This window comes from Engystomops pustulosus, chromosome 6 (assembly GCF_040894005.1).
Source record: "Engystomops pustulosus chromosome 6, aEngPut4.maternal, whole genome shotgun sequence".
NCBI classification, from domain to species: domain Eukaryota; kingdom Metazoa; phylum Chordata; class Amphibia; order Anura; family Leptodactylidae; genus Engystomops; species Engystomops pustulosus.
This window is the reverse complement of record NC_092416.1, coordinates 120,914,975-120,987,063: the sequence shown is the minus strand read 5'-3', so window position 1 is coordinate 120,987,063 and position 72,089 is coordinate 120,914,975.

The following is a 72,089-nucleotide window of genomic DNA, read 5'->3' as shown; positions in this document are numbered from 1 at the left end:
CTCATACCACACTACTTGTGCGGTTGATACAGCCCCATTGCATCTTATCTCCAACCTCACCATTGTGCAAATTTCAGCTCTAACTCACTCCTTAACCTTTCACAATCCAATGGTATTGTTCCATCTCCCTTTAAACATGCAACAGTCACACCCATCCTAAAGAGCCCACCTTTGGACCCATCTTTTCTGCTCAACTATCTCACTACTTACATTTGCATCAAAACTCCATCCATCCATCTGGAACTACAAAGGAGAGTGCTGGAGGTTTGTTTTACTCATCTGGAACTATCCTCCCACTTTTCCTCCCACTTGCTTTTCAACAAACTACAATCTGGTTTCCGACCTGATCACTGCGGTGAAACTGCCCTGAACAAAGTCTCCAACTACTGTCTGCCAAGGCAAAACAACAAAGCACTGATCTGGCCCTTTCATGGATCTCCTAATAGCTCTCTAACCGGACTTTCATTATGTATCACTCTGATACCACCTGTTCACCTAGCCCCCTCTCTGTTTACATCCCACAAGGTTCTGTCCTAGGACCTCTACTCTTCTCCATCTACAGTAGACCTCTGAACCAGGACAGCTTATTGAGTCCCACAGATTTCAATACCACTTCTATACAGATGAAATACAGATCTATATTTCTGGCCTAGGTATCACCACTCTTCTATCCAAATCACAGAGTGTCACCCGTAAGCTCCTTTTTCTAAAATTGAAGGATTTTCTAAAACTGAACATGGTCAAAAGGAACTAATAATCTTTTCTTCACCTGCCTTGGAGACATCTTTGATTCTGCCTTATCCTTTAAAGAAAATCTACCATTTGCTTTTATATATTATCAACCAAACATACCTTACGAATGCTGTAGTGACACTGATGCAGAAACATATTTTGTTTAATCCCTAAACTGAGTGGTTTTGCTGAAAAAACTATTATAAAATTATGATAATGAGGGTCTGTCGTTCCTGTGGCTGCCCGGATGCCTTCCTCACCCTAATTATGCACTGTCCCAGCCTTGTCCTGTCCAGCATAAGCCGAGAATATGTAATCACTGTGTTGTCCCTGACAGGCAGAAGTAATCAATCGCTGCAGCATCCCCCAGCTGCTGTGCATGAGTCATCCAGCTCAGGTTGATTAGTCCTGTCTGGACAGTTCAGGCAGCTCCTGTGTATGTGGAAGTAATGTGTTTATGTACGGTAGCCAGGGCATCTAGTTTTCCTAAAGTCCTGGATTTTATAATAGTTTTTTGAGCAAATCCACTCAGTTCAGGGATTAAACAAGATATGTTTCTGCATCAGTGTCACTACAGCATTCTCAAGGTATGTTTGGTTCGCAATGCATAAAAACAAATGGTAGATTTCTTTTAAGCCTCACATTTAGTTCCTTACTAGAACCTGCCACCTACACCTTAGTCTATACATAAACATAGAAAGAGATGATGGCACTCACCGGTTCCAAAAGCATGAAAAGCGTCCTTTATTGGTGGGGAAGCATGCAGGGGGGTAAACAGACAGGTTCCGGCAACGGGGCCGTTTCACGCACTGTGGCGCTTTCTCAAGCCGATCACCTTGGTCTATATTCACACGAACGTATAGGGACGCATATATGGCTGGCATATGAGGGGTCACGTGCATGTAGCTGGGTCGGGCTATTGCAGAAGATAGAAAAGGAGCCATGGGAAGGGTCAGAAGATGAGTATTTTTTTTGTACTGGGCAACTGGCTACAGGCTACGGGCGCTTCTTGTTTCTTCCCCCCTGTTGTATCTGGGGCTGTGGAAGAAACAGGCCTGATAACACGCACAGCTATGCTATGCCTCCCTCCCCTCAGATAAAAACGTTATCTTATCTGCAGTTTGTAGAGTAAACTCTGCACAGTGCTTGCCAGCAGGAAGTTCCTATGTCTGTAGTGTATCAGAGCTGACAAAGGGGCATTAGGTAGCAAGCAATGCAGCATGCAGAGAAGAGAAGCTATTCATGGGAAAAATATGACCATTGTCAGAAGATTTGCGGTCATATCTAGGGACAACCAAAATTGCAAATGCTGATAGATACAGGCTGCAATTATATCTGTGAAATGCTGTACTTTTGTTACTAACAGTGAATTAAAAAATGTGTAATTTTGTTATCCTGTGTATATTTAAGAATCTTGACTTCATAGGAATACCCCTTTAAAGCAGTTATATTCTTTCACATAGAGGGTGATATTACAATGGTTAAATTCTTATACATGTTTCAAGGTAACATGGTGTATACATTCCTTTACAAAAGAGGTTGCATTATATTATTATTTTTTTAGTATTGTAGCAATTTCTTGAACAGCCAAATTATAGTAAATAAAATATTTTACATAGAGGCCAGTATTGCAGTAGTTACGGTATATTAATATACATAGTGGCATTATTACAATAGTTATAAGACTTTATTGTAGTTATATTTTTGTATATACCTTCCAATATTATCTTAGTTTTCTTTTTTTACACATGTGAAAGTATTACAGTAGTAGTAAAAGCACTAGAAGGAAAAATTTCTCTGTTGTGTGTGATATTTATTATGGTGTTATTTCTCCGGCTTCTTCCTTTTACATAAAAGACCTTTCACCTGCTCTGAGCAAAACATGGTGTTCTTGTTTCTTATCTTCTGAGGAACACACTGTCATATTCAGTTTTCTACCTTTATAGCACGACTCTACGCCTCAAAATCCAGTACAATAGCACACACTATCATGAAAATACTGGGAATGTGTAGAGAATAGGTGTAATATGTTCCAGAAAGAGAGGCACACATTGAATATGCTAAATAAGCTAAACAAATGTGCCCAGTACCATTTAATTCTGTGCAACATATACCAGTTCTAATTTTAGCTGGAAATAGTGCATGTCCAACAAAAGTCAATAAACTGTGCCAGATAAAGTACTGCCTGTATACTGGTCCATAATGGTCATGACAATCCAAATCTGGTTTTACAATTTAATGCCAATTCAAATCTGGTTTTCTAAGCTAAGTGTGTGAGAATTAAAAGTGTGTGGCAATCTGTGGTTATCTAATCCCATTTTAGTTTAACAACGCACCCTAAAGGAAATCTACCATCAAAATAAACCATGATAAACCAGGGGCGCTTACTCATAGATCCAGGCACCATGACTGTGGTATTCATCTCATACAGTATTTGTTAACCGTGGCCTCCTTTCTGCCATACCAGAGCCCCTCCATGCTGTAGCTTCACAGTCTATTACACTGTCTTACCCTCCCCCGCTCATTTGGCAACTACGCCTCCCTCTGCCTGCTGTAATCTCCTTGCACACTGTAACAGCCTGTCAATTTGCAGCACTGAAGGCTAATTAGCATAATTTGAAAAGTTGGAGGTTACAGATATCAAAAATAAGATTACCACATTCACAATTTATGGATCTATGAGTAAGTGCCCCTTGTTTATCATGCTTGATTTTGATGGAAATGATATTGTCTAGTGGACTGTTCATCAAAACCTATTCTGAACATAAGTAAATCTCTCTCTAATCTTCTCAGCATGCTTCTATTATGAGCATTAGTGTGGTGGTTATAGGAAACAAGTAATAGTAAAACAATATTATACAGTACTTAGCCTCAATCTATGCAGGTTTGTTACAACTCACCTATTGCATTTACAAATACAATTTACATCTATGCTTTTCTTAATTAACCCATTTGTTTACATCATTTTTATACAAAGCATGTTTCTTACATTTGATTAAAGGCGCAGTTTACACACCATGAAGAAAATACATAGTTAACACCATTGAAATATAAATTCTAAAGTTCTTAGATATGTTGACAATATATGACTTTATGGCTTTATTGAGAGTGTGAAGGTTCAAAAACAATGTGCTGTAAGTGAAATGTCACCTGGCTTTGGTTGTGGGTAGCTTGTGCTTACAGGTACAGGAGGTCTTGTGGGCTTATGGCAATACAATTGCTTGTCCTGCCTGTCTTATTTTTTTATATGAAATAATATAACTTATCACTGTCTTCACTGGAATCCAGGTAGACAGGAATGCTAGAGTTAGGTGATTATGCAAGCAATTGTATCTTTAGGGGTTCACCCCAGAAAAAAACACCAGACTATAACCACTGTTGCCATAAAAATAACAATCTTTATTAATAACAATGCAGTAGAATGTTTACATGATATAGTATAGAATGCAATACAACGGTAGCAATACGCAGGTATAAAAAAGGGAGTTAAACCCTGACAGTGATGAGAGTATGGGAATCATAAGTAGGGAAGGGACTAGTTTATTACCTTGGTGGGACTTTTTGTGTAAGCACATGCCCATATAACTTCATCATTACCAATCTTGGTTACATCATATAAGAACCTATGAGCCCACCAAAAGAGTAAGTGCATTACCAAAGTATAGTGGTAATAACTAACGTCCCACTGTCCCGAACTGTCCATTTGACAGTTGACATGCAGATTTTATTTTAAATTCTACAAAGCTATTTCAAGCATAATCTACTACTGACCATAGGTTTATGTGCCTTTCCCTTTAAAATGTGCACATAACTAATAGACCATCTATATCAATAAGGCTGCTATCCTTAGGGCAATAACCTGCACATTAGCTTCATATGACACAATACAGTTACAGTAAGTCCCTAGAAACACAAGTACGTGACAGCAAAAGACACAGGTGTCAACCGCAGAGGCAAAAAACACAGTTTATGTACAAAACAAGTAGTATAGTACCTAGATGGCCATGTAAATGTCTGCCAATTTTATCATAACTAAGAGGTCAAACAGGTGTCCTACTATATATCAATTTGGTATCCCATTCAGAGTAAAGCATATGTCAGTTACATGTAATAATACTTTGATGGTATGTTACTATGTATTCACACCCACATTGCTATATAAGGATGCTATTATGTGAGCTGCTACTCAAAATATGTATGTCACCCCAATAATGATTACATATTTATTTTTCCAAAAGTGTTTGGTTTTCTGTTTGTAGGGATATAATCCACAAACCCAGCAGCATGCATTGAGATGTAGAGTTCTTATGGAGAATGTGGAATGGGGGATCTTCACCAAATAATATCAGATCGTTAAAGAGGGATAAAAGCATAAAATATAACCACTGCTACTCCTCCTTAGGGAAAGCCATACATGACTGGATATTGTCATCCAGTTACAGCAAAAATTAGACCTCAAATCAGAAAAACTTGTAGACTTCTTTTAGTTTTTCATTGGTGGATTTCAACAATGAAGGATATTTGATCTCTTTCCAGAGAGTAGATCACTACTTGTGCATGCTCTTTACATGCGGTTTCTTAACATCAAAAACGTAGCCACTTACCGTATATACCGGCGTATAAGACGACTTTTGAAGACAGAAAAATCTTCTGTCTTCTCTGGGGTCGTCTTATATGCCGGTAATCGTCTTATACGGCGGCGGTCGGGTCCCGGTGCATGGAGAGGGCTCACGGGCTGAGCCCTCTCCATAGCCGGTAAGTCTTTGCTAGCACCGATCGCGGGTGTTTGCACAGCGATGGCTGCTGGCAGCTTCAAAAAGACATCGGGGCGCATACTCACCCTCCGTTGGCCCCGATGTCCGCGCGGCTCGTCTTCCACGCCGTCTTCTTTCTTCTGCTGGGCGCCGCCATGATTTTCCCCGGGGCGGCGCCTAGTATGACGTCAGCAGCGGCGCGTCATACTAGGCGCCTGCCGGGGAAGATCAATGGCGGCGCCCGGCAGAAGAAAGAAGGCGGTGCGGACATCGGGGGAGCAGCGCAGCACATCGGGGCCACAGGAGGGTGAGTATATAAGTTTTTTTTTTTTTTAAGGCTGGGCTGGGCTGTGCTGTATACTACTGGGGGCAGTGCTGTATACTACTGGGGGCTGGGCTGTATACTAATGGGGGCAGTGCTGTATACTACTGGGGGCTGTGCTGTACACTACTGGGGCAGTGCTGTATACTACTGGGGGCTGTGCTGTATACTACTGGGGGCTGTGCTGTATACTACTGGGGGCAGTGCTGTATACTACTGGGGGCTGTGCTGTACACTACTGGGGCCGTGCTGTAATGGTAATGTTGTTGTTGTATGCCTTATGTTTATGAGCGACAGTTTTCCTACTATATACCTGCATGTCATAAGAATTTACATTAAAAAAAGGACCATGTTAAATTCAAATCTGAATTTTTACCGGTGTTTTGTATGCGTTGGAGAAGGGGTAGTCTTATACGGGGAATATATCTTAAACTCTATATTTTAAACAGGTAAGTAGGGGCGTCGTCTTATACACCAGGTCGTCTTATATGCCGGAATATACGGTATGTAACACGTTCACCTCACTCGGTAGCAAAAACTTATAGTGCAGACCGTTTTTAAAAAAAAGTTCTTTATTTATGTATATATTTTTTAAATTACAAAAGTAAGGTTAAAACAGATCGTCAATTAAAATCACAAGCAGGTACACCAAACTTTTTACAGTAGACCAAGATGAGAAAGGAGAGGAAGAAACGTATGCATATCCAGTGCAGTGTCTGGCACAAAATGGAGGCATTCGTGTAGCATCTGGATTAAAATATGGACCAGGCTGCTGATGTGAAGGGAACCTGTCCCACGTGTTTACCTCACTAAACTAGCAGTCCCTTCAGCCTATGATATATCATTTCTAGAATTCCTTCATTTATATGAAATCTCCCATTTACCTATAAAAGAATCTACGTCAAAGTTAGGTATAAATGAGCAGAAAACGTTAATTTTTGCCAGAGACTTAGAGGTCGGAGGAGGAGTGTCACTTTAAATGCTTATCTAGCAAAAGTTAATAACAGTTTTCTGCTCATTTTGACTTTGGTAGAAAACTTGTTATAGTTAAATATGTGAGATTACATAAAAGAGGAATTTCTAGAAAGTATATATCATGCCCTACCTGAGGGGGCTGCCAGTTTAGTGGGTAAAAGTAGGTGACAAGCTCCCTATATGGATACATTGTAATGAACAGAGTTTAAAAAGAGGAAGACCAGTTATTACGGTGTTGCAGTAATCAAGGCAAGAGTGAATTAGATCGAGAATTAGGGTTTTACAGTTTTCTATGATAAACAGAGGGAAGATTCTAGAAATGTTTTTGAGATGTATTTGAATGAACACAAGGAGTAAAGGAGAATTCTGAGTTAAAAAGAACTCCAAGCCAGTGGGTCTGCTACTTCTGTGAGTTATTGTAAGACCACAGAGATATCAGTATTGGTTGAGTTTAGTGGTGGCAAAAAGACGTTCAGGTCTACAAAATTTAAGCTTAAAGGACACCAGGATCAATGATTGTAAGCCAAGCACACTGACATACTGGTGTGTGCCCCCTTTGACAGAATCTGCTCTTTACTTAGCTTTTTATGCTCTGGTTTTCACAAAAGAAAGGCTTTAAAAATTATGCAAATGAGTCTTAGGGCCTCCAGGTTCCATAGGTGTTTATGGAGCCTAGAGCCCACCAATTTGCATAACTTTAAAGCCTTTTTTACATTAAAACAAAGGCATAGGAAGCTTAAAGAAGAGTATTTCCTACCAGTATGTCAGTGCGTTTGGTTTACAATCCTTGATGCTGGTGGTAGATGTCCTTTAAGGAAGAGAGAAGACATGGTACTAGAGACAATCGCTGGTGGTCTTTAATTAGGCAGGGGTATTTTAAATTAAGAAGTACAAAGTTTGATATCATCCGCAAAAAAAAACTTAAAACCAAATCTGCTGATGGACAGACCAATAGAGGCTGTGAAAAGAAAAAGGGATTTGAGGAATCCTGACAATAAGAAGAGGACAAGAATAAGAGTGGCCATAGAAACTGTGCGGAAGAGAGCAATGTGCAACAACCCCTACCAGGGCCTAGCATTTTCTTGGGGCCTGAAGGCAGCCGGGGCCCAGAATACCAGAGGGACTGGGTATTGTGGCCTAGGTCGTGCTGAAGTCAGTGTGCTTGGTATGTGGACCGGAGGGCTGTCCTACAGCCTGGCAAGTCTCCAACAGGTGGTGTGTACAAGAAATATGGAGGGAGATTCTGAAGTAGTAGTTCTCCTTAGGGCAACCCCTGAGTGTCTGTAAGATAAGTCCCTGGGTAATGGATGGGGAAGCTTGTGGTAGTAGACAGACGTATCCAGGAATCAGACTGAGACAATGTTATGCAAATCAACTCACGGTTCTTTATTGAACAACAGGCAGCAGGAAACAGGCCTAAACGGTCAAACAACAGATCTGGATTCTGGTACTGGATTGGTTTGGTTGTGGAGAGTGGTTTGCAGGAATAAAGCAACAGCCTGGTAGTAGATTCAGCCTGGGATAATTGAGAAGGAGCTGTATCCAAACCAACACCTTACACCCACTTAACTATAGGCTACAGCTGCAGATTACCTGAGTTCTCACTGAATTACCCCCTTGGTGAGTTGCACAGGCTCACCAGATGGATCCTGACAGGGAAAGGGCCTTATTCGAAACTACTCCCTTGCCTATACGTTGGCAGGGGTGTTGCAAATGTCCATAAGGTCTGCAAGAGACTGGTCAGTAGTCAACAGACGAAGGGCGGAAAAGGGAAGGTTAAGTAATGAATATAATTTTAGAAGATGTTGAAAATAATCTTTTATAGCAGTAAACAGGTCAGTAAATGTAATGTTCCAGACCGAACTCTTTACAGCTTTAGATTTCTCACATATAACGTAACAGTGAAGGAACTTTCACATTCTACTCTGTGGCTAATTGATCTGTTTTTCAGCTTGGCCAGGAGATTTAGGAGTGTTATGTTCAAGATGAAGATGCAGGTAAAAGGTGAAGTCAATCCTGTTTTGAACACAAGTGTCACCTCCTTTTGTACATTTTGCTCAGGTATAAAAATATCTAGTGTCAAGTTCATCTCCAAAGGGGCCTTCAGTGGGACCACAAACACACAAAGCCTTGAAGACGTAAAGGGGTTCCCCAATAAAATTCACTGTGCCTCTAATTCTAAGGTCATATAACTTGACCATCCTTTTAAATAAATCAATTGCATAGATCAAACTATATACATAAAAATACTTCATACAAATAAAATTATTATAAATGTATAAAACATTGTAGCCAGGTGAAGGAAAGTCTTTATTCAGCAAGAAAACTCGCTCTATCTTGTAGTATATGTAGTAAATGGCAGACTAGGCGTGTCCTAGATCCTGGGCTGCTCACAGAGCTTGAGACCTCTCTCTCTCTCTTATAGCCCCTACAAGTCGTTAATTCACTTCCTATGTATGGTACTAGGATTAAGCTTCATGGGGAACGGGGGATGCATGCCTTCTGCCTGCTTTAAATTTGTGGTTTCAGGACCTTTGGAGGACCTCCCAAGGTCCTGAAATGATTCTTGTGTACATGTATATTAGTAGCAGAAACAGATGTACATGGATTTCATGGGTGAAGGTCCTTCTGAATATAACATTAGTAGATGGTTTGAGTGGCCATGGGCCCTCTAGAAGGCTTAGCCCAAACCGCCTGTTTTGTAATCTACTACCGCTGTAGAGTCTAACTCTGCAATGCTCTATTCACCAAGACTTTAAAAATATCCTACCTTCTACTATATGTCCACGACCTCTGCCCAGGCAACTGCCTAGATAGGACATATTATAATCTGTTATATTCAGGTTTTACTTAGTTATGTCAAATCTGGTACAATGCTCCGCTACCAACTCCACATTGCTGTGCTGTCCTGAAGCCTGTTCTGTTTCTGGCTCCAAAATTATTCTCCACAGTTATTAAAATTAGTACTGCTATATTTTTATAGAGAAGGCAGTATTATTGTAGTTACATTCATTTACATAGGGGGCCGTATTATAGTAGTTATATTATTGTACATGGGACAGTAGTATAGTAGTTATATTTTGTGCATAGGAGGCAATATTATACTAGTTATATTCTTGTACATAGGGGGCAGTATTATACTAGTTATATTCTTGTAAATAGGGGGCAGCATTATAGTCGTTATATTCTTGTACATAGGGGGCATTATTATAGTAGTTATATTCTTGTACATAGGGGGCAGTATTATAGTAGTTATATTCTTGTACATAGAGGGCGGTATTATAGTAGTTATATTCTTGTACATAGGGGGCAGTATTATAGTAGTTATATTCTTGTACATAGGGGGCAGCATTATAGTAGTTATATTCTTGTACATAGGGGGCAGTATTATAGTGGTTATATTCTTGTACAAAGGGAACAGTATTATAGTGGTTATATTCTTGTACATAGGGGCAGTATTATAGTAGTTATATTCTTGTATATAGGAGGCAGCATTATAGTAGTTATATTCTCGTACAAGGGACAGTAATATAGCAGTTATATTTTTGTGCATAGGGGCAGTATTATAGTAGTTATATTCCTTTACATAGGGGGCAGTATTATAGTAGTTATATTCTTGTACATAGATGGCAGTATTATAGTAGTTATATTCTTGTACATAGGGGACAGTATTATAGTAGTTATATTCTTGTACATAGGGGACAGTATTATAGTAGTTATATTCTTGTACATAGGGGGCAGCATTATAGTCGTTATATTCTTGTACATAGGGGGCAGTATTAAAGTGGTTATATTCTTGTACATAGGGGCAGTATTATAGTGGTTATATTCTTGTACATAGGGGCAGTATTATAGTGGTTATATTCTTGTAGAAGGGACAGTAATATAGCAGTTATATTTTGTGCATAGGAGGCAGTATTATAGAAGTTAAATGGATTACAGTATACAGTAGAATATAGAGTAAAAATAAGAATTGCATAACGCAGGTGAAGGATAAACTCCAGTGCAAAGGGCACTGTACAGAACTGTTTCATTGCCCTTTATTAAAGTCTTATTTATAATTGGTAAAAGTGTAATTCATTTCTATCATTAGTTTTATCTGGGCGTTAGTCATAGTTGCCTTCTGTTTCGATCAATATTATGTGAATGAATGAGTAACAAATAAGGTTTATGTAACAAATCAATAGAAATTTTATATGTGACAACTGTATAAGATGTGATTCTAAGCTGGACCCACAAATGGCATTTAGTCGTAACTTCATACTCATGTTCTCAATGCATGTTCACATACACTTGTCTCTGGGAGACAGAAGGATCAACTTAAAGGAAACCTATCATCATGAAGGTCATGTTTATACAAGACAGGTCTCAACAGCCTCTGGCATGTTGATTTCAAAAATGCCTTTGTCGTGCATCTGAATAATTCCAAGGCTTTTTAATTGTTTCTTTATTACCTGGCTCCCTGCCAGCAGTGTGATAAGTCCTGTAGTGGGGCAGTTCAGATTGCACAAGTCATCTTCTCCTCATTCATCTCCTTCCTTGTTACTTCCCTATTCTTACGTCAGCTCACCGCCGCAAGCAACTCTCATTTAAACTGCCAGGTAATGTAAAAGAAACAATAAAAAAAGCTGTTTAATTATTCAGATGCATGACAAAGGCATTTTTGGAACTTGTGATCAAGTAAAAATGGCCATCTTGATGACCATAAAAATGGCCATCTCTTTAAAAAGTATGATAATGTTTTTGGATTAATTTCTCTCCATTTTCTTTTGTTAGTCCCAACCCTGCCTAAGCATGTGGTGGACAACTGGTGTGCAGTGCAGATGCTGCTCTGACACAGCCAATGTACCCAACTGTTTGTGGTTGATATTGGTTTAGGTGGAATATTTTTTTGGTAGGGGGTTATTGATCCAAAAGGAGAAATATTAATGAGAGCTGCTAGACAGACATTATAGTATAGCAACAAAAATCAAGATAGCTATTGTTCATTGGTGGCTCAAAAGGGGGTAACTACTACTAACCCCTTACTGACATGTGACGTAATAGTCACATGTCAGCTGTGGTTGTATGTAGAAGGGCTTACGGGTTGAGCACCCTCCATACAAGGCGGGCTTTTGCTGCATATTGCAGCAAACACCCACCGGTAACACCTGCTGTAGCGTAGTATACTGTAGTACGGCAGTATATGGTAGGATCAGACAACCTAAGGATAAAGTATCCTAGGGGGTCTGAAAAATAGTAGAAAAAAATGTAAAAATAAGTTTACATTTCTTTTTTAAATCACAGCCCTTTTCCTAGAACTGATTTAAATATAAATAAACAATGATAAATCATAAATATGTTAGGTATTTCTACTTCCCAAAATGTCTGATCTATCAAAATATAATAATGGTTATTCCCAGCATTTAAACCCATAAAGGAAAATAATGGCCAAAGTAAAAATGCAACTTTTTTGCCATTATAACATATAAAAAAATATAACATAGTTTTGTAAAAATAGATTAAAATGCTATACAGTTCTTAAAATGGTAGCATTGAAAACGTCATCAAAAGTTGCAAAAAATTACACCACCCACAGCTCAGTACACCGAAGTATGAAAAAGTTATAAGAGCCAGAAGATGTCAAAAATGAAGATTTTTTTTTTTACTGGAGGTTTACATTTTTGTAGTGTAAATCATTATAAAACCTATATAAGTTTGGTATCCCCTTGATTGCATCGACCCATGGAATACAGTAGACATGTCATTTGAGGCATACAGTGAAAGCCGTAAAATCCAAGCCCACAATATAATGGTGCAAATGCCTTTTTTCACTATTTTCATTGCATTTGGAGGGCTTTTTTTTACCATTTCCCAATACACGGCATGAAATATTAAATAATATTACTGTCACTATGTTATGCAGAAAACAAGCCCTCACACAGCCCTCTATTTTTGAAGGTGGGGTGTGAAAAATGGAAATGCAAAAATTAAAAAGGGCCTAGGCGATAAGGGGCTAGTAGTAAGTAGAATTAATGAGGATCTCCTTTTTTCAGGATACTATAGACAGAGGTGATTCCCCTACATTCCTTTGATCCTCCAAAAACTGTAAGGTAAAACTTTTTATTTATTTGTCACGTGCACGTGCATCTTCATGTACTCTAAAAAAGTACTTCTTCCCCCACTTCCTCTATTTTATTTTCCCCCCTTTCATCTTCCCTTTTCTTCTCCCCGTATTCTCTCCCCCTTATCATATTATATTCTTTTCCTCCAGGTCACTTCTAAACTGTATGGGACACTACTTCCCCATATAAATATTTGCTAACACTAATTATTCGTTCACTATACCCTCTTTTTTTGTTTTCACTTGTCACAAAAAATTTTTTCCCTTTTTTCACCTCACTCCACTTGGGACAACCTGTCCCCTTGTAGTTTTGGGACCCTTCTGGTCCCCCTCTCGACACCTTATCACTTCTTCACTTCGGCCTTTTTTATGGTGCAAAATATAAACCTTCTTGGTGCATATTTTTTCTTTTCACATGCACTTATCCCCACTTTGGGGAACACTAGCACAATAATAATAAAAAGTTAGAAGATAATAAAAATAAGGAGAGAATGAGAAGGAATATATTCTAATTTGCATACTACCTATTATTGTGTTCTAGTTTTTCCTTATGGCTATGGAGTTTACCTCCGATCGTTGTTTGACACCTCCTTCCTTCCTTCTTGGACATCCCTTGGACAATCCAGCACTCCTGACTAATGGGGACACCCTGGAAGAACCTACTTAAAACCCACTGGTCGCTATTGGACTTGAAACTGTGTGGTCATATTCAATTGACCTTCCTCTGACATCTGGGTTGATTTACCCACTGGGACATTTTTCCTCTTTGCCTTTGTTCAAATTTCAGTGTATTTTTTTAATTTTTCTTTTTTTTGACATATTTTGCTTCTTGATAGCCACATCGTATTCCTCTTGGAGATCGTGGGCGTGAGACCGGCCCGCTATATGTATCTGTGTCAGTGTCCACTAACTTTGTCTTGGCCTCTTAGACCATGACTCATTGTAGAAATACTTACCTAAATATCGTCACTTGACGTTAACTTATGGGTCCTTATATGCATGTATCCTTGTTAATAATGACATCTACTTTACGAGTCTACCTTACCCGTGGAGCCAGCTTTACCTTCTTTTGTCTTGTAATAGGAGCCCCTGTTAACTCTTTCTAGATATCCTCATGATTGCTACTTTCCGACCAGTATGCCTTTTTTAGATGCTGTAACCCTGACTTTACACAGGATTAGTTCATACTTGTATTATACCTATATTGCATTATTTGAACCACCAATCTCGTTGTATGGTACCCGCTTGCGCATAATATCTCGCGTAAATATGTGTAACTTTTCTGCTCGTTTAGTATGCCTGCGCATAACATCCTTTTAATCATTACCATCTGTCTTGTACGCATGCGCATAAATGTAACTTTATGTTCGTCGAAGACGCCTGTGCATAACAATAATTATTCTGTACGCATGCGCATAAATTCGTTGCTTCATTGAGACTAGTAGCGCCACTAGCAGAATAAACAAACAGGGATCAACTTTATCATCATAGGCACTGGTGCGCATGCGCGGGATTTGATCGCTCTCGTGACAGTCTCGCCATGTATTGGATTTTCACACAGGTGTCCACACTTCAACGGACGCCAGCGATTGGTGTTTGGGGATCTCCTAGGGACTTATAAGGTAGGCTCCACAGGCTACAAGGCACTTACCCCTGAGGAAGTCGCAATCAGGCGACGGAACGCATGGGGTGCCTTCGGCCACAGTTCTGTGACCTGGCATTTCCTCCTCCCACTTGGGTCCTATATAGAACCATTTGACTACCTTGGGCTCTGTTCTGCTCTATACCTATGTGATCATCCCTTCTTCAACCTTATGGGACTACCACTGTTCCCTGTTTCCTTCTGCATTGGCAATTGACCTTTGGCTAGCGACATCATTAACAAGGGCTTTGGTCTTGTGAGTACTTGGACTGTATAGTATATTTCTTTTGGATAGATTATAGGTATAGTGGTCAGGGCTCCATTTTTATTTGTCGTGAGGAATTTGCATTCACATACCCTCTTGTGATCTGTGGCCGTAGGTGGGTCCTGGTTACCAGGCTCTGACCCACCTAGTTGTATATGGATGTGTATTTGTACACTTTTTAAATGTTTTTAATCTTGCATATAGGACACTTTAGCTATTGCTTGTGAATTTCAATAAAGTTTACTGTATTTTAGCCTTTACACACTTGTCTTTCTCTTTTTGTGGTATGGGCTAGTAGTAAGCAGTAAAAGCTGCATTATTTCTGCATGGGGAAACAAAATGGGGCACTAATACATTGTAAGGTCTCATGCACACAAACATGTTTTTTGTCTGTGTGCTAGTATTTTTTTCAGTGGCTAGTACACTGCCCCATTACTTTCTATAAACTCATGCACACAGCTGTGAATTTTCTTGGGTGCATGAGAACTAAGAAGAATATTAGTTTTTAACCCCTTGCTGCAAATTTTCAACATGTAACAGCCCTGCTCATAAGTGCCGCCATCTAGTCTGTGATCATTGCTCCCCGTGACATCATGGGGCAGCGGAGATCTATTACCATGACAGCCTTGGATCTTTATAAGACCCAAGGACTTAGCCTACCTAACCGAATGTAACAGATCATGTGCAAAATCCCCATATACTGCTATATACTACCATATACAACTATACTTTGGTATGGCAGTATATGGTAGGTTCAATCAGATAAAATAAGGTTAAAGTACTGTAGGGGGTCTCAAAAATAGTAAAAATAAAAATTTAAAACCCCTAAAAGTTCAAATACCCCCCTTTTCTCTAGAACTGATAAAAAACAGTAAAAATCATAAACATGTTACACATTGCTCTGTACTAAAATTCCTAATCTAATATATAAAACTGTTTATTCCCAACGGTGTACCCCATAATAGAAAATAGTGCCCAAATGTCCAAACTGAGACTTTTTTGTTATTTTGTAACTTGTAAAAATTGAAATAAAAAGTGATCAAAAGGTTATACAGTTCCACAAATGGATGTCATCACATCTTGCAAAGTTACAACCTACACAGCTCCATAGTATTTAAAAGTTATTAGCTTCAGATTATGGCAAATTTTCCTACAAAAGCTTAAATTTTTTTTTTTAAATAATAAAACTTATATATGTTTGGTATCCCCATAATCACACTGACCAAGAGAATATAGTGAAGATGTGATTTGGAGTGCACAGTTAAAGCCATGAAAACAAAGCAAGAAAATGCTGCAAAAATGTTCTTTCCTAAAGTCTTCTGCATTTGGATTTGTTTCCTGCTACCCAGTACATGGCATTGAAAATAAATACTGGGAATAAAATAAGCCCCCATAAAGCTCCATACACAAAAAAAAAAAAAAAAAAAAAAGGGCATAGTCAGGAAGGAGATTATATTGTGTGTCAAAATGTAAGGTAATTTGTTGTACGATTAGTAAGGATTGGTCCTTACAATTCATTATTTGTTCAGCAGACCCATTACAGAACACAAGGGTCGCTGCTTAGGGTTAAAGGAAGTGCAATTTAGTAACAAAACTTTGGGTGAGGGTTAAATATCTTTTATGTCAACTGCAAAATACAGTTTATTATTGTTTTATGTTGGTTGATTCAGGTATCTGTCTGATAAAATAGGAATTTTCAATTCATCATCAATAAAGTAACTTTTGCCTTTCTCTTGATCAACAGCGTAGGTTTTGGCTATTGAAGCCAAAACCAAGTGAGAAAGACAATATGAATTGCAGGTGCTACTCCTATTTTTTATAGGCACTAGGAATGTATATTTGTGTAAGAGAAGAGCACAATTACTATGTGAGGTGTAAAGAGGGCATGGTAATTGTATAGGACAGTGGTAACAAACCGATGGCAGGGGTGCCAGAGGCGGCACTTGGAGCCCTTTCTGTGGGCACCCGGGCCATCACCCAAGCACACCAGGCAGAACTCAAAGAATCTTCCTGCAGTTCTAAGCAACTTAAAAGATGCTGCTTTCAGTCATATATTTAAGTTCACTACTTGGGTATGTAGGAAGAGGGAGAATGAGTAGACAGGGACGAATTATCTTTGGAAGACCTTCTGCTGCCCCACAATTCTCTGTGTACAGAGGGACACTGGCAAGAAGCTAAAATGATGCAAATTATCCATCTTGTTCTCAGGAGGCCAATATGATCGAACATTGTTGAAGAACAGGGAGCAATAAGTTACTGCTTTCATTTTTGGTTGGCACCTCGCAATAAATAAGGGGGGTTTTGGGTTGCAGTTTGGGCACTCGGTCGCTAAAAAGGTTCGCCATCACTGGTATAGGATATAAAAGGGGTATTATGACCATCTGGGGCACTGTGGACGATTAATTTACCATGTTTCTCTGAAAATTGAACAGGATTATGTTATTGTTTGCTGGAAATAATGGATCAGGTGTATTTTCAAGAGATGCCTTATTTTTTTACCATATTTTTAAACCCACATTTATTATTGAACAAAAAAAATTTGTGACGCCCGTTCTTAATGAATCTGTTGCCCCTTGCACTGTCCCGGCAGAGTGCACCAACTTTTTTTTGGTGTACCTTTAACATAGAGCATGGGACACAATTCTGTTGGACACATCATGATAAATGTGTCGCCCCTTTCATGTCTGGCATAGTGCAGCTGTGACACAAATTTATATAGTATAAATGTGCAAGCAGTTTGCACTGAAAAGATTGTGCAAAGTTAAACAAAAAACTGGTGCATGCCGGGTGACCGAAAGGTTTAGTTCTTGTGTATTTACGAGCATAGTCCACATCACTACTTTATTAACTAGATATGACGAACGACATACAGGTTGCTTGTCCTTTGCAGCTGCTGTGCAACCAGTTACCTCTGCTCTCACTCAGCTTCTTGATTAAACTTCTACGAAGGGATCTGCCCGTGGCACACAAGCAGTTATGCAAACAGAGACAGGAGCATTCATTCTCTGTCAGTTACAGATTAAACGCTTGTCTGTCGCTGGTGGGGAAATCTACATCTTGTTTGCTAGAGTTTTGCACGTCTTCTGCTGAATATTTCCTTCTTCTCCCGTAAACAAGTTCAAAACGATGGACCAATTGTAACCTGACAGTCAGCATTCCTAAACTTTCATAACTTCATGTTCTATTATGAATGTGGTTTTATGGATAGAAAAACAAGAGGTGGTGGTGTGCACCTGTACCCCCCACCAAAAAAAAAACTACTAATCAGGACCGTACATAGTGTTGATGCTGCCCTAGGCACTCTAAGTGCTTACGCCCCCTATCGGAGCCATCAAGCTAATGCCTCCACCCATAACCCCAATTTAATAGAAAAGAGCAGTGTTGTGCCTGACCCCTGAGGAAGTCGCATGACTGCGACGTAACGCGTGGGGTGCCTCTGGCCTCAGGTCCCGGACCACCTTGTCCCATCAGATACCTTCTTCACCCAATGCCATCATAATTGCTCGACCTTGCCCTGTTCCTACCTTCACCTCTTAGGACGTCCTTCACCTTTGGGGACTTATACAGGATTACATGGGTATTGGTATAGGGTGTTTTGGCATGCACATTGTATCATGTATTGACTTTATGCATAGGGGACTGGTGTCTGTATACTGATTGACCTGTGGCCTGATGTGGTTCTCTTTTACCCATATTGATCCACATGTTTTTGTGTATTTGTACACTCTTTTAAATGTTTTTAGATTTGAGGTGTGATACCCTCTTTTTGGTGTGCTTAGAATTTGTTGCTTAATAAAATTTATACTCATTTCAGCCTATACACACCGGCTTTTTCTTTGTCATATTCTGACTCCAATAACTTTTTCATACTTAAGAGTGCGGAGTTGGTTAAAATGTCATTCTTTCTGGGACAACCTGACATATTCATTGCTACCATTTTGGGGACTGTGCAAACTTTTAATCACTTTTGATTACATATGTTATGTGTTGCAAAACAGCAAAAAAGTGTTGATTCAGACATTTGGGTGCATTTCTCCATTATGGGATTCACCACAATGAATAACTGTTTTAGATTTTTATAGAGTGGGAATTTTGGGACGCGGTAATACCTAATATGTTGTGTTCTTTTTCCACCTTTTTAAAATTATATATTGTTTTATATGTGATGGGACATTTTAATGTTAAAGGGGTTTTCCCACGAATGAAAGTTAGGCCCTATCCACGGTATAGGGCCTAACTGGCTGATCAGTGTGGGTCTTAGTGCTGAGAACCCCACAAATCGCGAAAACGTAGTCCCTCCGTCATAATTAATGGAGCAGATGGTAGCGCACGACCATTCTGCTCCATTAATCTCTATGGAGCTGACAGAGATCCACTCTATCCCCTGGATAGAGCCTAACTTTCCTGGTGGGAAAACTTTTTTTATTTTTTAAGCAATTGTGGGAGAGAGCCTTAATGAGAGGTAAAGAAGAACCCTAGGATCACTGTGGCTGAGCTCCAGAGATGCAATAGGGAGATGGGAGAAGGTTCTACAAAGTCAGTTATCACTGCAGCCCTCCACCAGTTGGGGCTTTATGGCAGAGAGTGCCGATGGAAGCCTTTACTCAGTGCAAGACATATGAAAGCCGCATACAGTTTACAAAAGAAAACATGACGGACTCCCAGACTATGAGAAATAAGATTCTCTGGTCTGATGACACTAAGATTGACCTTTTTGGTGTTAATTCTAAGCGGTATGTGAGGGGAAAACCAGGCACTACTCATCACCTGCCAAATACAATCCCAACAGTGATACATGGTGGCAGCATCATGCTATGGGGTGTTTTGCAGCTGCAGGGACAGGACGACTGGTTGCAAATGAAGGAAAGATGAATTTGGCCAACTACAGAGATATCTTTGATGAAAACCTCTTCCAGAGTGCTCTGGACCTCAGACTGGGCCGAAGGTTCACCTTCCAACAAAACAATGACCCTCTGCAAATAGCTAAAAAGCAGTGGTAATAAAACAACTCTGTGACCATTCTTTACTGGCCCAGCCAGAGCCTTGTTCTAAACCCAATTGAGGATTTCTGGAGAGTGAAAATGGCTGTTCACCAACGTTCACCAGCAAATCTGAGGGAACTGGAGAGGATCTCCAAAGAAGAATGGCAAAGGATCCCCAAATTCAGGTGTGAAAAACTTGTTGCATCATTCTCAAGAAGCTCAAAAGGTACTTCTACTGAGCAGAGTCTGAATACTTATGATCATGTGATATTTCAAGGTGGACAAATTTAAAGGGGTCTGAATATTTTCCATAGCCACTCTATATATGTATATATCTACAGACGTGTAGTAAAAAAAAAAGGACCAAAGCCAACCTCAATGTTGTGCATTGAGTGCAGAATTGTGAGATAAGGGGTAATACCCATAGGTAGTCATTGTGCTGGCCCCATACCGCAGTAGCCACTGCTGATGCCAGATAGTCACAGAAAGGGCCAGATTAAGGGTCCCAGGGGTATGGAGCACCTCTTTTAGGATGGGCCTCCCCCAGCCCGACAGCTGATGCGGGGCCTCTTCCCACAAGAATATATGTAAAAAGATATCACATAGTTACACTGTTTCAAAGCTCTAGGATAATAGACACAATGGTATCTTTAGTTTTTTGATAAATTCCAACCTTTACTAAACGATTTCCAATTTTGGTCCATGACAAACCAAAAAATACTTCCACCATAATATTACTGAATAATGATACGGAATAAAACTGCAATAATAAATGATAATCTACACTGTATTGCAGTATATGGCATTTTACACAGTATTCATTATAATGAGCCGCTGGCACATTGTAACAAAACTGCAGATGCCAAGCAGCCTCGGATGTGACGAAGACCCAATGCTGTCATGGCAACGGATCGCCGCTCCCCGACGATGCCCAGGGAGTGACGATTGGAACAAAGATGACGACGTCCGTGTGCCATTGTCCTTCAAATGCTTCGGGCTGCATCGGAGGAGTTAATAACCCGCAGTCGGTGCTAGCACCAATCGTGGGTGTTAGCGGTGGGTGTTTGCTGCAATATGCACCAAACCCCACATCTGTATGAAGAAGGCTCAACCCCTGAGCCTTCTTCATACAGACCCTGCACCTCTGCTGCCCAAAATGTATAAAATAATTCATTGTGTGGGTAGCATATTAACTAATTAATTGTGTGTTTGGGGGGAGGGGGGGCAGCATATCAACTAATTAATTGGGGGGGGGGGGCAGCTGTATATTAACTAATTTATTAAGGGGAACAGCAGCATATGACCTAATATGCTGCTTCCCCCTTAATTAATTAGTTGATATGCTGTTGCCCCCCCCCCACAATTAATTAGTTAATATGTTGCTGCCCCCCACAATTAACTAGTTAATATGCTGCTGTCCCCCCCAATTAATAAGTTGATATGCCGCTGCCCCCAAACACACATTTAATTAGGTAATATGCTGCCCACACAATTAATTCTTTTATATATTTTGGCCACCACCATATTTTACTGCTGTTTGATTTACAAAAAAAAAAAAATCCTTGTACTTACCACTGGCTCCCGCGTCTTCTATCTTCTTGCCGTGGACGGGCAGGAAGGGGTACACTGGTTCATGGACTGGTTCATACAGTAATAGTGCTCAAATGGATGTTTTTGGCCGCATTGAGCACTCTACAGTGACGAGCAGGAACTTCCTGTCCGGACGGACGGAGGCCCCTGCCCGACTGCCGGGACCAGCCAGGGGCCCCAGCAGGAGCATAATCACTGGCGCTTTTAGAGGGCTAGCCCGGTGGTCCCTAACCAATAAATCAGGATCCGGGGGCCCGGGCGCTGGGACCCGGTAGCCAGTGCTGCCATCAGGTAGTCACATTGCTGCCCCCATGTCCCATTAGCCAGTGCTGCCAACCCAAAAAGTCCTAGACTCACATTTATTAAAACGTTTGTGCCAGTTTTCTGTCTGAATTTGCACTCAAAAAAATGTACAAACTGCTTGCACATGTATTTGCATCATACTTACATTCCAGCTTTGTAGTATCAATGTTATTAATATCAGCATCCTACCGTACTGCTTATAGTACCAGTGGTCGTACTGTTTGTGGCAGAAATACGTTCTAGCTTTATAGTAGCCGTGATATTAATATCTGCATCATACCATACTGTGTTATAGTACCAGTGTTCAGGGGCAGATTAAGGCTACATTGGGCCTGAGTTGTATAAATATTGTGTGTCTCACAACAGTATAAAATTTAGAAACCAAATTCAATACATGGCCAGAATCAAGCTTAGTACATATATATGCTACCCATGGCCGGCTCCAGGTTTCAGTGGGCCCTTGAGTGACTGAGCCTCAGTGGGCCCCTTTGCAGTAAACTCACGTAATGGCACTGATTCATTATATACAGCCTCTTCACCCCCATAAATTAATTATATGCACCCCCCGTGGATTAATAATAATGTGCAGCCACCTTCCCCCCATGGATTAAATATATATAGCCCAGGGCCCCCTCACCACCCATAGTTTAATTAAATGCAGCCCCTCTCCCCGATATGCATTATATGCAGCCCCCTCCCCACCCTCCATACATTATATGCAGTCCCCTCCCCCCCCATACATTATATGCAGCCCCCTCCTAACCCTCCCATTCATTATATACAGCTCCCTTCTTCCCCCATTCAATATATGCAGCCCCCTTCTCACCCCACCCATTCATTATATACAGCCCCCTCCTCACCCCCCATGGACTAGTAAGTGTGACTATCCAAAATAAAAGAATAGTACTCACCTCAGTCTTCTGCTCTGGTCTGCAGCTTCCCCTTCACCGTCTTCCTCCTCCGGCCGGCAGCACACAGCACTTTACATGCAGAGACGCATGGCAGCATCCTACAGCACACGGAGTGCCGCTTTAGCACCCAGGCTGTTGGGGACCGGGAAGTGGCCACGATTGTGCAGTTGTGGGTCCCGGCACTTGTCTGGGTTTGCCGGGTGCTGGTGCCGTCCCTAATGCTACCAGAACCAAGTTGTTAATTAATATCGAACCGAGATATTCACATAGATACAGTACCAAGTTTACTACTTAGATATGGTACCAGAATAAAGCTTACTACATAGATACAGTACAAGAACCAAGCTTACTTCATAGAATTAAACCAGAACCAAGCTCATTGCATAGATATAGTACAACCATCAAGGTATCTACTAAGGAATGATACCAGAACCAAGATTACTACATGGATCCAGTACCAGAACCATGATTACTTCAAAGAAATGATACCAAAACTAAGCTTTCAAGATATATACATCCAGAACCAAGCTTACTACTTTGATAGAGCAGAGGTCCCCAACCTTTTTTGCACCAGGGACCGGCTTTAAGCTAGACCAGTTTTCCATGGCCCGGTGGGGGCGGGGCTTTGGTCATATGGGGTGGGGTTATGGAGGGGTGGAGCTTATAATATAAGATATCAGGGAGTGTCCGGACCAGATCCATCATATTGGTTTGGTGTAAAAATAAAGCAATGCAAAATGCATACAGCGTATCGCCATGTAGTTTAAAATGCATACAGCGTATCGCCATGTAGTATAAAATGCATGCAGCGTATCGCCATGTAGTATAAAATGCATACAGCGTATCACCATGTAGTATAAAATGCATGCAGAATACCGCCATGTAGTATAAAATGCATACAGAATACCGCCATGTAGTATAAAATGCATACAGCATACCGCCATGTAGTATAAAATGCATACAGAATACCGCCATGTAGTATAAAATGCATACAGAATACCGCCATGCAGTATAAAATGCATACAGAATACCGCCATGCAGTATAAAATGCATACAGAATACCGCCATGCAGTATAAAATGCATACAGAATACCGCCATGTAGTATAAAATGCATACAGAATACCGCCATGTAGTATAAAATGCATACAGAATACCGCCATGTAGTATAAAATGCACACAGCGTGCCACCAAGTAGTATAAAATAGATACAACGTACCGCCAAGTAGTATAGAATGCATACCAAGTACTGCCTTGTAGTACAAAATAGAAGCCCTGATAAATATCACAAATGCTGCATATACATACAGCATATATACACATAAACAAACAGTAGATACAGCATATACACATATACACATACATATATACACACATACATACACACACATATATATACACACACACACATATTACATATATTTACACATATATACACATATTACACATATATACACATATTACACATATATATGCAAAGATAAAGTAACCTTACCTCTCTGCAGCGGTGGTGGCGCGGTGAGGTAGCCGGGAGCGGGTAGGTCTTGAGAGCCGGGAGGCTAGGGAGCCTGGAGCTTAAGCGTTGGCAGGGGGAGCCGGGAGCCGAGAGCCTGGAGGGGGGGGACGTTAGCGGAGCCGGGTTGAGACGGGAGTGGAAGGGGAGCAGGGAGCAGAGAGCCGTAAGCGGGTAGGTCAAGAGCCGAGAACCTGGAACGGGGTGGCAGAGGGAGCAGAGAGCCGAGAGCGGAGGGAGCGGTAGGGGAGCTTGAGCAGGGGCAGGGAACCGAGAGTCTGGGGGGGGGGGGGGGGCGGGCGTTAGCAGAGACAGGTTGAGCCGGGAGCGGAGAGCCAGGAACCGGAGAGAGTACCAGAAAAAAAGCTTACTATTAAGTTATGGTACCAATACAAAGCTTACTACATAGTATTGTGCCAAAACCAAACTCTCTACATAGATGCTAGAACCTACTACATTGATATAGTGCCACAAACAAGCTTGCTATATAATTACACGACCACAACCAAGCTGACTAGATATCAGTCTGCAACGTTTAGTCCACAACAGCGCTTCATTTTCTATTATGCTGTTTTATAATAGAAGAGTATAAAGGATGCCCCTTCTGTCAATTATAATTGCGAAAATAACACTGGTTGCAGTAATATTTTCACAATTATAGACATATGGAACACTTAATACAATCCTTTAAATGATCAAGTTAGGGTATCAGGTTCAATTGTTATCCACAGGATGGGGGATAATAAGTGTGGATCGCCACCGTTCAAAAGAATGGGGATCCCATTCTCCATAATTAAATGAAGCAGCAGGTTCAGCATGTGTCTTGCTGATCCATTCAAAACTATATGAGTATCGCAAATTGCCAAGAACAATCTCCAGCACATTAATTTAGACTAAATGCCAAAATGGTACCAATAAAAAATACAAATTGTCCTGCAAAAAACAGGCCAAAATACAACAATTTAAACATAAATATTTATTTTAAAAAAGATTACAATACAGAATAAATAAATTGCATACACCCCAAAATACTGACATTAGACATGTAATGCTAACCTGAGAACCCTAACCCTAATAGAGTTTTGCTAAGGGCTTTTGATGATTGGGAGGGGTGAGTGTCCCGTTTTTGTTCTCCTGAAAAATAATACCGTTTTGAAACCAAAATAGACTTAACACTGTTCTGTGTCAATATGGTTGCTGCAGATCACTACAGATAAAGTCCGACAGAATTGTGTCGCAAGCCCTGTATTTAGGGGGGGGGGGGGAATGATGCTCTCTGTTCGGAGCAGTGCAGGGGACGCCAGACTTATGAAGAATGGGCACCACAAATCAAGAATCTGGTGCCCACTGTACACTGCACAGGCAATCTGCATATAGGGACATATTTACTTACCCGTCCTGTTGCGATCCCCAATGTGCGTTGTTCCGACGAGGATTTGGATCTTCCGGGATTCACATAGCTCATGCGCCCGATTTCCTGCATGTGTCACTTCCCGCTGAGGTCCCGCAGAGGTCCGCCGGAGTTCACCTTCTTCATCCCGGTGCACGTGAGTGCTGATCTTGTGACATAATTTCGTTTTTAAATTCCACGGTTTCTCCGAATCAGTCGGGTTGTCCAACGTCCACGCCCCCGATTTGTGTCGCATGCAAGCCTGCGCTGATGCATCTCAATCCGATCGTGTGCGCCAAAAACCAGGGGGAATTCAGGGCAAAACGGTAAAAAGTCGGGAAACCCGACAAAATGTTCGGACCCATAGTAAATGTGCCCCATAGTGTACTGTTTTTAGTAAATGTGGGTCTTTGTGTTGCATTGCATGCAGCTGCAGCTCCCTCTGGTGGTTAAGACTAGTAAATATTCTGTAGATTTCTTTAAATTGTTATATATTTTTACTGATGTGTGTAAAGTAATAACAAATGTCACCCCAAAATTCTGAAAATAATTTAAAAAAATTGACATTTAAAAACACAACAAAGAGACATTATGAAAACTATGCCATTCAAATTGAAATTGTCAAAGGAGTTTAAAGGGGTATTCACACGAAGAGAAGATTAAATATACTCAGGATAACAAAATGACACATTCTCTAATTCACTGTTCTCTAATTCACACAAAAATACAGCATTTCAGAGATATAATTCCAGCCTGTCTCTATCCGTCCTGGTGTATACAATTTCGGTTGCCCTGGGGTCCGAACGTAAACATTCTGATTATGGTCGGGCAGGATAGATTCGTCTCATGAATAGCTTTCTTGTCTGCACAATGCAGTGTGGTTTCTGCCTCCTGCCCCTCCCCCTGCATTACAAGACCAGCTGACACATAGACACTCACAGACACTTCCCGCCGGCATTCAGCAGTGTGAGGAGATTTGCTTTACAAGCTATGATCTTTATGGCAAGTGATGCAGAGCTGATTCTGTGTGTTTCCTCCTGTGATAGCCCTTTAGGACTGCCAAGGCAACATATACCAAATTTACAAATCTGTCCTAAGACAGAAAAAAGGCCTTATTGGTCAGGCCTAAAACTTAACTTTTATTAAATTATTAAATAATCACACTCAACTGTTTTAAAATTTCACATGTTGGGCTGCTATTTTTTCGTATGTAAATATCACAGAATGAGTAGCTACTCAATCGAATTGTCTGGAATAGTGGATCTCTGCAGCGACCCTACTCATTAACCGCCACAACTATGATTCTCTAAAAACCAAACACAAACCCCCCCGACTGGGGGTGATAAGTGCAGCTGCTGCAGGTCCTGACTGTGGTCAGTTTAACACTTACACAGGCTGCAGGCAGAGGCTGCACAGGGAGCGCTGTGGTGGTGACATCACTGCTGTATCTCTGTATATATACAGACAGGAGGTGATGGGAGCAGCTGCTGCAGGTCCTGGCTGTGGTCAGTATAACAGTTACACAGGCTGCAGGCAGAGGCTGCACAGGGAGCACTGTGGTGGTGACAATACTGGTGTATCTCTGTATACATACAGACTGTGGGGTGATTTGGGCAGCGCTGCAGGTCCTGGCTGTGGTCAGTGTAACACTTACACAGGCTGCAGGCAGAGGCTGCACAGGGAGCGCTGTGGTGGTGACATCACTGCTGTATCTCTGTATACATACAGACTGGGGTTGATTTGGGCAGAGCTGCAGGTCCTGGCTGTGGTCAGTGTAACACTTACACAGACTGCAGGCAGAGGCTGCACAGGGAGCTCTGTGGTGGTGACATCACTGCTGTATCTCTGTATACATACAGACTGGGGGTGATTGGCGCAGTGCTGCAGGTCCTGACTGTGGTCAGTGTAACACTTACACAGGCTGCAGGCAGAGGCTGCACAGGGAGCGCTGTGGTGGTGACATCACTGCTGTATCTCTGTATACATACAGACTGGGGGGAGATGGGAGCAGCGCTGCAGATCCTGACTGTGATCATTGTAACACTTACACAGGCTGCAGGCAGAGGCTGCACAGGGAGCGCTGTGGTGGTGACATCATTGCTATATGTCTGTATACATACAGACGGGGGGTGATAGGGGGCACTGAAGGTCCTGGCTGTGGTCCATGTAACACTTACACAGGCTGCAGGCAGAGGCTGCACAGGAAGCGCTGTGGTGGTGACATCATTGCTGTATGTCTGTATACATACAGACTGCGGGTGATAGGGGGCACTGAAGGTCCTGGCTGTGGTCCATGTAACACTAACACAGGCCGCAGGCAGAGGCTGCACAGGAAGCGCTGTGGTGGTGACATCACTGCTGTATCTCTTTATACATACAGACTGGATGTAATGGGGGCAGCCGCTGTAGGTCCTGACTGTGCTCAGTGTAACACTTACACAGGCTGCAGGCAGAGGCTGCACTGGGAGCTCTGTGGTGGTGACATCACTGCTGTATCTCTAATACATACAGTTTAGGGGTGATGGGGGAAGCCGCTGCAGGCAGGGCCGCACCTGCCATGAGGCGAGTTGAGCATCTCGCCTCAGGCGGCGCGCCTCCTGCTCAACAAGGGGGCGGCACCGTGCTCCACACGCCGGACGGGACCGCGTTGCAGCCCTCAGTCCGGCACCTTTCTCTCCGATGCTGCTGGCACCTTGCGCCCGCCCACCGCCGCCACCTTGCGCCCACCCCCGCAGGCACCGATGTTCCGCCCCCCTGCCGGCCTGCATCAAACTCCCGCATGCCGGCCGGCCAGCGCCACTTTCCAGCCGGGGACACTGTTCTCCCAGCCGACAATGTGCTCCCGCCTCCCACTACCCGCATACCTCCGCTCCCATGTCAGCCCCCGCTTCGCTCTCTTGTCAGCCCCCGCTCCACTCCCTTATCAGCCCCCGCTCCGCTCCCTTATCAGCCCCCGCTCCGCTCCCTTGCCAGTCCCCGCTCCGCTCCCTTGCCAGCCCCTGCTCCGCTCCCTTGTCAGCCCGGCTCCGCTCCTATCCCCCCCCCACCACTCCAGGCTCTCGGCTCCCTGCTCCGACGGCCCCCACTCAAGCTCCGTGCTCCCTAGCACCCCCCCCTTCACCGGACCACCGGACCGGCTATCAAGTCCTCCTGCTCCCGGCTTCCCCACCGCGACACCGCCGCTGCAGGACTGGGCGCCGAACACAAGAACACAACAGAGAGGTAAAGTAAATTTATCTTTGCATGTATATATGTGTGTATATATGTGTGTATCTGTGTGTATATCTATGTATATATGTATATATGTGTGTATATGTATGTATATGCATGTATGTGTGTATATGTATGTATATGCATGTATGTGTGTATATGTATGTATATGCATGTATGTGTGTATATATGTATGTATATGCATGTATGTGTGTATATTTGTATGTATATGTATGTATATATGTGTATCTGTGTGTATGTGTGTATATATGTGTATCTATATATATATGTGTATATATGTGTCTATCTGTGTATATATCTGTGTGTGTATATGTGTGTGTGTGTGTGTGATATTTATCAGGGCTTCTATTTTGTACTACGTGGCGGTACTCTGTGTGCATTTTATACTACTTGGTGGTACTCTGTGTCTATTTTATACTACATGGTGGTATGCTGTATGCATTTTATACTACATGGCGGTATGCTGTATGCATTTTATACTACATGGCGATATGCTGTATGCATTTTATACTACATGGTGGCAAGCTGTATGCATTTTATACTACATGGCGATACGCTGTATGCATTTTATACTACGCGACACGCTGTATGCATTTTGCATTGCTTTATTTTTACACCAAACCAATATGATGGATCTGGTCCTGACACTCCCTGATATATTACATATATGTGCGGGGGGGGGGGGCGCCTCTCAATGGCTCGCCTCAGGCAGGGAGCTCTGTGGTGGTGACATCACTGCTGTATCTCTGTATACATACAGACTGGGGGAGATGGGGGAAGCCGCTGCAGGTCCTGGCTGTGGTCAGTGTATCACTTACACAGGCTGCAGGCAGAGGCTACACTAGGAGCGCTGTGGTGGTGACATCACTGCTGTTTCTCTGTATACATACAGACTGGGGGTGATAGGGGGCACTAAAGGTTCTGGCTGTGGTCCATGTAACACTAACACAGGCCACAGGCAGAGGCTGCACAGGAAGCGTTGTGGTGGCGACATCACTGCTGTATCTCTGTATACATACAAACTGGGGGAGATGGGGGCAGCCGCTGCAGGTCCTGACTGTGCTCAGTGTAATACTTACACAGGCTGCAGGCAGAGGCTACACTAGGAGCGCTGTGGTGGTGACATCACTGCTATTTCTCTGTATACATACAGACTGGGGGTGATAGGGGGCAGCGCTGCAGGTCCTGGCTGTGGTCAGTGTAACACTTCCACAGGCTGTAGGCAGAGGCTGCACAGGGAGCGCTGTGGTGGTGATATCACTGCTGTATCTCTGTATACATACAGACTGGGGGAGATGGGGGCAGCGCTGCAGGTCCTGGCTGTGGTCAGTGTAACACTTATACAGGCTACAGGCAGAGACTGCACAGGGAGCGCTGTGTGGTTACATCACTGCTGTATCTCTGTGTACATACAGACTGGGGGTGATGGGGGAAGCCACTGCAGGTCCTGGCTGTGGTCAGTGTATCACTTACACAGGCTGCAGGCAGAGGCTGCACAGAGAGCGCTGTGATGGTGTCATCACTGCTTTATCTCTGTATACATATACACAGGAGGTGGTAGGAGTAGCCCTTCAGGTCCTGGCTGTGGTCAGTATAGCACTTACACAGGCCACAGGCAGAGGCTGCGCACGGAGCACTGTAGTGGTGACATCACTGCTGTATCTATGTATACATACAGGCTGGGGATGATTGGGGAGAGCTGCAGGTCCTGGCTGTGGTCAGTGTAACACTTACACAGGCTGCAGGCAGAGGCTGCACAGGGAGCGCTGTGGTGGTGACATTACTGCTGTATCTCTGTATACATACACACAGAAGGTGAAGGTGGGCAGCGCTGCAGGTCCTGACTGTGGTCAGTGTAACACTTACACAGGTAGCAGGCAGAGGCTGCGCAGGGAGCACTGTAGTGGTGACATTATTGCTGGATCTCTGTATACATACAGGCTGAGGGTGATAAGTGCAGCCGCTGCAGGTCCTGGCTGTGGTCAGTATAACACTTACACAAGCAGCAGACAGAGGCTGCACAGGGAGCGCTGTGGTGGTGACATTACTGCTGTATCTCTGTAAACATACACACAGAAGGTGAAGGTGGGCAGCGCTGCAGGTCCTGACTGTGGTCAGTGTAACACTTACACAGGTAGCAGGCAGAGGCTGCACAGGGAGCGCTGTGTGGTTACATCACTGCTGTATCTCTGTGTGCATACAGACTGGGGGTGATGGGGGTAGCCGCTGCAGGTCCTGGCTGTGGTCAGTGTAACACTTAGACAGGCCGCAGGTAGAGACTGTACAGGGATCGCTGTGGTGGTGGTAGCTCTGTATACATACAGACAGGAGGTGATGGAGGCAGCCGCTGGACTGGAGAACCAGAGGGGGAAAGTACAACTGATTTCTTGTTATTGCAGCCTCTTCACTCAACTAATAAAAAAAATACCAGCCTGGGCAACCCCTTTAATCATGAACACCATGCCTGTATATATATTATATATACCACTGGTGGAATAAATATTCACTATTTATCTTGCAGTGCTGCTTCCTTCCTTGGAGTTTGTATTATATATACACTCACCGGCCACTTTATTAGGTACACCTGTCCAACTGCACGTTAACACTTAATTTCTAATCAGCCAATCACATGGCGGCAACTCAGTGCATTTAGGCATGTAGACATGGTCAAGACAATCTCCTGCAGTTCAAACCGAGCATCAGTATGGGGAAGAAAGGTGATTTGAGTGCCTTTGAACGTGGCATGGTTGTTGGTGCCAGAAGGGCTGGTGTGAGTATTTCAGAAACTGCTGATCTACTGGGATTTTCACGCACAACCATCTCTAGGGTTTACAGAGAATGGTCCGAAAAAGAAAAACCATCCAGTGAGCGGCAGTTCTGTGGACGGAAATGCCTTGTTGATGCCAGAGGAGAATGGGCAGACTGGTTTGAGCTGATAGAAAGGCAACGGTGACTCAGATCGCCACCCGTTACAACCAAGGTAGGCAGAAGAGCATCTCTGAACGCACAGTACGTCGAACTTTGAGGCAGTTGGGCTACAGCAGCAGAAGACCACACCGGGTGCCACTCCTTTCAGCTAAGAACAGGAAACTGAGGCTACAATTTGCACAAGCTCATCGAAATTGGACAGTAGAAGATTGGAAAAACGTTGCCTGGTCTGATGCCATGTATGCTTTCCTTGAACAGCCGTTCGAGGGGGAATACTGCTGTGTGGGGTGTGTGAAAATTGCTCATCTGGAAGCCCAGATTCTGGATCTAAATGAGCAAGTATCAAGGCTGCGGGCAATTGATAATATGGAACGAAGTTTGCTGCTCCTGGAGCACAAACTCTTTGGGGAAGATGGCTGTGGGGAGGGAAGTATGGAGGTGCAGAATGAGGGGGCAGCTAGTTGGGTAACATGTAGAAGGCGGGGTAGAGGGAAGAGTTGTAGGGAGTCTAGTCCTGATCTGGTGCACCCCAATAAGTTTGCCAGGCTGGCGGATGAGGGGGATATCAGCTCTGGGGTAGCAATGTTGCAGCAAGACATGGCCGCTAGTAACCAGGGGACTGTCTGCTCCAGTAAGAAGGGTAATGGGAGCACAGGCAAGGTCAGACAGGTGCTGGTAGTGGGAGATTCCATTATTAGGGGAACACACAGGGCAATCTGTCACAAAGACCGTGCATACCGAACAGTGTGTTGTTTGCCGGGTGCTCGGGTTCGGCATGTTGCGGATCGGGTTGACGGATTACTGGGAGGGGCTGGTGAGGAACCAGCGGTCATGGTCCACATTGGCACTAATGACAAAGTAACAGGTAGGTGGAAGGTCCTTAAAAATGATTTCAGAGATTTAGGCCATAAGCTCAGGACAAGGACCTCAAAGGTAATTTTCTCCGAAATACTGCCTGTACCATGTGCCACACCAGAAAGGCAGCGGGAGATCAAGGAGGTAAATAAGTGGCTCAAAAGTTGGTGTAGGAAGGAGGGGTTTGGGTTCATGGAGAACTGGGCTGACTTTTCTGTGGGCTACAGGCTCTACAGTAGGGATGGGCTGCACCTCAATGGGGAGGGGGCCGCTGTTTTAGGGGAAAAAATGGCTAGAAGGTTGGAGGAGTGTTTAAACTAGAGACCTGGGGGGAGGGCAATTACAAATGTGCAGGGCAAATAGACGGTGTACATAGAGAGCTGGGAAGAGTCATAGTCCATGGGGGAGGAAGGGGGGCTGGAATGAGATTGGGGAATAAGGACAAAAGGAATACGGACAGGGAAAACCATATAAAGTGCATGTACACAAATGCCAGAAGCCTCACAAACAAAATGGAGGAACTGGAACTCTTGATGTTGGAACGGAAATATGATATAGTGGGTATCAGCGAGACATGGCTGGACAGTAGCTATGACTGGGCTGTTACTATAGATGGTTATAGTCTTTTTAGAAAGGATCGTATAAATAAAAAAGGGGGAGGGGTTTGTTTATATGTGAATTCTTGCCTCAAGCCCGTCCTGCGAGATGACATCAGTAACGCAAATGTGGAGTCCCTATGGGTGGAGATAAGAGGAGGGAAAAAGAATAATAAAATATTACTAGGGGTTTGTTATAAGGCTCCAAATATAATGGAGGCAACAGAGGAAATGCTGATAAGTGAAATGGATGCGGCTTCAAAGCATGGTGAAGTACTTATCATGGGGGACTTCAATTACCCAGATATTGACTGGGGGGCAGAAACCTGCAGGTCCTTCAAAGGTAGCAGGTTCTTGTCAACAACAAAAGACAATTACCTGTCGCAACTAGTCCTGGAGCCAACAAGAGGGGTGGCACTGCTGGACCTTATCCTTACCAACAGACCTGATAGGGTATCAAAACTACAGGTTGGAGGGAACCTGGGGAATAGTGATCATATGATCATTGATTTTGTATTACGCTTTACTAAGCATGTTAGTGAAGGGGCAACCAACACTCTAAACTTCAGGAGGGAAAATTTTCATCAACTAAGGGAAGACCTTAAAGGCATAGACTGGGATAATGCTCTCAAGGACAAAAGCCCCCCCCCCAAAATGGGACTTTTTCTCATATATTCTGAAAAAGTCCTGTGAGAAACACATCCCTTATGGGAAAAAGCATAAAAGGAACAAGAAAAACCCTATGTGGCTAACTAGTCTTGTAAGGAAAGCAATAAGCGATAAAGATAAAGCGTTTAAGGTGCTAAAACGTGAAGGTAGCGATGAGGCATTACAGGATTATAGAGAGAAAAATAAATCCTGTAAAAAGCAGATAAAGGCCGCAAAAATAGAGACTGAGAGAAATATTGCCAGGGAGAGCAAAAATAATCCCAAATTATTTTTCAAGTATATAAATGATAAGAAACTAAAAACAGAGAGCGTGGGTCCCCTTAGAAATAACATGGGGGTCATGGTGGAAGGAGATGAGGAAAGGGCCAATCTACTGAATGTCGCCTTCTCATCTGTCTTTACCCAGGAAAATCCCCTGGTGGAAGACACAATGAGGAATAATGTAAATTCTTTTTATAATGTCAACAGTTTAACCCAGGAAGAGGTACGGCGCCGCCTCGCAACCACTAAGATAGATAAATCACCGGGGCCAGATGGCATACACCCCCGGGTTCTGCATGAACTATGTACCGTGATAGACAGACCGTTATTTTTAATATTTGAAGATTCACTGAGGACTGGTTATGTTCCACAGGAATGGCGCATAGCAAATGTGGTACCAATATACAAAAAAGGATCAAATAGCGATCCTGGAAACTACAGACCCGTAAGTCTAACTGCTGTGGTGGGGAAAATATTTGAGGGGTTTATTAGAGATGCTATCCTGGAGTATCTCACTGTGCACAACCTTATAACCCAGCGTCAGCATGGGTTTATGAGAGATCGGTCCTGTCAGACTAATCTGATTGGTTTCTACGAGGAGGTAAGTTCAAGACTGGATCTGGGGGACGCTGTGGATGTTGTATATCTGGACTTCTCAAAGGCATTTGACACCGTGCCACATAAAAGGTTGGTATATAAAATGAGACTGCTGGGAATAGGAGAAAATCTGTGTATCTGGGTAAGTAATTGGCTTAGTGATAGAAAACAGAGGGTGGTCATTAATGGCACATTCTCAGATTGGGTTGATGTTACCAGTGGAGTGCCACAGGGGTCAGTATTGGGGCCACTTCTTTTTAATATTTTTATTAATGACCTTGTAGTGGGTTTACACAGTCAAGTTTCAATATTTGCAGATGATACTAAGCTGTGTAAAGTAATAAATACTGAGGTCGATAGTTTAGCATTACAGAGGGATTTGTGGAAGCTTGAGGGATGGGCACAGAAATGGTTGATGAGGTTTAATGTAGATAAATGTAAAGTTATGCACTTGGGCCATAGAAACAAAAAGTATAATTATGTTCTAAACGGTCAATTACTTAGTAAAACTGAAGCTGAAAAGGACTTGGGCGTATTGGTGGATGGTAAACTTAATTTTAGTGACCAGAGCCAGGCGGCTGCTGCTAAAGCAAATAAAATAATGGGATGTATCAAGAGAGGAATAGATTCTCATGATAAAGACATAGTTCTGCCCTTATACAAATCCCTGGTCAGACCACACATGGAATATTGTGTACAGTTTTGGGCACCAGTGTATAAAAAGGATATAATAGAGCTGGAACGGGTGCAGAGGAGAGCAACCAGGATTATTAGGGGAATGGGGGGACTAGAATACAATGACAGATTACAAAATTTGGGATTATTCAGTTTAGAAAAAAGACGACTGAGGGGAGACCTCATTACAATGTACAAATACCTGAACGGACAGTACAAGGATCTCTCCAAAGATCTTTTTATACCTAGGCCTGTGACCAGGACAAGGGGGCATCCTCTACGCCTAGAGGAGAGGCGATTCTACCATCAACATAGACAAAGGTTCTTTACGAGAAGAGCAGTGAGACTATGGAACTCTCTGCCGCAGGAGGTTGTTATGGCGGACTCTATGTACATGTTCAAGAGAGGCCTGGATGACTTTCTGGAGAGAAAAAATATCACGGGTCATGGGGATAAAACATTTATTTAATTCTTGAAGGTTGGACTTGATGGACTTGCGTCTCCTTCCAGCCTTATATACTATGAGTCTCGATTTCTGCTGCGACATTCGGATGGTAGGGTCAGAATTTGGCGTCAACAACATGAAAGCATGGATTCATCCTGCCCTGTATCAACGGTTCAGGCTGGTGGTGGTTGGGTCATGGTGTGGGGAATATTTTCTTGGCACTCTTTGGGCCCCTTGGTACCAATTGAGCATCGTTGCAACGCCACAGCCTACCTGAGTATTATTGCTGACCATGTCCATCCCTTTATGACCAGACTGGTTTCTTGAACATGACAGTGAGTTCACTGTACTCAAATGGCCTCGACAGTCACCAGATCTCAATCCAATAGAGCATCTTTGGGATGTGGTAGAACGTGAGATTCGCATCATGGATGTGCAGCCGACAAATCTGCGGCAACTGTGTGATGCCATCATGTCAATATGGACCAAAATCTCTGAGGAATGCTTCCAGCACCTTGTTGAATCTATGCCACGAAGAATTGAGGCAGTTCTGAAGGCAAAAGGGGGTCCAACCCGTTACTAGCATGGTGTACCTAATAAAGTGGCCGGTGAGTGTAGATATGTATATATACATACCCACAGACCTGAATAAGTACATAACAACAGAATCAAAACCAAGCTCGGTGTTGTATAGTGAGTGGATAATTTTGAGATAACGGTGACATGTATCTTTATTTCTGCTAGTTAAATTGCCTCATTTTTGCAACTTTTGTTGTTTTGCAACTTTTCACTGTGACTTTTGCTGTCGTTTTTCAATTATGCCTTGGTCTGCACCTTGTGCAGTGTGCTTTATGTATTTTTATTTTCCAGATGTTCCATGGGACTTTTCACTTATCACTTTTTTTAGGCGCCAATCTGCACCTGGTCCAGGGCAGGTGCAAAGGAAGGATTTTTTTTCATGGACCCTGTTTTAACATGTAAATTGGAATTATTTCACATGCTTTAAATGTTTAAAATATTGTACATTAAGCTTTTTAATTAATACATTTTGCAATTACATTTTTTTAAAATTTATTGGTTACTTCTAAGGGTGAGGTCAATAAATAAATTATAAGTTAACGCATATTCAAACACCAAGTTAAAACATGCATTAACAATGCGGTAACATGTGCATTTTGTAAATGCAAATGTCAACAGTATTCTAATTGGGCAAATCCCCTCTCCTCAGCTGTTGTCTTTCAAAACACAATGAAAATGCAACGTGTGACCTCAACCTTAACACCACGTGTGACCACAGCCTCATATGTTGTCCTCTTCCTGGGGTGTGACTAGAGTGCTTAAAAATGCAGGACACGGTCTCAAATCCAAAATTTACAGTAGTCTCCACTCCTGCATTCAACCCCCTCACGTGGCTTGTGTCCATGTGGATTTGAGACATTTGCAAAAAAAAGTCTAAAAAAGAAGCCAAAATTTACGCCTGACAGGATAGGAAAACCTGCACATGTATCACAAGTAAAAAGACAGGATCATAAATAAGGTGCAAAAAAGACCTTCCATATGTCTCGTATACACCAAAGGAAAAAAAAAACTGAGATACATGTCCCCCATGCATCTGTAATGCCAGCGCTGGAAATCCAGCAGCTCACACATGGCGTCTTTGGTTGGAGGAATTTTCTTTCTTCTTTGGCTTCTGCCAGATAAGAACTCGGCTCTAAAGATTAAGAAACATAAAGAGTTATGCCTGCCCCGCATGTTCCCTCCATGTCACACACACCCTTCACCCCCCACATTACATCCATGTCACCCGTAACCCCCACATAACAACCATGTCACACTGCACCTCACATAACATCCATATGATGCCTGACCCCCACATATCATCCATGTCACACTGCACCCCACATTACATACATGTCACACTGCATCCCTCATAACATCCATGTGATGCCTGACCCCCACATATCATCCATGTCACACTGCACCCCACATTACATACATGTCACACTGCATCCCTCATAACATCCATGTGATGCCTGACCCCCACATAACATCCATGCATACCTCCCAACTTTTGCAGAGGAGAAAGAGGGACAAAATGATTTTTTACCCACGGAAGCCACACACTAGCCACACCCCTAACCACACCCCCGCCACACCTCTAACCTTACCCTCACTGCTCATACCTCCAACGCATCCACTGACACCAATGTATAGCAGCATTATATTTATATATCCACTGCTGATTAACCCCACTGTCACCAATGTATATTTATGTATATAATTGGGGGGCATATTCCACTCCCCCTAGACAACGAGCATGTCCCCCCCTAGAAAATGAGCATGTCCCCCCCCCTAGACAACGAGCATGTCCCCCCCTAGACAACAAGCTTGTCCTCCCCCCTAGACAACGAGCATGTCCTCCCCCCTAGACAACGAGAATGCCCCCCCTCCATGGCTGCATGCCCTTTTTTGTGTGTTTGTGTTATTTGTGTCTTCCAGGACCGTGCCTGCTGTGGACTACTTTGGATTCGAAGGATTACATCGATGACTGACATTTCTAACAAATAAAATGGTCAATGAGGGTGTGTCTGCGTTTTTTGTTCAATTAAATTTATATTTGTTACAAATATTTATATTTGTTATATTTGTGTGATTTATTTTTTTTGCAACACTCTTCATAGTTTGCCATAGTAGTGGTGCCGGCTAGTGCTCATTACTAAGGGCTGGCCTTAGTGTTTGCCTTAATTTGTTTGGCAAATTCACACTAACGCCCATACCATTACCCCGGTACCCACCGACACCAGGGGTGCCGGGAAGAGCCAGGCACAAACCAGTAGTGGGGCGGCTGCAGGCTGTTATTGTTGCGCTGGAATAGCCCCCTAACAGTGGCCTATCCCAGCTCAGTAATAACAGGCTGCTGCTGCTTTTTTTGTATCTGGCTGAATTGAAAAATAGGGGCCACCCCATGCCGCTTTTTCCTCCAATTTTTGGCTAAAATATGCGTGGGGTCCCCCCTTAAAAGGGGGCTCCCAGGCTGTTTCCCCCATTTTTATAAAAAAATGGGGGGGGGGGGGACGGCGTGGGGTGCCCCTTATTTTTAAATCAGCCAGATACAAAAAAGCAGCAGCAGCCTGCCATTACTGAGCTGGGATAGGCCACTGTTAGGGGACTATTCCAGCGCAATAATAACAGCCTGCAGCCGCCCCACTACCTGACCATCTATAGACGGTCAGGTACTGGTTTGTGCCCGGCTCTTCCCGGCACCCCTGGTGGCGGTGGGTACCGGGGTAATGGTATGGGCGTTAGTGTGAATTTGCCAACATTAAGGCAAACAGTAAGGCCAGCCCTTAGTAATAAGCACCGTCATCTAGCCGGCACCACTACCATGGCAAACTATGAAGAGTGTCGCAAAAAAATAAAGCACTAGTGGCTTAGCACTAGGAGCTGCTCACTTTAGTAACATATCTGGGCGCGATCACACGGTGCATTTTGCCTGCGTTTTCATTGCGTTTGAAACACATTACAACAGCTGAAGAGAGGCGATTTGCCTAATTACGTTACTGTTTACGTTTGTTAACACATGCTTGTTATGGCGGACTCCATGTACATGTTCAAGAGAGGCCTGGATGCAGGACCGCATCTGCCATGAGGCGAGATGAAAATCTCGCTTCAGGCGGCAGATTGCGGGTCCCTGTAAAGGGCGGCGATATTCGCCGCTCTAATGTGGGTGATTCGGGCGCCCGCTGCCGCCCAAATTGCCCACCAGCTAAATAAAACGCGCCTGTCTCTTTAAGAGACAGACGCGATTTATTAGCGGAGCAACGCAGCGCCTATCTTGCTGCTGGCGTCGCTCCCTTCTAAGCAGAGACACAGGCGGCGGATGATGACGTCACCCGCCTGTGTCTCTGATCAGAGCCGCGGCTGACAGGAGAGCCGCGAGAAGATGGGAGCTGTGCTCCGTGGAAGCACCCTGCCGGAGGTAAGTATAAGTTTTATTATTTTTGATGTCCCGCTACTAATTAAATGTGGCCAATAAGGGGGGATATAGGATTATATAGTTAATATAGCTGTGTAGGGGTGGGGAGGTTTTTCTATATATTTATATATATCGGCCCATATTCCTTTTATCTGGGGGGGGGAGCTGTTCATTTTATATAGGGCCATAATCCTTTTATCTGCAGGGGGGGGGGCTGTTCATTTTATATGGGGCCATAATCTTTTTATCTGGAGGGAGGGGGAGTCTGTTCATTTTATATGGGGCCATAATCCTTTTATCTGGGGGGGGGGGAGGCTGTTCATTTTATATGGGGCCATAATCCTTTTAACTGGGGGGAGGGGGAGGCTGTTCATTTTATATGGGGCCATAATCCTTTTATCTGGGGGGGGAATGCTATTAACCCCTAGGGGACTCAGCCTCTTTTGGCTTTAAGGACGCGGCCCCATTCTTCAAATCTGACCTGTGTCACTATAAGTGGTTATAGCTTTGGAACGCTATGAGATATCCAGGGGATTTTTAGATTGTTTTCTCGTGACACATTGTACTTCAAATTAGTTTAAAAATTTGGATGATATCTTTTGTGTTTAGTTATGAAAAAAACAAAATTTGGAAAAAATTTGGAAAAATTCTTTATTTTCAACGTTCTAAATTCTCTACTTTTGATGCAGATAGTCATAGCTCCCAAATAAATTCATAACTTACATTTCCCAAATGTCTGCTTTATGTTGGCATGGTTTTTTAAGATTCCACATATTTTACTAGAATGTTATGAGGCTCAGAATTTAGATATCATTTTTCACATTTTTGTAAAATCACCAAAACCCGCATTTAGATGGACCTGCTCAACTTCTAATTGACACTGAGAGGCCTAAATAATAGTGAGACTTGTAAATTACCCCATTGTAGAAACTACACACCTCAACGTATGAAAAACCACTTTTACGAAGTTTGTTAACGCTTTACGTGTTTTATAGGGGTTAAAACAAAATGGAGGTGCAGTCTGCAAATTGTAATATTTTTTCACAATACACCCATTTTGGGTGGAAAATTAAACATTTACAATGGATTAAATGAATAAAGGCTCCACAAAGTTTGTTACCCAATTTCTCCCGAGTACACGGTTACTCTACATGTGGTGTTAACCTGCTGTATGGGCGCACGGCCGGGCATAGAAGGGAAGGAGGCGCCATCCAGATCAGATTTTCTATGTCACATTGTACAGGCTATAATTTTTTTCTTTTTTTTAATGTGGACCTATAGGGGCTTATTTCTTTTGCCACATGAGATGCACTTTTCTGGTACGTAATTTGGGGGAATCTATAGGCTAATTGGTGAGATTTTATTAACTCTTTGTTGGTGGAGGAAATGAAAATCATCACTTTTCAGGAAGATTTTTATGGGTTTTTTTTTTTGCCCGTTTACCATACCATAAAAATAGTATATTATTTTTATTCTATGGGTCGCCACGATTACAAAAAGATCTCATTTATATAGATTTTTTATTTTTTTCCCATTTTTACTGCATAAAAAGTAATTTGGCAAAAATGTTGTTAATTTTAGCATCATCGTCTTTCATATGCATAACTTTTTTATTTTTTGCCTCACAAATCTGTTTAAGGGCTTATTTTTTGCGAGAAGGATTGTTCTTTTTAGTGGTCTTATTTTAGAGTGCATAACATTTTTTAAATCCCTTTTTAGAGCATTTTTATAGGGTATTAATTGAAAATGATCTTTTTTCTGGAGCTTTTTTTGTTTTGTTTTTTACGGGGTTCACTTTGTGGATCTAATAACGATTCTGTTTTATTACGCAGATTGTTACGGACGCAGGGATACCAAATATGTGGGGGTTTTGTGTATTTTATTCAATTGTACTGAATAAAAACCAATTTGGAGAAAATCTTGTTCATTTTAGCATCACCATCTTTTCATATGCATAACTTATTTATGACAAATCTGGTTAGGGGCTTATTTTTTTGCGAGAAGAGTTGTTCTTTTTAGTGGGCTTATTTTAGAGTGCATAACATTTTTTAAATTACTTTTTAGAGCATTTTTTGATAGGGTATTAATAAAAAATTATCTTTTTTCGGAACGTTTTTGCGTTTTTTTTTCTACGGCGTGTACCGTGCGGGTCCAGTAACGATTCTGTTTTATTATACAGATTGTTACGGACGCGGCAATACCAAATATGCGGGTTTTTTTGATACTTTATTAAGTGTTTTTATGGGAAAGTGACATTTTAGGGGCTTATATTTTTATGTATTTATTTTTTATTTATTATAATGTGTAGTGTTAAGTGTTTTTGCATATTTTTACTTATACATACTTGAACTTGAACCAGTGATGCTCTGATCACTGGTTTAAGTTCAATACACTGCTCTACAATACTATTTTATTGTAGAGCAGTGTAAACTGTCTGAGCATGCTTGCGCATGCTCAGACAGCTTACATTCAGACCCGGAAGGGGTCTGACTGCCATGGAGACCGGGCAGCTCCGGGGCACATGCCAGTCCTCGGAGCTGCCCAGAAGTGGATCGGATCCCCCGGTAAGCGGCACGGGGGATCCGATCCACAGCGCAAACACCCTTACACGCCGCGGTCATGTTTGACCGCGGCGTGTAAGGGGTTAACACCCGCGATCGGGTGTTAGCGCAGGCTGTCAGCTGTACTAGACAGCTGACAGCCGCTGCTTCTGGTACCGGCTCCGTTCGTGAGCCGGTGCCAGAAGCAGGACGTTATAGAACGTCCCCGTGCGCTAAGCATCTAGCCCCGGGGACGTACTATAACGTCCTGGTGTGCCTAGGGGTTAATATTATATGGGGCCATAATCCTTTTATCTTGGAAAGGGGGGAGGGTGCTGTGCATTTTATATGGGGCCATAATCATTTTATCTGGGGGGGGGCGGGTGATGCTATTAATATTATGTGGGGCCATAATACTTTTATCTGGGGTGGGGGGGGGGGTGCTGTGCATTTTATATGGGGCCATAATCCTTTTATCTGGGAAGGGGGCGGGGTGCTGTGCATTAAAATATATATATAAAATCTTATGTAAAAGGGTGGGATATATTAGTTATAGGATACAATAGGATACAACTTTGCATCGTGTAAACCAAATGTTGGGGGGGGGGGTCTGTATTAATAAATTGGGGGTGTTGTATATTGATTGCTGCTGTGCATGCTATAATTCCAGTTGAATGTATATATTATAGTGAAGGGATGTTTTATATGTGGGGAGAGTGACGTCCATTACGTTGTGAGGGGTATATATTATTTAGGAGCGCAGTGTTGTTATCCAGGAGACTTCATACTGTAAGTGACTGTGGTATTTTTAGGGACGCCGGGTGGAGATGTGCTGCATGGAGCTGAAGATATCTGGATGTGAATTCAGCAGTGATACGTCATGGATTGGAGAACCCGGAATAAAGTCCTCCTGATGGAAGAGATTGTCATCTATAAGGTACTAGATGCCACTAATGACTTCCAGAACCTGTAGTCAGTCACAGTGTCAGTAAGCTGTCTGTTGGGATGTTAATTGTTAGTAAAGTTTTCAGTATTTACTGATCAGGGAGCGGGGGGGGGCAGCATTTTAATATTCGCCTCAGGCAGCAAATATGCTAGAATCGGCCCTGCCTGGAGGCCTTTCTGGAGAGCAAAAATATCACGGGTTATGGGGATAAAACATTTATTTAATTCTTAAAGGTTGGACTTGATGGACTTGTGTCTTTTTCCAGCCTTATATACTATGATACTATGCATTGACATTGCGTTTAGAGTGCGTTCTGTAAACGGAAATGTTAACAGTAATGTCATTAGGCAAATCGCCTCCTCAGCTGTTGTAATGCGTTTCAAACGCAATAAAAACACAACGTGTGATTGCACCCTCCTAGTACCGTTTTTCAGGGTGACAGGTCCTCTTTACACAGCTACACACACCGAAGTATAGAAAAGTTATTGGTCCCAAAATATGGCAAAATTAAGAATTTTTTTTCTACAAAACATTTACATTTTTTTTTAAATCTACTAAAACACAATAATTCTTCTATAAATGTGGTGTCTCTGTGATTGTGCCGACCAAAGAAAAAAGCAGAGGTGTCATGTGGGGCGCAGTGAAATCTGTAGAAACAGGGCACAAAAGAAAATGGCGCAAATGCGTTTTTTCACCAATATCACTGCATGTGGATTTTTTCCCCACTTCTCTGTACATGGCGCAGAATATTTAATACCGTTACTAGAGAGGACAATGTGTTACACAGAAAACAAGCCGCACACAGCTCTGGACATGGAAAAATAACAAGTTATGGAACATTGAGAGTGGGGAATGAAAAATGGAAACGCAAAAATAAATAAGGGCCTGGTGGTTAAGGGGTTAAGTCACATCTAGTAAAATAAAGCAGAATAGCAGGCACTGAGGGGGGGATCCTATTTGGCAGGGGGTCTATGGGAAGTGAAGTATTTCACACTTAAGCTGCCTAAGCAGACACAGCAGTCACAGATACCTGACATCACGGCTGCTGCTGTACACTCCCGGCTCTGCTACATGTGTTCTTCCCGGGCTGTGAGGGGGGGAGGAGGGGAAGGGGACAGGGAGCTGATATACACTCACAGATAAGAGGATCCTCCTAGGCATCACCTCAGGCATATCCTCAGAGGAGGGGGCGGGGCCAAACTCGGACTGAGGGGAGGTGCTGGGCTGTGCTCACACACAAAGTCGGGATAGGGGCAACATGATGAGGGAGAGGTGTGAATGTGCGAAGACCAGCAGCGGCTTGCCTACCCCGCCTCCTGGCTTCACTGCAGCCACCCAGAGAAGGAAGTAGGTGTCGGGGGCGGAACAAAGACGGAGGCGGGACATGTCAAGCCAGAGCGGAACCCAGCTGGGAAATACGTGACAAACCATCAATTGACCGGGGAGGCGGGACAGGGGTTAAAAAACGTGACAGTCCCGCTGAAACCGGGACAGTTGGGAGCTATGTCCATGTGATGACTGACCCCCACATATCATCCATGTGACACTGCACCCCACATTAAATACATGTCACACTGCATCCCGCATAACATCCATGCGATGCCTGACCCCCACATAACATCCATGTCACACTGCACCCCACATTACATACACGTCACACTGCACCCCGCATAACATCCATGTCACACTGCACCCGATATTACATACATGTCACACTGCATCCCGCATAACATCCATGTCACACTGCACCCAGTATTACATCCATGTCACCCTGTACCGCACATTACATTCATGTCATACTGCACCCCCACATGACATCCATGTCACGCTGCACCCCCACATGACATCCATGTCACACTGCACCCGACATTACATCCATGTCACACTGCACCCGACATAACATCCATGTCACACTGCACCCCACATTACATCCATATCACGCTGCCCCTACATTACATCCATGTCACGCTGCACCCGACATTACATCCATGTCACACTGCACCCCACATTACATCCATGTCACGCTGTACTCCCACATTACATCCATGTCACCCTGCACCCCCACATTACATCCATGTCACGCTGCCCCCACATTACATACATGTCACACTGCACCCCAGATTACACCCATGTCACACTGCATCCCACATTACATCCATGTCATGCTGTACTCCCACATTACATCCATGTCACCCTGCACCCCCACATTACATCCATGTCACGCTGCCCCCACATTACACCCATGTCACCCTGCACCCCCACATTACATCCATGTCACCCTGCACCTCACATTACATCCATGTCACCCTGCACCCCCACATTACATCCATGTCACCCTGCACCCCCACATTACACCCATGTCACCCTGCACCCCACATTACAACCATGTCACCCTGCACCCCCACATTACATCCATGTGACCCTGCACCCCACATTACATCAATGTCACCCTGCACCCCACATTACATCCATGTCACCCTGCACCCCACATTACACCCATGTCACCCTGCACCTCCACGTTACATCCGTCACCCTGCTCCCCACATTACATCCATGTCACCCTGCACCCCACATTACATCCATGTCACCCTGCACCCCCACATTACATCCATGTCACCCTGCACCTCACATTACATCCATGTCACCCTGCTCCCCACATTACATCCATGTCACGCTGCCCCCACATTACATCAATGTCACACTGCACCCCACATTACACCCATGTCACACTGCATCCCACATTACATCCATGTCACGCTGTACTCCCACATTACATCCATGTCACCCTGCACCCCCACATTACACCCATGTCACCCTGCACCCCACATTACACCCATGTCACACTGCATCCCACATTACATCCATGTCAAACTGCACCCGATATTACATCCATGTCACGCTGCAGGCCCACATTACACCCATGTCACACTGCACCCCCCACATGACATCCATGTCACGCTGCACCCCACATTACATCCATGTCACCCTGCATCCCACATTACATCCATGTCACCCTACACCCCACATTACATCCATGTCACACTGCACCCGACATTACATCCATGTCACGCTGCACCCCACATTACATCCATGTCACGCTGCACCCGACATTACATCCATGTCACGCTGCACCCGACATTACATCCATGTAACGCTGTACTCCCACATTACATCCATGTCACCCTGCACCCCACATTACATCCATGTAACGCTGTACTCCCACATTACATCCATGTCACTCTGCACCCCACATTACATCCATGTCACCCTGCACCCCACATTACATCCATGTCACACTGCATCCCCACATTACACCCATGTCCCACTGCACCCCACATTACATCCATGTCACGCTGTACTCCCACATTACATCCTTGTCACCCTGCACCCCACATTACATCCATGTAACGCTGTACTCCCACATTACATCCATGTCACCCTGCACCCCACATTACATCCATGTAACGCTGTACTCCCACATTACATCCATGTCACTCTGCACCCCACATTACATCCATGTCACCCTGCACCCCACATTACATCCATGTCACACTGCACCCTACATTACATCCATGTCACGCTCCACCCTACATTACATCCATGTCACACTGCACCCCACATTACATCCATGTCATGCTCCACCCTACATTACATCAATGTCACTCTGTACCCCAGCATAACATCCATGTCACGCTGCCCCCACATTACATCCATGTCACGCTGCCCCCACATTACATCCATGTCACGCTGCACCCTACATTACATCCATGTCATGCTCCACCCTAGATTACATCCATGTCACCCTGCACCCCACATTACATCCATGTCACCCTGCACCCCCACATTACATCCATGTCACACTGCACCCGACATTACATCCATGTCACGCTGCAGGCCCACATTACATCCATGTCACCCTGCACCCCACATTACACCCATGTCACACTGCATCCCCACATTACACCCATGTCCCACTGCACCCCACATTACATCCATGTCACGCTGTACTCCCACATTACATCCATGTCACCCTGCACCCCACATTACATCCATGTAACGCTGTACTCCCACATTACATCCATGTCACTCTGCACCCCACATTACATCCATGTCACCCTGCACCCCACATTACATCCATGTCACACTGCATCCCCACATTACACCCATGTCCCACTGCACCCCACATTACATCCATGTCACGCTGCACCCCACATTACATCCATGTCACGCTGCACCCGACATTACATCCATGTCACGCTGCACCCGACATTACATCCATGTCACGCTGCACCCGACATTACATCCATGTCACGCTGCAACCCACATTACACCCATGTCACACTGCATCTCCACATTACACCCATGTCACACTGCACCCCACATTACATCCATATCACGCTGTACTCCCACATTACATCTATGTCACCCTGCACCCCACATTACATCCATGTCACCCTGCACCCCACATTACATCCATGTAACGCTGTACTGCCACATTACATCCATGTCACCCTACACCCCACATTACATCCATGTAACGCTGTACTCCCACATTACATCCATGTCACCCTGCACCCCACATTACATCCATGTCACACTGCACCCTACATTACATCCATGTCACGCTCCACCCTACATTACATCCATGTCTTGCTCCACCCTACATTACATCAATGTCACTCTGTACCCCAGCATAACATCCATGTCACGCTGCCCCCACATTACATCCTTGTCACGCTGCCCCCACATTACATCCATGTCACGCTGCACCCTACATAACATCCATGTCATGCTCCACCCTAGATTACATCCATGTCACCCTGCACCCTACATTACATCCATGTCACCCTGCACCCCCACATTACATCCATGTCACACTGCACCCGACATTACATCCATGTCACGCTGCAGGCCCACATTACATCCATGTCACCCTGCACCCCACATTACACCCATGTCACCCTGCACCCCACATTACACCCATGTCACACTGCATCCCCACATTACACCCATGTCCCACTGCACCCCACATTACATCCATGTCACGCTGTACTCCCACATTACATCCATGTCACCCTGCACCCCACATTACATCCATGTAACGCTGTACTCCCACATTACATCCATGTCACGCTGTACTCCCACATTACATCCATGTCACCCTGCACCCCACATTACATCCATGTCACCCTGCACCCCACATTACATCCATGTCACACTGCATCCCCACATTACACCCATGTCCCACTGCACCCCACATTACATCCATGTCACGCTGTACTCCCACATTACATCCATGTCACCCTGCACCCCACATTACATCCATGTCACCCTGCACCCCACATTACATCCATGTCACACTGCATCCCCACATTACACCCATGTCCCACTGCACCCCACATTACATCCATGTCCCACTGCACCCCACATTACATCCATGTCACGCTGTACTCCCACATTACATCCATGTAACGCTGTACTCCCACATTACATCCATGTAACGCTGTACTCCCACATTACATCCATGTCACGCTGTACTCCCACATTACATCCATGTCACACTGCACCCGACATTACATCCATGTCACGCTGCAACCCACATTACACCCATGTCACACTGCAACCCACATTACACCCATGTCACACTGCATCTCCACATTACACCCATGTCACACTGCACCCCACATTACATCCATATCACGCTGTACTCCCACATTACATCTATGTCACCCTGCACCCCACATTACATCCATGTCACCCTGCACCCCACATTACATCCATGTAACGCTGTACTGCCACATTACATCCATGTCACCCTGCACCCCACATTACATCCATGTCACACTGCATCCCCACATTACACCCATGTCCCACTGCACCCCACATTACATCCATGTCACGCTGTACTCCCACATTACATCCATGTCACCCTGCACCCCACATTACATCCATGTAACGCTGTACTCCCACATTACATCCATGTCACGCTGTACTCCCACATTACATCCATGTCACCCTGCACCCCACATTACATCCATGTAACGCTGTACTCCCACATTACATCCATGTCACTCTGCACCCCACATTACATCCATGTCACCCTGCACCCCACATTACATCCATGTCACACTGCACCCTACATTACATCCATGTCACGCTCCACCCTACATTACATCCATGTCTTGCTCCACCCTACATTACATCAATGTCACTCTGTACCCCAGCATAACATCCATGTCACGCTGCCCCCACATTACATCCTTGTCACGCTGCCCCCACATTACATCCATGTCACGCTGCACCCTACATAACATCCATGTCATGCTCCACCCTAGATTACATCCATGTCACCCTGCACCCCACATTACATCCATGTCACCCTGCACCCCCACATTACATCCATGTCACACTGCACCCGACATTACATCCATGTCACGCTGCAGGCCCACATTACATCCATGTCACCCTGCACCCCACATTACACCCATGTCACACTGCATCCCCACATTACACCCATGTCCCACTGCACCCCACATTACATCCATGTCACGCTGTACTCCCACATTACATCCATGTCACCCTGCACCCCACATTACATCCATGTAACGCTGTACTCCCACATTACATCCATGTCACGCTGTACTCCCACATTACATCCATGTCACCCTGCACGCCACATTACATCCATGTCACCCTGCACCCCACATTACATCCATGTCACACTGCATCCCCACATTACACCCATGTCCCACTGCACCCCACATTACATCCATGTCACGCTGTACTCCCACATTACATCCATGTCACCCTGCACCCCACATTACATCCATGTCACCCTGCACCCCACATTACATCCATGTCACACTGCATCCCCACATTACACCCATGTCCCACTGCACCCCACATTACATCCATGTCACGCTGTACTCCCACATTACATCCATGTCACCCTGCACCCCACATTACATCCATGTAACGCTGTACTCCCACATTACATCCATGTCACGCTGTACTCCCACATTACATCCATGTCACCCTGCACCCCACATTACATCCATGTCACACTGCACCCTACATTACATCCATGTCACGCTCCACCCTACATTACATCCATGTCATGCTCCACCCTACATTACATCAATGTCACTCTGTACCCCAGCATAACATCCATGTCACGCTGCCCCCACATTACATCCATGTCACGCTGCCCCCACATTACATCCATGTCACGCTGTACTCCCACATTACATCCATGTCACCCTGCACCCCACATTACATCCATGTAACGCTGTACTCCCACATTACATCCATGTCACGCTGTACTCCCACATTACATCCATGTCACCCTGCACCCCACATTACATCCATGTAACGCTGTACTCCCACATTACATCCATGTCACGCTGTACTCCCACATTACATCCATGTCACCCTGCACCCCACATTACATCCATGTCACACTGCACCCTACATTACATCCATGTCACGCTCCACCCTACATTACATCCATGTCATGCTCCACCCTACATTACATCAATGTCACTCTGTACCCCAGCATAACATCCATGCCACGCTGCCCCCACATTACATCCATGTCACGCTGCCCCCACATTACATCCATGTCACGCTGTACTCCCACATTACATCCATGTCACCCTGCACCCCACATTACATCCATGTAACGCTGTACTCCCACATTACATCCATGTCACGCTGTACTCCCACATTACATCCATGTCACCCTGCACCCCACATTACATCCATGTAACGCTGTACTCCCACATTACATCCATGTCACTCTGCACCCCACATTACATCCATGTCACCCTGCACCCCACATTACATCCATGTCACACTGCACCCTACATTACATCCATGTCACGCTCCACCCTACATTACATCCATGTCTTGCTCCACCCTACATTACATCAATGTCACTCTGTACCCCAGCATAACATCCATGTCACGCTGCCCCCACATTACATCCATGTCACGCTGCCCCCACATTACATCCATGTCATGCTCCACCCTAGATTACATCCATGTCACCCTGCACCCCACATTACATCCATGTAACGCTGTACTCCCACATTACATCCATGTCACTCTGCACCCCACATTACATCCATGTCACCCTGCACCCCACATTACATCCATGTCACACTGCATCCCCACATTACACCCATGTCCCACTGCACCCCACATTACATCCATGTCACGCTGCACCCCACATTACATCCATGTCACGCTGCACCCGACATTACATCCATGTCACGCTGCACCCGACATTACATCCATGTCACGCTGCAACCCACATTACACCCATGTCACACTGCATCTCCACATTACACCCATGTCACACTGCACCCCACATTACATCCATATCACGCTGTACTCCCACATTACATCTATGTCACCCTGCACCCCACATTACATCCATGTCACCCTGCACCCCACATTACATCCATGTAACGCTGTACTGCCACATTACATCCATGTCACCCTACACCCCACATTACATCCATGTAACGCTGTACTCCCACATTACATCCATGTCACCCTGCACCCCACATTACATCCATGTCACACTGCACCCTACATTACATCCATGTCACGCTCCACCCTACATTACATCCATGTCTTGCTCCACCCTACATTACATCAATGTCACTCTGTACCCCAGCATAACATCCATGTCACGCTGCCCCCACATTACATCCTTGTCACGCTGCCCCCACATTACATCCATGTCACGCTGCACCCTACATAACATCCATGTCATGCTCCACCCTAGATTACATCCATGTCACCCTGCACCCTACATTACATCCATGTCACCCTGCACCCCCACATTACATCCATGTCACACTGCACCCGACATTACATCCATGTCACGCTGCAGGCCCACATTACATCCATGTCACCCTGCACCCCACATTACACCCATGTCACACTGCATCCCCACATTACACCCATGTCCCACTGCACCCCACATTACATCCATGTCACGCTGTACTCCCACATTACATCCATGTCACCCTGCACCCCACATTACATCCATGTAACGCTGTACTCCCACATTACATCCATGTCACGCTGTACTCCCACATTACATCCATGTCACCCTGCACCCCACATTACATCCATGTCACCCTGCACCCCACATTACATCCATGTCACACTGCATCCCCACATTACACCCATGTCCCACTGCACCCCACATTACATCCATGTCACGCTGTACTCCCACATTACATCCATGTCACCCTGCACCCCACATTACATCCATGTCACCCTGCACCCCACATTACATCCATGTCACACTGCATCCCCACATTACACCCATGTCCCACTGCACCCCACATTACATCCATGTCACGCTGTACTCCCACATTACATCCATGTCACCCTGCACCCCACATTACATCCATGTAACGCTGTACTCCCACATTACATCCATGTCACGCTGTACTCCCACATTACATCCATGTCACCCTGCACCCCACATTACATCCATGTCACGCTGTACTCCCACATTACATCCATGTCACCCTGCACCCCACATTACATCCATGTAACGCTGTACTCCCACATTACATCCATGTCACGCTGTACTCCCACATTACATCCATGTCACCCTGCACCCCACATTACATCCATGTAACGCTGTACTCCCACATTACATCCATGTCACTCTGCACCCCACATTACATCCATGTCACCCTGCACCCCACATTACATCCATGTCACACTGCATCCCCACATTACACCCATGTCCCACTGCACCCCACATTACATCCATGTCACGCTGTACTCCCACATTACATCCATGTCACCCTGCACCCCACATTACATCCATGTAACGCTGTACTCCCACATTACATCCATGTCACGCTGTACTCCCACATTACATCCATGTCACCCTGCACCCCACATTACATCCATGTCACACTGCACCCTACATTACATCCATGTCACGCTCCACCCTACATTACATCCATGTCATGCTCCACCCTACATTACATCAATGTCACTCTGTACCCCAGCATAACATCCATGTCACGCTGCCCCCACATTACATCCATGTCACGCTGCCCCCACATTACATCCATGTCACGCTGCACCACACATTACATCCATGTCACGCTGCCCTCACATTACATCCATGTCACGCTGCCCCCACATTACATCCATGTCACGCTGCACCACACATTACATCCAGGTCACGCTGCACCACACATTACATCCAGGTCACGCTGTACTCCCACATTACATCCATGTCACGCTGCACCACACATTACATCCATGTCACGCTGCCCTCACATTACATCCATGTCACGCTGCCCCCACATTACATCCATGTCACGCTGCACCACACATTACATCCAGGTCACGCTGCACCACACATTACATCCAGGTCACGCTGTACTCCCACATTACATCCATGTCACGCTGCACCCCACATTACATCCATGTCACCCTGCACCCCACATTACATCCATGTAACGCTGTACTCCCACATTACATCCATGTCACTCTGCACCCCACATTACATCCATGTCACCCTGCACCCCACATTACATCCAGGTCACGCTGCACCACACATTACATCCAGGTCACGCTGTACTCCCACATTACATCCAGGTCACGCTGCACCCTACATTACATCCATGTCACACTGCACCCCCACATTACATCCATGTCACGCTGCTCCCCCATATTACATCCATGTTACCTTGCACCCCACATTACATCCATGTCACGCTGCACCCTACATTACATCCATGTCACACTGCACCCATACCTCCCAACTTTTGGACAAGAGAAAGAGGGACAAACGCTTCTCCCCCTTTTTCTAAACCACGCCCATTGTCCCACCCACAAGCATAGTATAATATCAACATTGACGGTCCCCACATAGTACAGTGCCCCTTACTTGGACCCGTATAATATCCCCTAAAGCAAATATGCAACATATAAAACATATAAAACCCCTCTTTAATTTCATCCTCCCTTTACATTTCGTTTTCCAATCTTATCGTATCTCCCCAAACTTACACATAATATTATCTGTACTCCTACCCTCACCCCTCCTCACATGGTGTGGTCCCTGTTCTCTATCCTCCTTATTATATAGCCTCCTGTCCTCCAGCCTCCTGTCCTCCAGCCTTCTCCTCCAGCATCCTCCACCTGTCCTCCAGTCCCACAGTCCCCCCAGAATTCTCCTGTCCTCCGACCTCCCCCTCAAGCATCCTCCTGTCCTTCAGCCTCCTCCTCCTGTCCCCCAGCCTCCTCCTGTAGCCCCCTGTCCTCCAGCCTCCTCCTGTAGCCCCCTGTTCCCCAGCCTCCTCCTCCTGTCTCCCAGCCTCCGCCTCCTGTCCTCAAGCCTTCATCTGTCCCCCAGCAGTCTCCACCTGTCCTCCTGTCCCCCAGCCTCCTCAAGCATCCTCCTGTCCTCAAGCCTCCTCCTGGAGCCTCCTGTCCTCCAGCCTTCTCCTTCAGCATCCTCCACCTGTCCTCCAGTCCCAGAGTCCCCTCCAGAATCCTCCTGTCCTCCGACCTCCCCCTTAAGCATCCTCCTCCTGTCCTCCAGCCTCCTCCTGTAGCGCCCTGTCCTCCAGCCTCCTCCTGTAGCCCCCTGTCCTCCAGCCTCCTCCTGTAGCCCCCTGTCCCCCAGCCTCCTCCTCCTCCTGTCCCCCAGCCTCCATCTGTCCCCCAGCAGTCTCCACCTGTCCTCCAGCCTCCTCAAGCATCCTCCTGTCCCCCAGCCTCCTCCTGTAGCCTCCTGTCCTCCAGCCTCCTCCTGCAGCCTCCTGTTCTCCAGCCTTCTCCTTCAGCATCTTCCACCTGTCCTCCAGTCCCACAGTCCCATCCAGAATCCTCCTGTCCTCCGACCTCCTCCTCCTGTCCCCCAGCCTCCTCCTGTAGCCCCCTGTCCTCCAGCCTCCTTCTGTAGCCTCCTGTCCCCCAGCCTCCTTCTCCTGTCCCCCAGCCTCCATCTGTCCCCCAGCATCCATCTGTCCCCCAGCAGCCTCCACCTGTCCTCCTGTCCCCCAGTCTCCTCGAGCATCCTCCTGTCCTCAGCCTCCACCTGTCCTCCAGCATCCTCCTCCTGTCCCCAGCCTTCACCTATCCTCCAGCATCCTCCTCCTGTCCCCAGCCTCCACCTGTCCTACAGCCTCCTCTTGTTCCCAGCCTCCTCCTTCTGTTCCCCTCCTGCCCACCAGCCGCCTCCTCTTGCCCACCAGCAGCCTCCTCCTGCACACCAGTAGCCTCCTGTTCCCAGCCTCCTCCTCCTGTTCCCCTCCTGTCCCCCAGCAGCCTCCTCCTGCCCACCAGCAGCCTCCAGCCCCCCCCTGTCCTGCTCCTGTGCCCCAGCCCCCCCTTCCTCCTGTAGCTTCCAGCACCCCCTGTAGCCTCCAGCACCCCCCTGTCCTCTTCCTGTGCCCCAGCTCCCCCTTTCCTCCTCCAGTAGCCTCCAGCCCCCCCTGTAGCCTCCAGCCCCCCCTGTAGCCTCCAGCACCCCCCCCTGCTGTCCTCTTCCTGTGCCCCAGACCCCCTTTCCTCCTCCAGTAGCCTCCAGCCCCCCCCTCTGTCCTCCTCCTGTGCCCCAGCCCACCCTGTCCTCTATCCTCCTTCTGTAGCCTCTAGCCCCCCTGTCCCCTCAGTCTCTTACCTGCAGTCAATAATCTTCTCCCGGGCTGGAGTCTGAATGACTCGTGGAGGGGGCGTGGCCAGCCGGGGGCTAAACTACGTAGCCCTAAACTACGGGGGCTGGAGGAGGTGGAACAAAGCGGGGAAAGTGGGCGGGCCCAGGACATTCTCTCCTCCTTCCGTGGCAGCGTGACAGAGCCCATAAAACGGGACTGTCACGCTGAAAGCGGGACGGTTGGGAGGTATATTACATCCACGTTACCTTGCACCCCACATTACATCCATGTCACACTGCACCCCATTTCACATCCCTGTCACGCTGCACACATGTGTGGAGTGTGGAGAGGTGAGTCCAGGCCGGGGAGCGGGACAGCGGCACGGGCACAAGTACGGGCACAAGTATTGTGTGTGCATCTGTGACAGTGCTATTATCATGAATTGATTTTATGGCTTCTAAGGAGGCAGAATTTTTGTCTGTTGAATGCCATAAAAAAGGCGTTGTCCTGACTGTGCCTTACAAAGGCATTTACAAGTCAATTAAAGGTGCACTGTATCTGTCACACCACAAAGTGGCAGTAGCTGCCTAAATATTTTCTTGCAGCAACTATATAATATATTGCCTTTCAGAATCTTGAATCATATTTGTGACATGTTGTGTTGAGTATTTAAGCCCATAGTGTGTGACACCATCTCAGAGGAGCCTAGAATGTGGGGTATCATCTAACAGCTGTATATAAATATTACCAGCTGTTGGGGAGCTTTTTTTTTGTCTAGTTGCAGTAAATCAATAATTTCAATAAAGTCTCCAGAGAAAACAGAACATTGTGCAGAAAAGAGCCATTTCCTGCTTCGGTTAATAAGTAATGTACTCATAGTTCTCAACTGTCCTGGATGCAGTGGGACAGTCCTGTTTTTTTGGGTGCTGTCCCGGGCAGTTCGGAGAATGTCCCGGGCTGCCCTGGGTTGTCCTCTTCACATACTGTTGGCATTCGTCATCTTCCGTCTTCTTTCTGAGCCTCTCGTTCCTGAGCGGAGATTGGCCACAGTCATTGGAGCACATTTACTAAGGGTCCGCGGAACGCATTTCCCTCAGGTTTACCGAATTTTTCCGATTTGTGCAAATTGCACAGGAGTTTTTGGGGCACGCGATTGGATTTTGGCACAATGGCGCCGGCTTTCATGGGGGCGTGGCCATCGGACAACCCAACTGATTTGGACAAACCATGGAATTTAGAATTCAAATTGTGTTGCAAGACATGCGCTCACATACACCGGGAAGAAGATGGTGAACTCAGGCAGACCTGAGCGGGGAAGCGACACATGTGGGAAATTGGATCTTAATGAATCGTGGCAGCTCCGAATCCTCGTCAGACAACACAGCTCGGGGATCGTGACGGCACGGGTAAGTAAATGTGCCCCATTATGTTTCTTCTCTCTTGCTCTCTAGTGCTATTGTTCTCCTGTTGCTGCTCAGCTGTAAAGTTAATCTATATAGACTCACCAGCCACTTTATTAGATACACCATGCTAGTAACGGGTTGGACCCCCTTTTGCCTTCAGAACTGCCTCAATTCTTCGTGGCATAGATTCAACAAGGTGCTGGAAGCATTCCTCAGAGATTTTGTTCCATATTGACATGATGGCATCACACAGTTGCCGCAGATTTGTCGGGTGCACATCCATGATGCGAATCTCCCGTTCCACCACATCCAAAAGATGCTCTATTGGATTGAGATCTGGTGACTGTGGAGGCCATTTGAGTACAGTGAACTCATTGTCATGTTCAAGAAACCAGTCTGAGATGATTCCAGCTTTATGACATGGCGCATTATCCTGCTAAAAGTAGCCATCAGATGTTGGGTACATTGTTGTCATAAAGGGATGGACATGGTCAGCAACAATACTCAGGTAGGCTGTGGCGTTGCAACGATGCTCAATTGGTACCAAGGGGCCCAAAGAGTGCCAAGAAAATATTCCCCACACCATGACACCACCACCACCAGCCTGAACCGTTGATACAAGGCAGGATGGATCCATGCTTTCATGTTGTTGACGCCAAATTCTGACCCTACCATCCGAATGTCGCAGCAGAAATCGAGACTCATCAGACCAGGCAACGTTTTTCCAATCTTCTACTGTCCAATTTCGATGAGCTTGTGCAAATTGTAGCCTCAGTTTCCTGTTCTTAGCTGAAAGGAGTGGCACCCGGTGTGGTCTTCTGCTGCTGTAGACCATATGCCTCAAAGTTCGACGTACTGTGCGTTCAGAGATGCTCTTCTGTCTACCTTGGTTGTAACGGGTGGCGATTTGAGTCACGGTTGCCTTTCTATCAGCTCGAACCAGTCTGCCCATTCTCCTCTGATCTCTGGCATCAACAAGGCATTTCCGCCCACAGAACTGCCGCTCACTGGATGTTTTTTCTTTTTCGGACCATTCTCTGTAAACCCTAGAGATGGTTGTGCGTGAAAATCCCAGTATATCAGCAGTTTCTGAAATACTCAGACCAGCCCTTCTGGCACCAACAACCATGCCACGTTCAAAGGCACTCAAATCACCTTTCTTCCCCATACTGATGCTTGGTTTGAACTGCAGGAGATTGTCTTGATCATGTCTACATGCCTAAATGCACTGAGTTGCCGCCATGTGATTGGCTGATTAGAAATTAAGTGTATTAGGTGTACCTAATAAAGTGGCCGGTGAGTGTAGATAAGCTATAGCTCCCAACTATCCCGTATTCAGTCGGTTGGGAGTATGTCCCCGGCTACCCCACGCTGCCCCAGGATGTCTCACCTCCCGGTTCCCTGCTCCAACACACTAGACTGCAGATCCAAGACCAGTAGGCGGGACCAGCTCCTGTGGCTTCCACACATCTCACAAACTCAGAGCCCGAGAGAAGATGAAGCAGATCTGCTGGGGAACGAGGAAAGGTTGGTGACACAATTTTTTAACACCCAGGAACAGTGGAACACAGGGGAACCACAATATGGGACAGAGGAGCCACAATATGTGAGGGGACAGAGGAGCCACAGCATGAGGGGAATTTAACTTTCAAATTATGTTGCAAGCCCTAAGTTATAATGTATTATATGCACCAAAAAAGATGGTGAACTCTGTTGGACCTAAGCGGAGAAGCGAAACATTCATGATTTCAGATGCACAATCTTAGTGAATAACCACACACTGCATAATAGACGGACAATACACTTTCAGTGAACTCTGGTGACCCTGTAAGTAAATGTGCCCCAATGTAAGGGAGCCATAATATGTGAGAGAACAGAGGAGCCACAATATGTGATAGGACAGAGGAGCCACAATATGTGATAGGACAGAGGAGCCACAATATGTGATAGGACAGAGGAGCCACAATATGTGATAGGACAGAGGAGCCACAATATGTGAGGGGACAGAACAGCCCAAATATGGTGGAGGACAGAGGGCCACATTATGAGGGAAATGGAGAACAAGAGGCCACAATGTGAGGCGGATGGAGGACAGGGGGCTACATTATGAGGGTGATAGAGGACAGGAGGCCACAATATGAGAGGGATGAAGACTGGAAGTCACAATATGAGAGAAATGGAGGACAGGAGGTCACAATATGAGAAAATGGAGGACAGAAGGCTAAGATATGAGAGGAGATGGAGGACATGAGGCTACAATATTAGGAGAAAGGATGACATGGGGCCACAATATGAGAGTGATGGAGGACAGGATGAGGGAATAATATGAGGAGGATGGGGAATAAGAGGCCATAATGCGAGGGGATAGAGGACAGAGGGACCAACATGAGGATGACAAGCTGAGCTAAAAAGATCCTTCCTGCTTGGTCCACGAGGTAGCTGGTGGTAGGTTGTGTGTGTTGGGGGGAGGGGGTGGGGGTAGCTCACAGCTCTGATCCTGTATCTGGGGCTGGAAAATATCTTAGCAGGCTCTGTGGAGAGATGCACACAGAGCTGCAGGTCTGATAAAGGGGAACCTCTCTGAGAGGAGATAGCAGGTGCAGGCTGACTGTCTCTGCAGACCTTCTGATACGGACTGGCCGACAACTTGCCCAGAATTCTATGGAAATCCAGCTAGAAGGAGTATTTATAAAATTCCACTATGAGGGGAATTCCAGGCTTCCGACCAATGGCTGATCTCCTAATCTATCAAACTATAACAACGATTATTCCTAACAGAAAATTGTATAAAAAGTGATCAATATGTAGTACAGTCCCCAAAATTTTGAAATGAAAAATTTAGGTTTTTTACGCACAGGTTTTACATTTTTTTATGTATTAGAACACAATAAAACCTATATAAATGTGCAATCCTTGTGATCATTCCGACCCAAAGAATAAAGTAGATGTGTAATTTGGGGCACACAAAAAAATTTTTAAAATTGAATTTTTCTCCCACTTCAAAGTACATGGCATATAATATTAAATACTGTTACTTTCAAATACAATTTGTTACGTAGGAAACAAGCCCATGCACAGCTCTGTATATGGAAACATTTAAAAAGTTAGATATTTTTTGAGGTGGGGAGTGAAAAATGGAAACCCAAAAACAAAAAAGAGCCAAGCAGTCTAATATACTACTGGGGGGCAGCACTTTAACTACTGGAGGCATCACTGTGACTGCTAGCTACTGGGTCATTACTATGAATACTTGCTACTGGGGCATTCACTGTGACTACTAACTACTGGGAGCATTACTGTGACTACTGACTACTGGGGGCATTGTTGTGACTACTGGGGGCATCACTTTGACTGCTGGCTCTGTGACCAATTCTTCCACCACTACCTGTTGGAGCAGTTCACGAGGATTCTATCCCCATCTTTATCTAGTCAATTCATACATTAATCATTCTAAAATCAGCTTTTATTATGTAAATGAGCCTGGGCCCATGGAGAGAGAAAGTGATGTCACTGCTGTTCCACCTCTCCTCCCCCTGCTCATGTCTGTGTATGTAAAGCATTGCTACTGGCTGTGCTTTATCTACTGACGTGTTCTGCTACATGCAGGTGTGAGATGAGACACAGACATCAGCTACACAAGTACCCGACATGTTCTGCTATACACATGGCTTCAACCTGGAGCAGTTGAATCTCTCATACACACATGGGCTGCAGGGGCTGTGGCTGCCAGCATTGGGAAGTATAGAGAAGAGCCAGCACCAGGAGTGTCACATCATTGGTACAGGCTGTCAGTCATGTGTATAGGAGTATCTAATACACACCAGTTGCAGTAGGCATGGCCGCCACAACCAGGATTACATAGAGGAGCTAGAACCAGGAGTATCATCACATCATTATACAGGCTGTCAGTCATGTGTATAGGAATATCTCATACACACACAGGCTTCAGGGGGTAGCCAGCACCAGGAAGTAAAGAGAGGCAGCCAGAACCAGGAGTGTCATATTATTATACAGTCTGTCATTCATGTGTATGGGACTATCTCATACACAAAGGCCGTAGGGAGAGTGTCTGCCAGCACCAGGAAGTATAGAGAAACAGCCAGCACAAGGAGTGTCACATCATTACACAGGCTGTCACTGTGCCTCACACTCACGAATAAGCTGGACTGCTGAATATGACAATGATTCATGTGCCCATCTCAGGTCATTTCTATACAGCTTTAGTACCTGATTTTTTAAGTTTACAGGAATGTAGATGACAATGACAATGAAGGTATAGGGGTAATGCTTTCCAATGGCAGTTTATGAAAATATATTTAGTTTTGGGGGTGACTGGTTCTATTTAAAGAGGACCTGTCACCCCGGAAAAACCCACCCACCAAATGTGCCCTCCATAATCCTTCCCCCAGCCCCTTTCTCCCTAGCCATTTTTTAAAAAATTTATGTGCAGTAAGAGGTCGGATCGTGTATCTGGCGTGCTGGCAGTCGGCGGTATTCATTAAGGGTCGTGCCGACACACCCCAGCCCCTGCCAGCGGTCACATTGTAGGAGAAGCTGACAGCATCGCATCGCTGCTGGCTCTCCGCGGTGTGGCCGCACCGCACTAACAGTAGCTGGACTCACATTGCCAGCGATGCGATGCTGCTGGCTTCTCCTACAATGTGACCGCTGGGAGGGGCGGGCTGGGGGTGTGTCGGCACGCCCCCTAATGAATACTGCTGACGGCCAGCATGCCAGATACACGATCCGACCTCTTATTTGGTAAGAGGTCGGATCAGTGTAAATCAATTTACTGCACATACATTTTTTTAAAAAATGGCTAGGGAGAAGGGGGCTGGGGAAGGATTATGGGGGGCACATTTGGTGGGTGGGTTTTCCGGGGTGACAGGTCCTCTTTAATTAATCACAGAACCACCTTCATGCAACTTTGCAGCAAACTGTGGAAAAATGCAAAAATAACATGAAGATTCAAAATCTCCACTAACATATGTACAAATCCAGACTACTTATTTAAAGACAATGTTGCACATTTACTAAGGCTCCGTTGGACGCATTTCCATTGGGTTTCTGACTTTTTCTGATTTAATGTCCACCACTGATGCCCCCCTTTAATTAAATGTCTAATAAATGCACACAGCAGAGAAAGCAGAGATTCACCCCCCTATTAATGAATTGTCTGTAACAGGGCCCTCTTAATTTAACCGACTTGGCCATTTTGCACCTTCCTGACATGGCCCTTTTTTAAAAACCTGACGTGTCACTATAAGTGGTCATAACTTTAGAATGCTGTAACATATCCAGGTGATTTTGAGATGATTTTTTCGTGACACATTGTACTTCATGTTGGTTGAGAAATGTAAGCAATATGTTTAGTATTTATTTATGAAATAAATAACAATTTGGCAAAACATTTTTTTAAAAATATGTTTTCCAAATTCAAAATGTTCTACTATTTGGAAAGTTGGTCATATCACCAAAACGACTTGATAACTAACAGTTCCATATATCTGCTTTAACTGGGCATAATTTTTCAAACACCCTTTCCTTTTTTTAGGATGTTAGGAGGCTTATAACTTTGAGTGCGATTTTTCCGATTTTCATGAAAATCATCAAAACCTATTTTTGTTGGGCCAGTTAGAAGTGACTTTATAAGGCCTACATGACAGAAACCCACAAATAACAACATTTTAGAAACTGCTCGCCTCAAAATATTCAAAACAACCTTTGGGAAGTTTGTTAACCCTATAAGCGTTTCATGAGGGTGAAAAATAAATGGAAGTGAAATTAAAGAAATGTAATTTTATCTTACTATAGATTCATTGAACACAAAAATATGCACCTTCACAATGGGTTAAAATTCCTCATGAGTATGCCAATACCTATTTTGTCACTGTACCCTTCTGTACGGGCACAGAAGGGCACTTGGAAGGGAAAGAGCGTTGTTCCGTTTTTGGAGGCCAAATATGGCTGAAAAAGTTTTCATGTGTAAGGATGCATATCGAGAGCCCTAGTGGTTCCAAAACAGATGAGAACCCCAACAGGTGACACCATTTTGGAAAGTACACCCCTTGGAGAGTTTAGCAAGGTGTAAGTTGTGTATTTGCCCCAACAGGTGTTTAAATCAATTAGGCCCCAAAAAGGAAAAAAGTGAAAAGGTAGTAAAAAAAATCACTTTTACCCCAAAGTTTTGTAAGCCACAAGGGATAAAAGATGAAAAACCCAAAGAAATGTGTAAAACTATTTCTCCTAAGTGCAGAATTGCTGCACAGGTGCATATAAAATGTTCTATGGATATGCAGTAGGGCCGAGATGGGAAATAGGGATATTTGCCTATTCAAAGCCAAATTTGACAGAAATCCTTTACACCTGTCAGGATGCATTTGGAGAGTCCTAATGGTACGAAACAGAGGAGAACCTCAACAAGTGTCACCATTTTGGAAAGAATACCCCTTGGAGAATTTAGCAAGATCTAATATGTGTATTTGCCCATACGGGTGTTTGATTCAATTACCAGAAAGAATCAAAAATGTTATAACCCCCAAAAATGTGTAAAACTATTTCTCCCGAGTGTAGATGTACCCCACATGTGTATATAAAATGTTGTATGGCCGCACAGTAGAAGGAAAGTGGGATGCTTGCCTTTCAGTAGTCAAATTTGACAGAAATCCTTCACATGCATTTGGAAAGCCCTAATGGTATAAAACAGAGAAGAACCCAAAAAGTGACCCTATTTTTTGAACGCACACCCCTTGGAGAAATTAGCAATGTGTAATATGTGTATTTGTCCCTACAGCTGAAAGATTCAATGAGGCCCTAAAAATTAAACAGGTGAACAATTTACCCCTTTTACCTAATTTTTGTAAGCCATAAGGGATAAAAGATTAAATAACCCCTGGAGAGTAGCAGTACCCCACATGTGCATATAAAATGTTATTGATATAATTGTTGAATGCACACTCCTTGGAGAATTTAGCATGGTATAATACAGTATGTGGTGTAGTGTAATACAAATGGTGATATGAGCATGAGGTGGTTTTCAAATATGATGTGCAAAGGAGCCCAAGATGGAAATTGCAATTATTTCTGAAAAGTTCAGTGCCCATTATGTGATGCCCAGTTTGTGCCACTGAAATGTCAGGTCTCTGATTGGAAAGCCACGTTTCCTGATGCGAGAAAGACCCTACATGTGATCCTAAACGCTAGCCAGAAAATACAGCAGGGCTCCGAAATGATAAAGCACTTGGAATATAAATAAATAATAATAAATAAATAAAGAACTGTGAGAATTATAAAGGATCTGCTACCAAATCCAAAGGCTTGGAGAAAGCCTAAATAAAAAACATAAAACCCTAGTTTGCAAACTACATCCCGTAATGAAATAATCGAGGGGTGTAGTGATCAATTTGACCTAACAGTTGTTACATTAATTTCTTTTACCGAAATTAATTCACAACAAAGGTTGGACGTGAATTGTGAATGCGTTGTGTATAAGGAGGTGGAATATACCAGGGAACAACTAAAATGTTGTCACTCTAGAGTACTTGCAGGTCTCTTAGTAGTATGTAGTGTCCATCCTAACTCCTCTTTTGGAACAGACTCTTTTCTGAGTCCTTACTTTAGAAGCAGCGGAATTCACTTGGAAAAAGCTGTCCTGGCAAAACCGGTGGACATTTAATCCAGAGGTACTAGGGCCCAAATATTAGTTTCCTAATATCCGCCTCTTGAAAATGGAGAAATGATGTGGCAGGACCTGCACATTGGAACAGCACGTAAGAGTTGTACAGCATCATCTGTACAATGTACACGGCAAGTGCTTTTGTACCATAACTTCGCTTTCCGCAGGGCACTGTACAGCTTCCACACATGATCTGACAGATCAAACCCACCGATGTATTTATTGTGGCCTGGGGGCAGCAGTGGAGCTACCTGGTGAGGGTGCTTAAGTCCCCATGAATTGTGGTCAGAACAAGGACATCGCTTTTGTCCTTTTATTTGACCAACATCATGTTCTGATTGCTGAGGAACTTTATGGTCTGCTATGCGCTTTAAATCTTCCCTAAGCCCAACTTGCTTGGCATGGGCCATTACCCCTCCTGGGGTTTCCATGAACCCAGAGATGACTGCCCCAGTGCACAACATCTCCCGCTGCCTCCTGGAAGAGCTGCAGAGCTGGAATGAGCAGTGAGACAGCCACAGCTGCCAGCAGAACAGGGCCCTTTATGATGTCATGGTGCCAGTTTCCAAGGGATCCCACTGTGACATGCACAGTGTTCCGTGGGATGCAAACTAGCCTCATGCTTTCTTCTGCGGGCAGCCATTTTGTATTTTTCTGCCTCTGGGGGCGGCCATTTTGAAACCCCACTGCCAAGCTTCTATTGCCATGCACAGAAAATGGCGCTTGCAAGCTCCTAAAATCAAGACACCTGCCTTCCAGTAAAAATAGATGCCACACATGCTGGGGGTGCTGCCATCACCTTTTAATCTTTTGTAATCTGCATCAACCCCCATTTGCACAACTTCTAACTACTTTGCCATGATCCCTTTAGATGTTGCAAAAACGTGTGGAATTGGAGCAAAATGCTGTAAAAATCAAGCTGGCATAACCTACTTTGACAGGTTCCACTTAGAAGGCTAGTGGAGGGGGGCACTGGCACAATAGGTTGGATGTAGGGAACTTAAATGTTCTCCATGAAGCAAGTCTTACACCCAGGTAGACACTTCCCCTAGATGTAGATCTTTCATTCCAAAGCAAAAGTTTGACTTTTAACAGGATTAATAAAGACTGGTGTTTAGCAGACAGTGGCAAGCGGCCCAGGCTGATTCTACTTTGCATTGATAAAGCTGGGGGTGGGGACGTCTAGATTAAGACTTGCCCTGCCGCTATTATGCTCCAAAAACATATCTGTATGCAGGACTAAAGAAGACAGCCATCTAATCCCATGCAAAAGAACATGATGCATGATTTTTGTGCTTTTAGCATTATGGTCTGCTATGCGCTTTAAATCTTCCCTAAGCCCAACTTGTTTGGCACGGGCCATTACCCCTCCTGGGGTTTCCATGAACCCAGAGATGACTGCCCCAGTGCACAACATCTCCCGCTGCCTCCTGGAAGAGCTGCAGAGCTGGAATGAGCAGTGAGACAGCCACAGCTGCCAGCAGAACAGGGCCCTTTATGATGTCATGGTGCCAGTTTCCAAGGGATCCCACTGTGACATGCACAGTGTTCCGTGGGATGCAAACTAGCCTCATGCTTTCTTCTGCGGGCAGCCATTTTGTATTTTTCTGCCTCTGGGGGCGGCCATTTTGAAACCCCACTGCCAAGCTTCTATTGCCATGCACAGAAAATGGCGCTTGCAAGCTCCTAAAATCAAGACACCTGCCTTCCAGTAAAAATAGATGCCACACATTCTGGGGGTGCTGCCATCACCTTTTAATCTTTTGTAATCTGCATCAACCCCCATTTGCACAACTTTTAACTACTTTGCCATGATCCCATTAGATGTTGCAAAAACGTGTGGAATTGGAGCAAAATGCTGTAAAAATCAAGCTGGCATAACCTACTTTGACAGGTTCCACTTAGAAGGCTAGTGGAGGGGGGCACTGGCACAATAGGTTGGATGTAGGGAACTTAAATGTTCTCCATGAAGCAAGTCTTACACCCAGGTAGACACTTCCCCTAGATGTAGACCTTTCATTCCAAAGCAAAAGTTTGACTTTTAACAGGATTATTAAAGACTGGTGCGTAGCAGACAGGGGCAAGCGGCCCAGGCTGATTCTACTTTGCATTGATAAAGCTGGGGTTGGGGACGTCTAGATTAAGACTTGCCCTGCCGCTATTATGCTCCAAAAACATATCTGTATGCAGGACTAAAGAAGACAGCCATCTAATCCCATGCAAAAGAACATGATGCATGATTTTTGTGCTTTTAGCATTATGGTCTGCTATGCGCTTTAAATCTTCCCTAAGCCCAACTTGCTTGGCACGGGCCATTACCCCTCCTGGGGTTTCCATGAACCCAGAGATGACTGCCCCAGTGCACAACATCTCCCGCTGCCTCCTGGAAGAGCTGCAGAGCTGGAATGAGCAGTGAGACAGCCACAGCTGCCAGCAGAACAGGGCCCTTTATGATGTCATGGTGCCAGTTTCCAAGGGATCCCACTGTGACATGCACAGTGTTCCGTGGCTGTAAAAATCAAGCTGGCATAACCTACTTTGACAGGTTCCACTTAGAAGGCTAGTGGAGGGGGGCACTGGCGCAATAGGTTGGATGTAGGGAACTTAAATGTTCTCCATGGAGCAAGTCTTACACCCAGGTAGACACTTCCCCTAGATGTAGACCTTTCATTCCAAAGCAAAAGTTTGATTTTTAACAGGATTAATAAAGACTGGTGTTTAGCAGACAGGGGCAAGCGGCCCAGGCTGATTCTACTTTGCATTGATAAAGCTGGGGGTGGGGACGTCTAGATTAAGACTTGCCCTGCCGCTATTATGCTCCAAAAACATATCTGTATGCAGGACTAAAGAAGACAGCCATCTAATCCCATGCAAAAGAACATGATGCATGATTTTTGTGCTTTTAGCATTATGGTCTGCTATGCGCTTTAAATCTTCCCTAAGCCCAACTTGCTTGGCACGGGCCATTACCCCTCCTGGGGTTTCCATGAACCCAGAGATGACTGCCCCAGTGCACAACATCTCCCGCTGCCTCCTGGAAGAGCTGCAGAGCTGGAATGAGCAGTGAGACATCCACAGCTGCCAGCAGAACAGGGCCCTTTATGATGTCATGGTGCCAGTTTCCAAGGGATCCCACTGTGACATGCACAGTGTTCCGTGGGATGCAAACTAGCCTCATGCTTTCTTCTGCGGGCAGCCATTTTGTATTTTTCTGCCTCTGGGGGCGGCCATTTTGAAACCCCACTGCCAAGCTTCTATTGCCATGCACAGAAAATGGCGCTTGCAAGCTCCTAAAATCAAGACACCTGCCTTCCAGTAAAAATAGATGCCACACATGCTGGGGGTGCTGCCATCACCTTTTAATCTTTTGTAATCTGCATCAACCCCCATTTGCACAACTTCTAACTACTTTGCCATGATCCCTTTAGATGTTGCAAAAACGTGTGGAATTGGAGCAAAATGCTGTAAAAATCAAGCTGGCATAACCTACTTTGACAGGTTCCACTTAGAAGGCTAGTGGAGGGGGGCACTGGCACAATAGGTTGGATGTAGGGAACTTAAATGTTCTCCATGAAGCAAGTCTTACACCCAGGTAGACACTTCCCCTAGATGTAGACCTTTCATTCCAAAGCAAAAGTTTGACTTTTAACAGGATTAATAAAGACTGGTGCTTAGCAGACAGGGGCAAGCGGCCCAGGCTGATTCTACTTTGCATTGATAAAGCTGGGGTTGGGGACGTCTAGATTAAGACTTGCCCTGCCGCTATTATGCTCCAAAAACATATCTGTATGCAGGACTAAAGAAGACAGCCATCTAATCCCATGCAAAAGAACATGATGCATGATTTTTGTGCTTTTAGCATTATGGTCTGCTATGCGCTTTAAATCTTCCCTAAGCCCAACTTGCTTGGCACGGGCCATTACCCCTCCTGGGGTTTCCATGAACCCAGAGATGACTGCCCCAGTGCACAACATCTCCTGCTGCCTCCTGGAAGAGCTGCAGAGCTGGAATGAGCAGTGAGACAGCCACAGCTGCCAGCAGAACAGGGCCCTTTATGATGTCATGGTGCCAGTTTCCAAGGGATCCCACTGTGACATGCACAGTGTTCCGTGGCTGTAAAAATCAAGCTGGCATAACCTACTTTGACAGGTTCCACTTAGAAGGCTAGTGGAGGGGGGCACTGGCGCAATAGGTTGGATGTAGGGAACTTAAATGTTCTCCATGGAGCAAGTCTTACACCCAGGTAGACACTTCCCCTAGATGTAGACCTTTCATTCCAAAGCAAAAGTTTGACTTTTAACAGGATTAATAAAGACTGGTGTTTAGCAGACAGGGGCAAGCGGCCCAGGCTGATTCTACTTTGCATTGATAAAGCTGGGGGTGGGGACGTCTAGATTAAGACTTGCCCTGCCGCTATTATGCTCCAAAAACATATCTGTATGCAGGACTAAAGAAGACAGCCATCTAATCCCATGCAAAAGAACATGATGCATGATTTTTGTGCTTTTAGCATTATGGTCTGCTATGCGCTTTAAATCTTCCCTAAGCCCAACTTGCTTGGCACGGGCCATTACCCCTCCTGGGGTTTCCATGAACCCAGAGATGACTGCCCCAGTGCACAACATCTCCCGCTGCCTCCTGGAAGAGCTGCAGAGCTGGAATGAGCAGTGAGACAGCCACAGCTGCCAGCAGAACAGGGCCCTTTATGATGTCATGGTGCCAGTTTCCAAGGGATCCCACTGTGACATGCACAGTGTTCCGTGGGATGCAAACTAGCCTCATGCTTTCTTCTGCGGGCAGCCATTTTGTATTTTTCTGCCTCTGGGGGCGGCCATTTTGAAACCCCACTGCCAAGCTTCTATTGCCATGCACAGAAAATGGCGCTTGCAAGCTCCTAAAATCAAGACACCTGCCTTCCAGTAAAAATAGATGCCACACATGCTGGGGGTGCTGCCATCACCTTTTAATCTTTTGTAATCTGCATCAACCCCCATTTGCACAACTTCTAACTACTTTGCCATGATCCCTTTAGATGTTGCAAAAACGTGTGGAATTGGAGCAAAATGCTGTAAAAATCAAGCTGGCATAACCTACTTTGACAGGTTCCACTTAGAAGGCTAGTGGAGGGGGGCACTGGCACAATAGGTTGGATGTAGGGAACTTAAATGTTCTCCATGAAGCAAGTCTTACACCCAGGTAGACACTTCCCCTAGATGTAGACCTTTCATTCCAAAGCAAAAGTTTAAATTTTAACAGGATTATTAAAGACTGGTGCTTAGCAGACAGGGGCAAGCGGCCCAGGCTGATTCTACTTTGCATTGATAAAGCTGGGGTTGGGGACGTCTAGATTAAGACTTGCCCTGCCGCTATTATGCTCCAAAAACATATCTGTATGCAGGACTAAAGAAGACAGCCATCTAATCCCATGCAAAAGAACATGATGCATGATTTTTGTGCTTTTAGCATTATGGTCTGCTATGCGCTTTAAATCTTCCCTAAGCCCAACTTGCTTGGCACGGGCCATTACCCCTCCTGGGGTTTCCATGAACCCAGAGATGACTGCCCCAGTGCACAACATCTCCCGCTGCCTCCTGGAAGAGCTGCAGAGCTGGAATGAGCAGTGAGACAGCCACAGCTGCCAGCAGAACAGGGCCCTTTATGATGTCATGGTGCCAGTTTCCAAGGGATCCCACTGTGACATGCACAGTGTTCCGTGGGATGCAAACTAGCCTCATGCTTTCTTCTGCGGGCAGCCATTTTGTATTTTTCTGCCTCTGGGGGCGGCCATTTTGAAACCCCACTGCCAAGCTTCTATTGCCATGTACAGAAAATGGCGCATGCAAGCTCCTCAAATCAAGACACCTGCCTTCCAGTAAAAATAGATGCCACACATGCTGGGGGTGCTGCCCTCACCTTTTAATCTTGTAGGGTACCCCCGACTGAATATGGAGGGTGCCCTCTGACTGGGGGTGTCCAGGAGTTGCACTGAAGTGTTTTAGTGTGGTGTTTGCACTTTAAGGGGGGTATTGCTCAATTGTTGGGATTCTCCTCCCCTTCCCTGTGGTTTCCCCTCCCCTTGGGTTTATAAGCTGGTGCCTGGGCGTGCTGCTTCCTCTTGCCCGCGCCACCGGTGAAGCTGTGGTGAGCGTGTACTTGGGTTGTGTGCCTGTGTCTCCCTGCCAGGTTTGCTCATGGGCGATCCCCTGATAGAGGCGCTTCGCGCCCGCATAAGGCTGGAGGGAGAGGGCTGGCTGTCTCAGGTCCTCTCTCCCTCCCAGCTGTCATCCCCCGCTCCCCCCCCCGGCGCCTTCTCCTGTACATTCTTCGGCGCCGGGTTATCGTCCTCCCCCCCCCTCCTTGTTCGCTCCCTCCCCCTTCTTTTCTCCCTCCCCATCCACCTCCTTTTATCCCTCCTCCTGCTGCGCATGTGATTAGCCGGCGGTCCGGACGTGTGTCGCGGCCGCCGGCGCGCCTGAGTGAGGACTCAGCCCTGCTGGCTGGTCCTGGCTCGCGCGCCCGGGCAGGGGGCGTCCCTGCCTCTTCTGCTGCGGCGCGCGGCCTATCGGCGCCTCGGTCCCGCCCCCACACCGGGCGGCCGACATTACCAGCATGGGAGGAACATACAGCTCCCCTGCCTCCTCCTCCTCCGAGGCTTCAGCCTCCAGCCACCAGGTTAGGGCTGCCCCGGTGACCGAGGGGCGGCAAGAGCTCTCGGCACCGGTGGCAGCAGCTGCTGCGCCTGTAGAAGCGGAGGCTAGTGCTCCTCCGCAGGCCCCCTCACAGCCTCTGATTTCCCCCCGCCCTCAGGCCTGCATGGCCCAGCCTGTCATGGCCCCTGCACTGCCCCTGGTGGCCCCTGCACAGCCCCTGGTGGCCCCTGCTCAGCCCCTGGGGGCCCCCGCTCAGCCCCTGGTGGTCCCCTCACAGTCCCTGGTGGTCCCCTCACAGTCCCTGGTGGTCCCCACACAGCCCCTTTCTGCTCCTTCTCAGCCATTTGCAGGGTTGTGTCAGCAGCCCGTTCCCCTTGTTCCATCTCAACCGCCTCCAGGACCGTCGGCTACTGCTGGGTCCAGGCGCAGGCGCAGCAGGTCCTATTCATCCTCGCCCGCCCGGGATGCACGCAGGCGTCGCCGCCGCGGCTCTGCGGTGCATCGTGACAGCA